We start from the raw sequence: 70,358 nt of genomic DNA, 5'->3' as shown, positions 1-70,358 counted from the left end.
ACTCACAGTTCTAGGGCCTTGAGGGCAGCAGGGAATCAAGGGAGGAACCCAAGGCTCTGGAGGGTCCCTGGGTGCCTATAGGACCTTGGGCCTCAGTGCCCAGTTCTGCCTCAAGTCTCTGCTCCCTGCATTCCAGTGCAGCGCTCCTCCACTGCCTCAGCTGTGGCTCCCATGGGCCCAGGTGTGGCTCAGGCTGCCCCTCCAGAGGCACAAGCAATACACCTGGGCAGCATCCCTGTAGGGTGACCTCGGCAGGCACACACAGAGCACGTGCTGTGGAAGCACAGCCTAGTAGAGCCGTGGGGTTAGGGCCACCTCCACCACAGACCAGTGGAAACACCGCTGTGCAGCTCCAGCTTGGGACAGCCAAAGGCATGGGACTGCAATGCTTGGGAGCTGCAGCCAGCAAAGCCATGGGCACAGGAGCACCTGGAGACCTGGGGTCCCAATGCCCACCCTAGGGAGTCTGAAAGGTGGGACCTGGAGTCAAAGCAGATTGTTCTCAAGTTTCAAGATTTAATTTTGCTTGCCTTGTTGGATTTTGGATTTACCTTGGATCTACTATCCCTTTTTTCTTTCCTAGCGCTCCCTTTCGGAATGGAAATATCTATTCTATGTCTGTCCTGCTGTATTTTGGAAGCGCGTACCTTGTTTGATTTCTTAGGTTCACAGCTGGAGAGCAGTTGTGAACTCAAGATGACTATTACCTCGAGTCTCACTCATGTCTCATGTAGGTGATGTTTAGATAAGACCTTGGACTGAGATTTTAAAGTTGATGCTGGAATGAGCTAAGACTTTTGGAGTTACCAGGAAGGAATGTATGGGTTTTTTTGAGCGGGGAGGAGACGGGGACAGAGTTTCACTCTTGTTGCCCAGGTCGGAGTGCAATGGCACAATCTTGGCTCACTGCAACCTCTGCCTGCTGGGTTCAAGCAATTCTTCTGCCTCAGCCTTCTGAGTAGCTGGGACTACAGATTGTAGGCACGTGCCACCACACCTGGCTAACTGTATTTTTAGTGGAGATGGGGTTTCTCCACGTTGGTCAGGCTGGTCTCGAACTCCCAACCTCAAGTGATTTGCCCGCCTCAGCCTTCCAAAGTGCCGGGATTACAGGCATGAGCCACCACACCCAGCTAAATGTATGTATTTTTAGTGTGATAAGATCATACACTTTTGGGGACTGGGAGTATAATGTTATGATTTGAACATATCCCCTAGAAATCCATGTCGAAACTTCATCCCATTGGGTTGGTACTAAGAAGCAGGGCTTTGGGGAAGCAATTAAGTTATGCAGGCTCTGTCCTCATGAATAAATTACTACCCTGTCCAGAAGGCTTCAGGGACAGCTCACCCCATATTGCTCTTCTACTCTCCTCCATGTGAGGATCCCAGCATTCATCCCCTCTGGAGGAGCCAGCCGCAACACATCATCTTAGACACAGAGATAGGGTCCCGCACCAGACAACATACTTGCTAGCACCTTGATTCTGAACTTCCAAGTTTCTAGAATTGTGAGAAGATAAGTTTCTCTTCTTTATAAATTACTGAGTCTCAGGTATTTTCTTATACCAGTACAAACAGACTAAGATACTCAGTCCACTGATTGGGCCGATACCTTCTGAGAACAACCTTCACAGACTGTATTAGGCTGTTATTGCAGTGCTTTAAGGACAAAGCTGGCAACTGGGTAATTTATAAGAAAAGAGGTTTAATTGGCTCAAGTTTCTGCAGGCTGTACAGGAAGCACAGCAGCATCTGCTTCTGGGGAGGCCTCAGGAAGCTTCCAATCATGGCGAAAGGCAGAGGGAGAACAGGAGCAGGTGTAAGAAAGAGGTGAGGGGAGATGCCACACACTTCTAAACAACCAGCTTTTGCGACTCACCACCTTGGGGACGCCACCAAGCCATGTGGGATCTGCCCTGTGATCTGATCACCTCCTGCCAGGCCTCACTTCCAACACTGGAGATTACAATTCAATATGGGGTTTGGAGAGGAATCCGGACTGTATCATTTAGCCCCTGGACACCCAAATCTCATCCTCCTCACATTGCCAAATGCAATCATAACTTCTTAATAGTCCTCCAAAGTCTTCACTCATTTCAGTGTTAACTCAAAAGTCCACAGTCTCAACTGATCAAAGCAAGTCCCTTCCACCTTAAAGCCTGTAAGATAAAAAGCAAGTTACTTACTTCCAAGATAGAACAGGGGTATGAGCATTGGGTAAACATTCATGTTCCAAAAGGGAGAAATGGGCCAAAAGGAAGGGACTGCAGGTTGCATGAAAGTCCGAAGCCCAGCAGGGCAATCATTATATGTTTCATTTTTTTTTTTTTTTTTTTTTTTTTGTTAGACTGAGTCTTGATCTGTCACCAGGCTGGAGTGCAATGGCATGATTTCAGCTCACTGCAACCTCTGCCTTCTGGGTTCAAGTGATTCTCCTGCCTCGGCCTCCTGAGTAGTTGGGACTACAGGTGTGCACCACCATGCCCAGCTAATTTTTCTATTTTTAGTAGAGATGGGGTTTCACCATGTTGGCCAGGATGGTCTTGATCTCTTGACCTTGTGATCCACCTGCCTTGATCTCCCAAAGTGCTGGGATTACAGGTGTGAGCCACCATACCTGGTTCAGTCATTACATCTTGAAGCTCACAGGTAGTCTCCTTTGACTCCATGTCCCATTTCCAGGGCTCACTGGTGCAAGAGGTGGTCCCCCCCACCCCAGGCCTTGGGCAGCTCTGCCCCTGTGTCCTTGCAGGGTGCAGCTCCTGGGGCTGCTCTCACAGGTTGTTGAGTGCCTGCTGCTCTTCTATGTGCAAAGTGCAAGCTCCCAGTGGATCCGCCATCCTGGTGTCTGGAAGATGGTGGCCCCTTCCCATGGCTCCACTAGGAAGTGCTCCGTTGGGGACTCTGTGTGGGGCCTCCACCCCCACATTTCCCCCTGCACTGCCTTAGTAGAGGCTCTCTGTGAGGTAACTGCCCCTGAGGCAGGCTTCTGCCTGGGCACCCAGGCTTTCTCATACATCCTGTGAAATCTAGGTGGAGGCTCCGAAGCCCCCTTCACTTTTACATTTACAGGTTTAACATGACATGGAAGCTGCCAAGGCTTATGATTTGCACCCTCTGGAATGGCAGCCCAAGTTACACCTGGACGCCTTTGAGCTGAGGCTGAAGCCAGAGTGGCTGAGATGTGGGGAACAGTGTCCCCAAGACTGTGCAGGGCCATTTGGCCCTTGGGCTTGGTCCATGAAACCATTCTTTCCTCCTAGGGCTCCGAGCTTGTGATGGGAGAGACCTCTGAAGGTCTCTCAAATGCCTTCCAGGCCTTTTCCCCATTGTCTTAGATATTAGCAAGGGGATCTATTTTAGTTATGCAAATTTCTCTAGTAAGCAGTGGCTCCACTGTCTGCTTGAATTTCTCCCCTGAAAAAGCTGTTTGTTTCTCTACCCCATGGCCAGGCTGCAAATTTTAAAAATGTTTCCACTCTGTTTTCCTTTTAAATGTAAATTCCAACTTTAAGCCATTTATTTGGTCCTGCATCTGTGCGTAGGTTGGTAGAAGCAGCCAGGCCGCATCTTGAATGCTTTGCTGCCTAGAAATATCTTCCACCAGATACCTTGAGTCATCATTCTGAAGCTCAAACCTCCACAGATCCCTAAGGCATGAACAGAGTGAAGCCAAGCTCTTTGCTAAGGCAAAACACATGTGGCTGTAACTCCCAATAAGTTTCCCATGTCCATGTGAGAACTCATCGGCCTGTCCTTCCCTGTTCATATCACTATCAGCAATTTGGTCACAACCGTTCGACCAGTCTCTGAGAGGTTCCAAACTTTCCCTCATCTTCCTCTCTTCTTTGGAGCCTTTCAAGATCTTCCAACCTCTACCTGTAACCCAGTTGCAAAATTGCTTCCACATTTTCAGATATCTTTATAGAATGCCTTTCTCCCTGGTACCAAGTTTCTGTATTAGGTCATTCTTGCACTGCTGTAAAGAAATCCCTGAGGCTGGGCGAAGTGGCTCTTGCCTGGTATCCCAGCACTTTGAGGGGCTGAGGCAGGCGGATCACCTGAGGTCAGGAATTTGAGACCAGTCTGGCCAACATGGAGAAACCCCATCTCTACTAAAAATACAAAAATTAGCTGGACGTGGTGGTGCATGCCTGTAATTCCAGCTACTAGGGAGGCTGAGGCACGAGAATGGCTTGAACCTGGGAAACGGAGGTTGCGGTGAGCCAAGATTGCACTGCTGTACCTCCAGCCTTGGTGACAGAGTGAAACTCTGTCTCAAAAAAAAAAAAAAAAAAAAAAAAGAAAAAAAAAGAAAGAAGGAAAGAAGAAGGAAGGAAGGAAGGAAGGGAGACCTGAGACTGAATAATGTATAAGAAAAGAAGTTTAATTGGCTCAAAGTTCTGTAGAATGCACAGGAAGCATAGTGGCATCTGCTTCTGGGGAGGCCTCAGGAAACTTCCGATCATGGTGGAAGGCAAAGTGGGAACAGAAATATCACATGGCAAAAGCAGGAGCAAGAGAGGGGTCGGGGAGGTGCCACACACTTTCAAGCAACCTGATCTGATGACTGCCGTGGGGACAGCATCAAGCGATGAGGAATCCACCTCTGTGATCCAATCACCTCCCCCTAGGCCCGAGCATGAGATTTGGGCAGGGGGTGGGGGATAAACATCCAAACTGTATTACAGACACACCCAGAAATAGTGGTTTTCCAGCTATCTGGGTATCACTTAGTCTAGTCAAGTTGACACCCAAAATTAACATCACATCTCCCAAAGCATCATTTTTGGATATATCTGTGAGGGTAGATTTGGAAGGATTGTCATTTGGATCCCTGGACTGAGTAAGGATGATCGACCCTCACCTGATATGGGTGGGCACCATCCGATAGGTCAAGGGCCCAGAGAGAGAAAAAGGCAGGGAATGATGAATTCACCCCCTCTCCAGAGCTAGGAAACCCACCTTCTGACCTTGGATGTCAGAACTCCGGGCTCTCCAGCCATTGCCCTCTGGGATTCCCACCAGGAGCCACCCCACTACCACCGGTTCTCAGGCCTTTGGCCTCGGACTGAGGGTTACACAGTCTGCTTCCCTAGTTCTGAGGCCTGTGGACTTGGACTGAGCCCCACCACCAACTTCTATAGGTCTCCAGCTTGCAGACAGCCTGTCGTGAGACGTCTCGGCCTGAATACTCATGTGAGCCGACTCCCCTTGTAAATCCTCTCGTATGCCTGCATGTGTATACCCTGTGGTTCTCGCTCTCTGGAAAACGCTGACTAATACCTGGGTTTATAAGTTTAGAGAAACAGCCAACCACGGCCCCCGCCCCGTAGCCGGTCTTGGCCATGGCTGACGCGGTCCCTGTTCCTTTCTGATTCACGCCAAGTTTCCTCGCTGTCAGTGGGCACCTCTGCTGGTCTCTGCGACCTACCCAGTGAGCCAACTGGGGCCCTCCTCCGTGAGGGGTCTGAGGACCTGGTCACCATCTCTGCTCAGGCCATGGCTACTGTTTGTGTCCACTCTCCAATAAAACAGGTGAGGGAATGCCAAGCCCCCCGTGCTCCACCACTTGGATTACCAGGCACCACATTTTTCCTTCCCTGCCCCTCTCGGAGTTGCCGTTCCACTGCCTCCCGGCGGCCATGGCCCATCTCCCTCCCAGTCTGGGGGCACCTTGTCATGACTGTTGGTCTCTATGGACAAATAACCCCAAGTGACAAGGCATCAGTTGTAGCCTAAAGTTCAGTGGGACTCCTATCTGTCCACTCATGGAGTGGTCTCCTGTGGAAGCCACGACCCCTCACTGGCAGCCCAAAGTAGAGGGAACAACAGGCACAAACCTCCCGCGGGTCGCTGGCAGTGGTGGCACAGGGGCCACTGCTGCTTCTGGCCCTTGAATCCCAGGCTTGTTGGGGACATAGCACCCCCATGGTGGCTGTGGAGTTAGAGTGATTACTGCATTCCACAATGTGACACCCCATCCTTGAACAATGTCACCCCCACACTGGGGCCTCCATGGAGCTCTGAAAAGGCTGCTCCCCTACTCCGTGGTACTGGCTGCTTCTAAGTGGTATGGGCTGTGATAGGACCAGCAGATGCCATGGCTACATGCACCTTCTCCCTGTGTTGTAAAGTGGGTCCCTTGGTCCAAGGCACCGTTATGCAGGCCCTGTGTGGGTGGATCAGCACTTACTAAGTCCTAGGGGTCAGCCTGGGGTATGTGTCAATTCTAGTGGAGTTGAATTGCTGCCCCCAGTGGGACGGATGCTTCTATTGTCTGGTCAGCTTTCTCTCTGGATAGTGCCCAGTGGGGGTGCCGCAGCAGCCCGCATTGCAGATAGGTTGGGCATTTGTGGCTGCAGTGGCTATACCGGGCTTGGTGGGGAGAGCTGTGCTGCTGGTTCCATGGTCAGCCCCCCTTTCTACCACTGCATGCACCCAGTGGGCAAGCACTCAGGTGGCCAGGGACAGAGGCTGGCCAAAGGCAAGGGCTGCAGCCGTTCTGTCTAACTGGTTGCTTAGTGGCTCCCTGGTGGACACTCTCTGTGGATGCTTTCTGTGGATGCTCCCTGGTGGATGCTCACTGTGGATGCTCTCTGTGGACACTCCCTGGTGGATGCTCTCTGTGGATGCTCCCTGGTGGATGCTCTCTGTGGATGCTCCCTGGTGGATGCTCACCGTTGGGAATGAACACATGATACCGAGCTCTTCACCTCTCACGGCCACTCCTGTGGGTTCATTCATGTGTTGCCTGTCCTGGGGGGATGGGCAGAATAATGATGTCTCCCAAAAGGTGTCCAGGGTTCCTTTTAAGTAAGGATGGAATAGAACTCATCCACCCACTGATGGCTGCTTAACACGTTCCCCATTCCATATCCTTCTGCTCCAGCAAATACAGCACAGCTGGCACAGCAACAATCACTGGGCTACTGCTGGGTGGAGTTTGGGATTAGCTGTACATATACACAGGGGCTTATTAGGAGGAAGTGGCTTCTGTGATTATGGAGGTAAGAAAGTACCCCCACCTGCCACGTGCAACCTGGAGACCCAGGAGAGCTGACGGTGTAAGTTCCAGTCTGAGCGTCAAAGCAAAAGACTGATATCCCCGCTCAAAGACAGGCAGCTCTTCAAGTGGGGATATCAGTCATGCCGAAATTTGATCCCCGTTGTTGGAGGTGATATCTAGTGGGGGTGCTTGGGTTGTGAGGGCAGATCCCTTGTGGATGGCCTGGTGCCACCCTCATGGTAGTGTGTGAGTTCTCGCTCTGAGTTCCCCTGAGAGCCAGTTGTTGAAAACAGCCTGGCAGCCCCCTGCTCACTTGTTTCCTCCCAACATTTGATCTCTGCGCACGCCGTCTCCCCTTCGTCTCCGGCCACGAGTGGAAGAAGCCTGAGGCCCTCACCAGCAGCAGATTCAGGCACCGTGTTTTCTATACAGCCTGCAGAACCGTGAGCCCAGTGAACCTCTTCGTCAATGACCTCATCTCCAGTATTCCTTTATAGCAACGTAACAGACTGAGACAGACAGGAAGAGCGAATTTTCTTACTTAATCTTGTTTTAGTCAGACTTTCAACCAATTGTTTGAGGCTCATCTTCACTGGAGAGAGCCACCTGCCTTTCTTAGTCCACAGATTCAAATGCTAAGCATATCCAGAAACACCCTTGCAGACACATCCAGAGTAATGTCTAACCAACTATCTGGGCACCCCATGGCCCAGTGAAGTGGACACGTAAAATTTTCCATCACAAGTTGACAGTCATCTATTAGCATCCTCTGGGAAACGGGGCATGCATCTGCCGTCCTAGCTACTTGGGAAGCTGAGGTGGGAGGATCCCTTGATCCCAGGAGTCGGAGGCTGCAGTGAGCCGTGAGTGCACCACTGCACTCAGCCTGGGTGACAGAGTGAGGCCCTGTCTCAAAATAAATAAATAAAGGGAATGAACAGTAAATGAGTTCATGACAGAGGGTCCTAATCTCACAGGACTGGAGTTTTATGAGAGCAGGTGAGGACATGGACACGGCCTGAGGGAAGACCCTGTGAGGACACAGAGAGCAGGCCGCAGCCATCTGCAAGCCAAGAAGAGAGGCCTGGGAGGAGCCAGCCTGGCAAAACCTCCATCTTGCACGCCAGCCTCCAGGACGGTGAGACAGTGAGTCTGCTGTGTGAGCCGCCCTGTCTGCGGTGCAGACAAATGCACTTAGGGTCAGCTCTTTGGTCCTGAAGCTTCTAAGCACCACTGGAATAATGATTTGCACTCTCTCCCAGGAAGCTTATGAGAGGGTCAAGTCCTGCAATACCAGACAGCGCTCTGATACTGACACGCTCTTCCTTCTCAACTTTCCATTTCCCCGTGATCCTGCATGCTCAGGGGCTGACTCCTGGGTGCTCCTAGTTCCTGACTGGTTCCTGCAGCTTCTATGCCCGGTCCTCTTTATATCTTCCCCAGCTCTGAGCTTCTGGCAGCTTGCAGACTGAGCGTCCCCATTGTGAAGGGAGAGAGTCTGTGGAATCCCACCGCATTCCAAGGACAGAAGCTGTTTGTGATGGTTCATTTGGTCTGTCCGCCTGACTGGGCCACGGGATGTCCAGATATTTGGTCAAGCAGTATTCTGGGTGTGTCTGTGGGGAGGAGACGAGCATTTGGTCAGTGGACGGAGTGAAGCAGCTTGAGGACAGTGTGCGTGGGCCTCATCCACCCACGGAAGGCCTGCATAGAACAGAAAGGATGAGTGGGAGAGAAGTCCTCCCACCTGGCTGAGCTGGGACATCGGTTTTTTCTGTCTTCAGATTCAAACTGAAACATTGGGTCTTGTTGGGTCATGAGCCTGCCGGCTTTCAGACTGGAGCTTGTTCCCTTGGCCCTCCTGGGTTTCCAGGTTCCCAGCTGCAGATCTTGGGACTTCTCAGCCTCTGTAATTGTGTGAGCCAAGTCCTTACAATAATCTCTGTCTGTGTAGACGTACACATCCTACTGGCCCGGTTTCTCTGGAGAATCCCGACTATCACTCAGCCTCCTTGGAATTGTTCCAGAGCCTGATGTTGGCCTGGAAGTCGGTTCCGGTGGAATTTAACTACGTGCTTGGAGCTGGATGTGCAGAGTTTGGACGAGACCACCTCATGTACATCTTCTCCTGCCCAATTCCTGTGTCCATCCCAGCTGGGACAAGCAACGCTGCACCCCAGCCCCCAGCCCCCTGACCTCCCCTGTCCAGCAACCTACTGTTTCCCCCACTGTTTCCATCACGACCCCTGGGGTCTCTTTCATCTTGGATTGCTTCTGCTCTGAGATTTAAAGTCCAAACCTTGCATCCCGTCCACACCTCCAGGCCCTCTGTGTTTGCCTTGCCCACCTGCTTCACTGGGAGCTCTCTACTCAGCCGGACTGCCTGCCCTCCTTGCTGCACTTCTTTGTCTACACAGCCGGGAACACCTGGTCCTTCACTTTAATCATACCCTTACCAGTGTCCTGAACTCCTCTGTTGGGGGTTGCAACAGCCTTATTTATTTGTTATTTATTTATTTTGTGATGGAGTCTCACTCTGTCGACCAGGCTGGAGGGCAGTCATATGATCTCGGCTCACTGCAACCTCCACCTCCCTGGTTTAAGCGATTCTCCTGCCTCAGCCTCTCGAGTAGCTGGGACTACAGGTGCACACCACCACACATGGCTCATTTTTATATTTTTAGTAGAGATAGGGTTTCCCCATGTCGGCCGGGATGGTCTCGATCTCTTGACCTTGTGATCTGCCCACCTTGGCCCTCAAAGTGCTGGGATTACAGGCGTGAGCCACCACACCCAGCCTGGAACAGCCTTCACGTTGCCCTGGAGGGCTTGTTAGACGTGGATTGCTAGGCCGCAGCATCTTTGATTTGGGAAGCCTGGGCAGGGCCTGAGAACCTGCATTTCTGCCGCATTCCCAGGTGATGCAGCTGGTCCAGGAGCCATGCTTTGAATGTAGGCTATGTTGCAGTAACAGATACACCCTGAGGTCTCAGGTTGATTTTTCACTTGCATACAGCAGTCGAACGACTCTTCATCTTTCAACTGATTTTGGGAACATGTGGCCTGGAAGGTCACCTGGGAAAGGTGTAAGGTCCCTCCATGCCATGGATGCCATGGCAATCCCCATGACCCGCACATGCACCTCTGGATGGCTTCCCAGAATTAGAAGATCTGAAAAGACGAAGAAATGATTAACCCTGAGGTGCCTACTGAGACCTTCTCTATTCTTCATTATTCCTGCCCCAATTGATAAGGCCGTTGGACTTTGTAACCAACCTTGTTCAACCTCATGACTCCACACTCTACAACCCCTCCCAGCTTGCAAAAAAAAAAAAAAAAAAAAAAAAAAACACACCCTAAACAGTCACTTCCGTAACTTTCCACTGCTTACCACCCCCAAATCTGCAAAACCAACTGCGATTCCTCTGCCCTCTGCTGACTCCCGTTTTGGACTCAGCCGGCCCGCACCTGGATGAATAAACAGCCGTGTTGCTCACACAAAGCCTGTTTGGAGGGTCTCTTCATTCAGAGTGTGTGTTTTAACATTTGGTGCCAGAAATCCGGGATAGGGGTTCTCCTTTGGGGAGACCAGCCCCACTCTCCCTCTGTGAAGAGACCCACCTGAGACCTCAACACATCGGGCCAGACTGACCTGGCAGCTCGCGCTTAGCGGCCTCTCCAGCCGCCTTCAGATCGGGGAAACTGCCTCTTCTCTTTCTCTCTCTTTCCTTTAGGGAAGGGGAGACGCATCTCTCCCCCCTCTCTCTCTTTTCCTTCAAACAAGAGGAGACAAGTCTCTCCCCCAACCCCCACATTTTCCTTTAAATCCCAAGGAGACAAGTCTCTCCCTCTTTCTCTCTCTTTTCCTTGAAATCTTTCTCCTTCTGGCAGACACAAAGAGACACTGTCCATGTGGAGCTGGAGGAGACAAGTCTCTCCCTGTCGCTGAAAACTCCGACGTCGGTCACAGACTCGGGAAGACAGTCTTCCCTTGGTGTCTGGTCAATCTCGGGGACACCTGCCTTGATCACTCAATCACGTTACAGCCCAGGAGTCAGTCAGGAACGCCCTGGTAGCTGCTGGCTCCTCGTCTCTGCTCCTTTCCTGACCCTACCTCCTTCATCTGGGCAATGCTCCGCCCTCTGGGCCTCTGTCTTCGGCTCTAGCCTGCATCCTAAAAAAACTAAAACCTCTTCAACTGTTGCCGAATCTGAAACCTAAACATCTCATTTTTTTAATGTAGCCCGGCCTGGCCTCAATACAAATTAGACGATGGTTCCAAATGGCCAGAAAACGGCACTTTCAATTTTTCCATCCTGGAGACCTAAACAATTTTTGTCAATAAATGGGCAAATGGCCTAAAGTGCCTGACGTCCAGGCGTTTTTTTTTTACACTCTGATCCCTCCCTAATCTCTGCTCCTTTCTTCCTTCTGCCCCTCCTGCCCCCGCCAGTAACCCAGAATCCTCCTTGTCCATCAACCCTTCCGACCTCTCTCTTCCCCACCTGTCCGAACCAGGCCCCAATCCAGCTCCAGCCCCTGTCCCCCCAGAGCCTCCCTGCTCTGCCTCTGCCCACTACCCACCTCCTTATGCCTCTCCTGTCACCTCCTCAACTCATACCTAGTCCGGCTCACAGTTTAACCTGCAGCTAACTCCTCTGCCCCTGCCTAACAATTCCCCCTTCGAGAGGTGGCTGGAGCCAAAGGCGTACTCAGGGTGCACGTTCCTTTCTCTCTACCCGCACCCGGGTGAATAAACAGCCATGTTGCTCACACAAAGCCTGTTTAGGGGGGGTCTCTTCGTTCAGAGTGTACGTTTTAACAAAAGGGAAGGGCTTACGTTGCATATTCTCATATCCCGTGGGTCAGAGCTCAGTTGCATGACCCCCATGCAACCACACTAACCGTGGGTGTGACTGGGAAGGGCGGTCTTTCCATTTGCCTAGGAAGGAGAAATGGTGAACGTAAGGTATCGTCTCTTCCGCCATCCACCCTTCTGCTGACCAGCCAAAGCCCACCCAGTCACTGTGCCGCCTCCAGGCCCAGAAGCTCTGATGGATGAGCGCAGCAGGTTTGGATGGGCCTTCTCTTGGCCCAACAACCTACGGATTTAAACATTGAGTTGGCTGCCCCCCCCGCGACAGACTGTCTCTGTGATCCTGCTCTCCCACCCCTTCCTGGGCCCAAGGCCAGCCACGACTTGCTGGCACGGGACTGCGCCCCCCCAAGATCAGTCCAGCAGCGCCCAGACACATGAGCAGGAAAAGGTGATAGCCGTGTGCCACGGAGACTGTGTGGCTGCGTGTCAGTTTGTGTGTCTCATGATGGCCGCACCCTCCTTCACAGAGCCGGCTTCTGTACTAGTCAGGCCAGGCCAGATTGTGTTGTGGTAGCAATCAGACCCCCCAAACCCAGCTGCTGGCAAGAGAGTGGGCATCGGGGGCTGGAGTGATGGTTGTTAGGTATAGTGAGCCCCAGGTTTCTCGTCAAAGAACCAGTATATCAGTATGTATTCTTTAATTCTCTATTTTAAAGTTTAACTTCCTCGCAGTTTTAGTGAACAACCTTTTCTACCCGTTCTCATCAGTAGTTCACATCTATTCCTTGGTCCCCTGCCCTGCCCAGACTCATCCTGTCACCTGCTGTGACCCCTGCTTACCTGCTCTGACCTGCCCGTAACCGTCCTTCCCACCAAACTACCCACTCCGGCTCACACCCCTGCTCCCTTTAAAATAGCCATTCGGAACTGGACTAGACTGCGTGGTCTAACCCTAGCCAATCAGGGTGACACAGCAGTAGGGGCGGCCTCCGTCAGGAATAAGTACCCCTTCCCCTCCTTGTCCAGGTGTGTGCTCGCCATTGGTCCATCTGTGAGCCGCACCCTTCTATAGAAGTAAGTTGCCTTGCGAAGGAAATCTATATTCGAGTGCTAACTTTCGAAAATTCTGCTTATTACCTGGGGACTTGGTGGTGCCAGAGCGGCAAGCTTCCTAAAATCACTCCTGGTGACCTGGCAGGCTGGATACAAGGAGGTTCAGCCAGAAGCCCAAGGGGAAAGTGGAAGACACCACACTGTGAGTGCTGTGTTAGGTCCGGTAACAGGAGGCAGAGACCAGCTTGAGAACGAAGGCCCAGCTTACCAGCAGAGTTGAAAGTGAACAGAGAGATGGACCCAGGAATTCAGAGCACTGCCAAGGCAGAAAAGCCAATTGCTCCAAGTGTTAGGATTTTAACAAGCTTTGTGAGACAAAGGCCCAATAAAACGCCTGAGTTGGACTGATCCACGCAAGACAAAGATGGGATTAAGGTCCGTTCAAGCCTGGGTGCCTTCTGACAGCTGCCATTGAGTTGACTAAGAGGAATGAGAGCAAATACATCCTGAAACTTGAGTTTCCTGTGTGCTTCGGCCGTGGCTTACTGAGGTCTGAATATTTGTGTCCCTCCAAAATTCCTGTGGAAACCTAGTCCCCAACGCCACGGTAGTAAGAGGTGGGGCCTTTGGAAGGCGATGAGACCCTGGGGGCTCCACCCTCATGGGCGGGATCAGGGCCCTGTAAAAGAGTGAGGGATGAGCTTGGTGCCTGTGTGCGCTTTCACCTTCTGCCACGTGAGGATGTGGCAGGAAGGTCCTCTGAGACGCCACCTCCAGGGCCAGATTCCCAGCCTCCGAGACTGTGAGCAGTCAATTTCTACGATTTATAAATTACCCATTCTGTGGCGTTTTGTTAGAGCAGCTCAGACTGACAGACATTGGTACCAGGCAGCGGGGCTGCTGTGGTAACAAACACCTGGAAGTGTGGCGGCAGAGCCGGGACCCGGGCACGGAAAGGCTGGACCCATTCTGCAGTGCACGCCAGAAACAGCACATTTCTATGAATGGAGGTGGTGCCGAGGTGACTCCGGGGCAGGCCGAGAGGGGCGGGGCTGCGGAGAGAGCTCCGGGTTCTCGGTGACGATCTCAGTGGTCGTGAACAGAATGCTGGTGGAGAGCCACACGGTCAAGGCTATTCTCGTGAGGTCTTCGACAGACGTGAGAACTCTCTTATTGGAAACTGGGGGAGGGCTGTTCTTTGTACAAAGTGGCAAAGAACTTGGCTGAATTGTGTCTGAGCCCTGGGGCTCTGTGGGAGGCAGGATTTAAAAGCGATGAACTAGAATAGTTGGTGGAAGAAATCTCTAAGCAAAGCACTCGGGGTGCTGCGTGGCTTCTGTTGACTGCTTATAGCTGAAGGCGAGAAGAGAGAAATGAGTGAAAGACATTGATAGCAGAAAGGAACAGAATGTAGAGACTTGGAAAACTCTTAGCCGGCCCACGTCAAGAATAAGAAAGTGTGTTCAGGAGAGAACAGCAAGGGTGTGGCCAAACACATTTGGATCAGGAGATTAGTGTGGGTAGAAGGAAGCCGGAAGCTGCTCATCAAGACAATAGGAGAATGACCCCCGAGGCATTTCTGAGATCTTTCCGGCTGTCATGCCCATTCCAGGCTCAGAGTGCCAGGGCCTTGAGGGCCGAATGTCTTCAGAGGAAGAGCCCGGGGCCTCCATGAGACCCTGGGGTGTGCTGCCCAGCCCTGCCACAATCTCTTTTCCTCTTGCAAGCTGGTGCATCACTCCTGGCCCACCCAGCGGAGGCTCAGGTGGGTCCAGGTGTTCCTTGGGCTGCCAGCCCAGAAGGTGCAGGCAGTAAACCTCGATGGTGTTAGCATGGTGCCAGTTCTGCAGGTGTGCAGAGTGCACAAGCTGTGGAGGAAAGGTTCCTCCTCCTGGATTCCACTGGGTGTCATGGAAAGCCTGCGGCCCAGGCAGAGAACTGCCACAGGGTTGGGCCGTGGCGAGTTCCCAAAGGACAACATCCAGTTGTGCCAAGGGAGCAGAGGACACCCCAAGACTCCAGACCTGCAGAACCACCAGCGTCCACCAGCAGCCTGGGAAAGCCACGGGCACACGAAGCCATAGGTATGAGGCCACCAGGAGCCTTGGGTGTCCAATCCTTGCCCCAGTGTGTCCAGAAGGTAGGACAAACAGTCAAAGACAATTATTCTTAAGCTTTTAAGATTTCATTTTGCCCTGTTGGGTTTTGGATTTGGTCATGTTCAGTTAGTGCTCTCCTTCCGATTTCTTGTGTTTGGGATGGAATTGTCCGTCCTTTGCCTGTGCTGCGGGGGCTGCAGGGCTGCCGCTGTCCATTGTCCGGTAGCACCTGCCTATCGGGCAGAACCTTCTCTTCCTGTGTCAGCTGATGAGACGCAACTCCCCACGCGGCAGGAGATGCAGGTGGGAGGAGAGAAGGAACCTGGGGCAGGAGTGGGGGCCACAGGCATTTAGGCCACTTATTCGTGTAACTTACTTGTGCCTTCAGGACCTTCTTGAACCTAGTCACATACTCATCACTTTCATTCCAATGGAGCGCTGCTGTGCACGCCCAACTTTACAGCAACGTGGGTCAGACAATCTCCAGATCATCAGGGGCTGCTCAGGTCATGTGGCAACTTGTGGCCCTTGGTCAAGTGTTTAGTTTCTATGAAGGCCGAGAAGCGGGGTGACACCGTTAGGCTTCGTGTCCCCACCCAAATCTCATCTTGAAGTGTAATTCCCAGGTGTTGAGGGAGAGACCTGGTGGGAGGTGATTGGCTCATGGGGGCTGTTCCCCCCATGCTGTTCTCGTGATGGTGAGTGAGTTCTCACGCACGAAATCTGATGGTTTTACAAGTGTTCGGTAGCTCCTCTCTTGCTGGTTCTTCTCCCACTGGCTGCCATGTAAAACATGCCTACTTTCCCTTCCACCTGGCTGTAAGTTTCCTGAGGCCTCCCCAGCCATGCAGAACTATGAGTCAATTAAGCCTCTCCTTTATAAATGACCCAGTCTCGGGTAGTATCTTCATAGCAGTGTGAAAAAACAGACTAAAACACAGTCCAAGGCCTATTTCCCAAAAGGAGAGTGGTTATTTGTGGATGAGGACAGGGCCTTTCTCCAAAATCCTAAGGGCCTGAGCAGTGAGTCACCTACCCAGGCTTGGCAAAGACTGCACACAGTGTCCCTGCCTGCCACTGACACCTCAGGCTGGAACTGCTGCGTCGTGTGGCCTACGTGACAGAGCAGCTTGCACAGAGCCTGGGCCTGCTGCTGGACCACACTCAAAAGTAGCAGCTTTTCAAATCACTCAGTAAGTGGGCCAGAGTCTGACACCTAAATGCGGAAGAGCCTGTCTTCCTCACATCGAACAGGCCCATGTGGTGGTGGTCTCTTTTGGTTGTAAGAGGGTTCAGAGGTAACAACCTATGCATCACCTTGGAGCAGGCCCCACACCACCAGACTCCTAGAAATCTCACTGCGGTAGAAGGCTCTGAATCTTAGTTGGATTTATTTCCCACTCTCTGACACCAGTGAGTCTAGAATAATTGCTACTTCTTGTGCCTTATGTCCAATTAGCATACTGTTTTCAGTGTAATGAGCCAGTGTGACATGCTGGGGAAGGGAAGGGTGATCCAGACCCTGAGAGTTACCTTTGACAGAGGCTGGAGAGGTGAGAGACCCCTGAAATGGAACGGAGAGGGTGCACTGTTGGCCTGGCTTCTGCTGGGCCTGGTAGTCAGGGGTGGAGAAGAAAGCATTTGCTGGACCATCGGCTGTGTCCGAGGCAGCAATAGGTGTGCTAATTTGCTCAAACAAACCGTGTCTGGCTCAGCTGCAACTGGAATCAAGCTTAGGTCAATCCCCTGTCATTCTGCAAGGCCCGCCTATCTTCCCTATGGGCCAAATAGGTGAGTGAAGTGGGGCTGTGGTGGGGATCACTGCCCCTGCATCTTTCAGCCATTTGATGGTGGCACTAACCTCTGAAATTCCTCCGGAAATACAGCTTTTGACTCTCTATTTTCCTAGGTAGAGGTAGTTCTAATGGCTTCCACTTGGCTCACCACAGTAACCCTCACTCTGCATGTCACGACACCCGTGTGGGGACGCGGCCGGCGGCTGAGGACAGGTGTGCACAGCATGAGGATGCTTTGGTCAAGAATGGGTCCGTGTATGATGGTGGTGCCATAGATTTTAATGGAGCTGACAATGTCCTATCGCCTAATGATGTTGTAGCACAATGCATTTTGTGTTGGTCCTTTCTCACACTGCTAACAAAGGACAGACCCAAGCCTGAGTAATTTATAAAGGAAAGAGTTTAATTGATTCACAGTTCAGCATGGCTGGGGAGGCCTCCTGAAACTTACAATCATGGTGGAAGTGGGAGCAAACAGGTCCTTCTTCACATGGTGGCAGGAAGGCCAAGTGCCAGACAAAAGGGGGAAAACCCCTTATAAAACCATCAGATCTCATGAGAACTCACCACTATCAGGAGAGCAGCATGGGGGTAACCACCTCCATGGTTCTGTCCTCCCACCAGGTCCCTTTCACAACACATGGGGATCCAGGATGAGATGTGGGCTGGGAAGCAGCCAAACCACATCAATTCCTCCTGTGTTTCGTGGTGAGGCTGGTGTAAGCTACCAGTCATGTAAAAGTCTAGCACATACATTTGTGTGCAGCACATGGTGTTTGACAGCGATAGCAAACAACTATGCTACTGGCTTGTAGATCTACTAGACTTTGTATTGTTGTCTGAGAGTGTACTCCTTCTACTTATGTATAAACAAGTTAAATGTAAAACCACCTCAGCCAGTTTCCTGAGGAGGCATCTGGAAGAAGGCATTGTTATCACAGGAGATGACAGCTCTATGTATGTCACTGCCCATGAAGACCTTCCAGTCACAAGACTGGACGAGGTGTGACAGTGGAAGACAGTGAAACTGATGATCTTGACCCTGTGTCGGCCAAGGCTCATGTGTGTATTTTTGTCTTTTTTTTTTTTTTTTAACTTTTTACTTTTTAAAAAAATTGGACTTTAAGTTCTGGGGTACATGTGCGGATCATGCAGGTTTGTACATAGGTATACACGTGCCATGGTGGTTTGCTGCATCCATCCCCCCGTCATCCACATTAGGTATTTCTCCTAATGTTATCCTCTGACCCCTCAACCCCTGCTATCCTTCCCCTAGCCCCCCACCCCTTGACAGGTGCCAGTGTGTGATATTTCCCTCCCTGTCTCCATGTGTTCTCATTGTTCAGCGTCACTTATGAGTGAAAACATGCAGTGTTTCGTTTTCTGTTCTTGTGTCAGTTTGCTGAGAAAAATGATTTCCAGCTTCATCCATGTCCCTGTGAAGGACATGAACTCATCCTTTTTTATGGCTGCATAGTATTCCATGGTGTATATGTGCCACATTTTCTTTATCTGGTCTATCATTGTGTCTTAGTTTTTAACAAAAAAGTTTAAAAGTAAAAAAAAAAAAAAAATAGAAAAACGCTTACAGAACATGAATATAAAGAAAACATTTCTGTACACCTGTAAAATGTGTTTGTGCTTTAAGCTATACGTTATTACAAAAGAGTAAAAATTTTTTAAAAGTTAAAAGTTTATGATGTGAAAAAGTTACAGCAAGCTAAGGTTAATTTAGTCTTGAAAAAAGAAATGAATAAATTTAGTGTGGCCTAAGTATACAGTTTTTATGAAGTCCACGGCAGGGCACAGTGGCGTCCTGGGCCTACACAGCCACTCACCACTCACCCTCTGACTCCTCCAGAGCAGCTTCCAGCCCTGCAACCTCCACCCACGGTAAGTGCCCTGTGCTGGTGCACCGTATTTTATCCTTTCTACTGCGTTTATACTGTACCTTTTCTGTGTTTAGATACATAATTACTTAGCAATGTATTCGAGTGGCCTGCACATTTTTAGCCTACAATCAGTGGGCTCTACCCCACAGCCTAGGTGGGCAGTAGTCTCTGTCATCTAGGTGTGTATAAGTACATCCTATGATGTTCGCACAACGATGAAATCACCTGATGAGGAAATCTCCTAAAGATGCATAAAGATCGGAATGTACCCATCATTGACACACAACAGTATGTCTGTTCCAATTATGCATTCTGTAACCTGCAAAATAGCCAATAGCGGGTTTGGGACTCCACTGAGCCAACAGTGAGATCAACCTGACTAAAACTCCAGCCATCACCTCATCCCCCACGAGCCCCTGCTCTGACTGCAGGGCCACAGGGACACTTCCAGTCTTCTAGAATCAGTGTTGGTTCAGAGCCAGCGTCCAGTAGTCCTCAGTAAATCGGATTATTTCATTCTCACCCTGCCTCCCGCCATAGTTACCCTGGGAAACCATGAGAAGGCTGGGAGAAAGAGTAACAGTGTCAAGTTTGGGCGGAGGACCAAGGTCCTTCCTGGAGAAGATCCAGCCTTATCTTGATCTAAGGAGTCTGGGTCTGTAAGCTGGCTCACTCTGTGACTTGACTGAAGGACTGTTGACTCTCTGCTTTTATGATTCAGGCTAGAGTTCTGTTCATTGAACCTGGAAGTTTTCTGCTTGCTCACATAAAATAAGAATTTAGTAGGCTTCCTATCTATTTTACTTTGTTGACAAAAAAAAGCACCCAACTCTGTAAAATATTTTAAGAGGTTTATTCTGAGCCAGAGGCTCAGAGACTGTTCTCAAGAGGTCCTGAGAACACGTGCCCAAGGTGACGATTGCGTTGCACCTGGGTTTTAAACGTTTTAGGGAGACATCAATCAATACATGTGAGGTTTCTATGGGTTCAGTCTGGAAAGACTGGACAACTCAAAGTGGGGAGTGTGGACCTCCAGGCTATAGGTAGATTCAAAGATTTTCTTATTGACAATTGGCTGAAAGAAGTTATTATCCAAAGACCTGGAATCCATAGAAAGGAGTGTCTGGGTTAAGACAAGGGGTTGTGCAGAACAAGATTCTTATTATGTAGATTAAGTCTCATAGGTGGCTGCTCTTAGAGACGTTAGATGACAAATGTTTCCTATTCAGACCTTTGAAAGGTGATAGAGTCTCAGTTAAACTCTTCAGAACTAGGAGAGCCCGAAAGGGGAAATATCTAATTGTATTAATAGAGACTCCTTAAAACTGCAAATTTCCTTCCACAAAAGACAGTGTTGCAGGGCCAGCTCAAAGTATGGCAAAGAACGTATTTTGGAGTCAAACATTTTGATTTCCTTCTTTATCTGTCATGTGACGCTATAGTAGAGTCAGTCTGGAATTCACTGTCTCACTGCTGCAAAGTCTGGTTGTCAGTCTTAAGGTCTCTGCTTTAATCTTAACGCTGCTCTGTTGTGCCTGAATTGCACAGAGAGCAGGTATAGCTCGGCGTGCCTGACCACCCTTCCCATCATGGCCTGAACTAGATTTTTCAGGTTTACTTTGGAATCTCCCTGGCCGAGAGTGGGCTCCATTCAGTTGGTTTGGGGCTTAGCATTTTATTTTTATGACTTTTAGGAGCGCAGTGACTGATCAGCCAGTGCCGTAGGTCTGCACAGAGCAGACCTTTCTGATTGTTGCTTTGCCTCTGCTGTTCATTACAGGAACCATGGCCACCTTGTTTTGAATGGCTTCCCACTCCAGGATCAATTCTTCCTAATGCATTTAAGTTTTCTAATTAAGTGGCTGTTATTTCCACTGTAAGGTCTGACCTTCAGAGAAGAGCAGGAATGCCAGGGCTCCCCTTACACATGTGTTTCTCATAGTGCTGATGAAAGCTCTAGAGTCTTCCGGACCCTCCCAGAGTGGGTGTGTACATCTCATATGGCAAATCCACTGTAGCTTTCCAATCTCCCTAAGCTTTTGAATCCCCTCCTCTAGGTTAAACCATGGTAGGTCTGTTATTTCCAGTTCACTCACTGTTGATCACCTTTTGGTTCATGTTTCAGCCAACCAACCAACCAAACACACCGTTAGAAAGAGCTCTAATCTTTCTAACCCCCTGAGCCGCAGCCCTAAATTCAGACTCTCTGCTTGGTGGCCCCATGTCAATATATTCAGCCTGCTCCGTCTTTATGTTCTTACTCCATTGTCCCACACTCTCAGTACCCATTCCCACTCACGTCCCCAGATGTCTGTCTGTATAAGTTAGAGAACTCAAGTAGTTCCTCTGGAGTGTGGCCCGTCTCTTCCTAGGTGACACGGTGTGTCTCACCTTCAGAGGTCTGCTGGGCCATGAGTCTAGCTACAGATCTCGAAGCAAAGGGATAGGGCAGGGAATCAGGTAATCTCACTTGGTGATTACCTTATGGGAGGCCATGACTGTTTTCTCTGGCAAAGCAGGTTAACACCCTCAGACGGAGTGGAAAGGCCAGTATCACTGGAGGTGGGGAAGCCACTTTCATTGACAAAGAAGACTCATCAGAATTTAGGGGCTCAGTGTCCCCAGCTCCATTAGAGACTCTCCACACGTCCCCACCCCAACATACAGGATCCTCTTGTTTCCCAGCCAGTGTCTTCACTTTAATTAGAGGCACCCTGGGAGGCTGAGAATTCAGCTTGTGTTATAATTCAGTCGGTCATAGTATGAGGTTCTGTGTTTGATTTTCAGCTGCAGGAGATAAGGCTGTCTCTCAGAACATACTCAGAAGCTCTTAGGTCATCTGTGTGGTATATGTGGTGCTTGGGCTGGGAATTTTAACCCATGAGCTCATTCTTTTCTTGAATCACTTCTGTCCAGTGACATTAAGAGCAATGAACTAATATTACATTCTTTAATTTTCAAAAAACATTTCAAAACGTTATGTACAGGGTTACTTAGCTCTTTGCTTCTTAAAAGTGGCTGATTAAAAGTATCCAAAGCAAATGTTTTGTGTATTTCTGTACTCAGCTTACATCATGGTCCATCAGCACTCTTTACCACTTGAAATAGAGTCATTCATGCCTTTTCCAAATCTTTTTCTTTCTTTTTTTTTTTTTTTTGGCGGAGGTGGAGTCTTGCTCTGTTGCCAGGCTGGAGTGCAGTGGTGCAATCTTGGCTCACTGCAAACTCTGCCTCCCAGGTTCCAGAGATTCTCCTGCCTCAGCCTCCTGAGTAGCTGAGACTACAGGCACACGCCACCACACCCAGCTAATTTTTGTATTTTTAGTAGAGATGGGGTTTCACCATGTTGGCCAGGATGGTCTCAATCTCTAGACCTCGTGATCTGCCCACCTCAGCCTCCCAAATATTACCCAGCCTGGCTCACAGCTGTAATCTAATAGACTAATAGACTAGGGATCACTAATAGTTTAATAGACTAGGGGAGCACTAATTTGAGAGCCCCTGAAACCAATTCAGAAAACTCATCCTTAATTTTCTGTTTTGCCAGAACCACCCTTGATACCAAAGTCTGTACTAGTCTGAGTTCTCCAGATTAGGGGTGCTGACCCCCTAAGCAGTTGAAAGTGTATGCACAACTTTTGACTCCCCCCAAACTTTACCAATAGCCTGCTGTTGACTGGAAGTGTTACTGATAACATCAACAGTCAATTAACACAGATTGTTGTATATGTATTACACACTGTATTCTTACAAAGCAAGAGAGAGAAAAGAAAATGTAATTAAGAAAATCATAAGGAAGAGAAAATACATTTACTCTTTGATATGGTTCGGCTGTGTTTCTACCCAAATCGCATCGTGAATTCCCGTGTGTTGTAGGAGGGACTCTGTGGAAGATAATTGACTCATGGGGGTGAATCCTTCCGGTGCTGTTCTCCTGAGAGTCAATAAGTCTCACAGATCGAATGGTTTTAAAAAGAGGAATGTCCCTGCACAAGCGGTCTGTCTTTGCCTGCTGCCATCCACGAAAGACATGCCTTGCTCCTCCGTGCCTTCCACCGTGATTGTGAGGCTTCCCCAGCCACGTGGAACTGTACGTCCAATTAAACCTCTTTCTTCTGCAAATTGCCCAGCATTGGGTATCTCTTTAACAGCAGCATGAAAATGGACTAATACACTCTTCATTAAGTAAAAGTGGGTCATCATAAAGGTCTTCATCCTCGCTACCTTCACGTCGATCAGGCTGAGGAGGAGGAGGAAGAGGAGGTGTTGGTCTTGTGTCAGGGGTGGCAGAAGTGAAGAAAATCCCCATCTAAGTGGACACGTAAAGTTCCCACCTGTGCTGTCGGAGGGTCCCTCCATATTCAAGGGTTCCGCGTCTGCAAACTCAACCGACGATTGAAAATAGTTGAAAAAATAAAAATAATAAAATACAAATAAAAGGCAGTATAGAGTAACAGCTATTTACACAGCATTTACACTGTATTAGGTATTATTCATAATCTGGAGATGATTCAAACTATATGGGAGGATATGCATAGGTTATATGCAAATACTATGCCAGTCACATCCAGGGTGCAAGCCTCCATGGATTTTAGGATCCTTGGAGTTGGGTCCTGGGGAATTAATCCCCTGTAGGCACCAGGGGATGACATTATACATATGTGTATATATATATATATATATATATATATATATATATATATATATACATATATATATATTTATATACACACATACACACACACACACACACAGATGTGTGTGTGTGTGTGTGTGTGTGTGTATGTGTGTATATATAAAATGAAGAATTGGCTCCTGTGATCATGGAGGCAGAAACATCCCACAGTCTTCCCTCTGCAAGCTGAGATCCAGGGGAGCCAGTGGTTGATAGTTCAGCCTGAGTTTGAAGGCCTGAAAACCAGGAGCACTGATTGTGTGAATTCCAGGCAGAGAGCAGATGTCCCAGCTCAACACTGAGGCCAGAAAGGGGAGTAAATTCCTCCTTTCCCCGCCTTTTGTTGTCTTCAGGTCCTGAGTGCCCTGGATGAGGCCCCCACACTGGGAGCGGTGTCTTCTGCATGGAGCCCACGGCCTCAGGGGCCAGTCTCATTGGGAAACACCTTACTTTCCCACCCAGAAACAACATTTAGTCAGGGCGCCCCGTCGCCCGGTCATGTTGACATATAGATGAAGCATCACACCACACTAGGCCCCTTGTGTCACAGGCTGGTGTGGGCTGGGCACCCTCCTCCACCTTGAGCTGTGCTGGAGGGGATGAGTGGCGTCTGGGGTTACCGTGGTGAGGGAAAGAGGGGCCGGGGGCAGGCTGGGCCGAGATATGCTGTGTCACCTGCCTGCCTGCCTGGGTCAGCCATGCAGGAGCACACCTGGGAAGAGGAGGTGGGCCCATGCCCTGCCTTGCACCATCCGGCCCTGTCCCCTCACAGCAGGCCTGTTCCCTGGCCCCTGGCCCTGGGGCCTGCATCTCTGAGCTGGGTGACAGCAGCAGCCTGAACCTGCAGGCTTCAGGGCTCCCCACACTGTGGCCCTCACCTGCAGAACACGGGGTGTTCAGTCTCCTCTGCTTAGAAGGTTCCCTCTTGCCCAACACACACATGTGTGTGCACACACATATATGCACACACATGCACACACACTCCCAGGCACATGTGCATGTACACACACTCTTGGGCACACACACGTACACACACCCTCCCAGAGTGTTTGTGCACATACACTCCCAGGCACACACATGTATGCAAACACACTCCCCAGCACACACATATGCACACAACCTCCCGGGCACACATGCATGCGCACACACTCCCAGGTGCACACACACACATGCACACACACTCCCAGGCACACATGCGTATGTGCACACACACACTCCCAGGCACACATATATGCACACACACTCCCAGGTGCACACATGCATGCACACCTGCTCCCACACACACTCCTGGGCACACACACATGTGTACACACCCTCCTGGGCATACACGCATGCACATGCGAACACATGTATGCACACACACTCCTAGGCACACATGCATGCACATCTTCCTCCTGTGCTGTTTACCTCCTGCAGCCTGGAGGTGAATCAGCCCCAGGGCAGCCTGGAAGTGAATCAGCCCCAGTGCAGGGTAGGTGAAAACCCAAAGTGGCACAGGGTTCCCTTACTGCAGCCAGGTGAGAAGGGGTTTGCACAGCTCCCTCGAGCTCCCGGAGCCTCTGCACCTGCCGAGGAACCCACCAGTCTTCTGGTTGTGAGTTTCCTCCTGGGAGAAAGGGGCCGGACAACAGTGGCATTTCCTGCCATTGTCACAGCTGCCTGGAGGTGTGCAGGAGGGAGGCCCCCCAGGAGCCTTGTGTGAGGGTGAGGCAGGCATCGCCAGCTGTGCTGCGCAGATGGGCCCCAGATTCCCCACTGTGCTGGGCCCTTATTTCCAGACACTCAGGCCTGGTGCGCAGGAGCTGCTGTCTGGCGTCTGCCTCCCGAGGCCCAGCAGGGACCCAGGGCCTGGGAGGCCCACTGCTATGATTGTCCCCTGTTCCCTGTGGCTGAGAGGCTGAAATGGCTCATGCCCATCTCAGTGCATATGTGCCTGAGTAGCTGAACACCCCTGGCTGGGTCTGAGACCTAACGGGTGGCTTGTCCTTATGGGTCACCCTGGCATGGTCTGGAGAGACTGCCAGACACGCTCTCGGGGAGGTCAGGAGGACAGCAGGGTCCATGGGCACAGGATGTTGCCAAGAGCCTCCAGTGGGAGAGTCTGCCATCAGCCAGGTGCCCACTGCTGCCCGCATCACAGTGAGACGCCCACACGGTCAGCCCTCTTTCCTCCTGATGGCTGTGCCTCAGTTTCCTTAAATGAGAGGTGGGACCAGACTTTACTGGGCCACTGAGTAGAGGGAGTCAGCCCTGGGAGAAGCCTGGGCTTGCACCCAGCTCAGTGGCTGCACCACACCTGCAGGGACCAGGATCTCCCATACACTCCCAGGCACACACATGTATGCACACACACTCCCCAGCACACACATATGCACACAGCCTCCCAGGCACACATGCATGCACACACACTCCCAGGTGCACACACACGCACACACACTCCCAGGCACACACGCATATGTGCACACACACACTCCCAGGCACACATATATGCACACACACTCTGAGATGCACACACGCATGCACACCCACTCCCAGGCACACACATGCACACACCCTCCTGGGCACACATGCATGCACACACATCCTGGCCAGGATGCAGAAGCTCAGAGCAGAGGAGGCTGGTGGCGGGGACGGCTGAGCCTGCACAGGTGTTTCTTATATTTGAAAGGCTGTGAAATGTGCAATATACACAGGAAAGCACGTGCAACATCTACGGGCAACTCAGGGAACAATGACGAGGTGGCCCCAGCAGAAGAAGGAGGGTGTCAGGCTTCCTCAGAGCCTGCATGCCCATCTACGTGGGGCTCCCTCAGAGTGGACACCCCGAGCCACCAGCACACTCAGCCCCATGGCCACAGGAGGACGGGCACAGGGCTCCTAAGATGGGGCTGGCTATGGCCTCGCAACTTTGCTGGACCCTCCTGTGGGGAGCGTGGGGGAAGAGCCAGGAGAATGCCCTGGGAAACCTGTGGCCGCCACAGTCAGGACTGGAAGGGCAGAGTCAGGGCCGGGTAAGGACAGCAGGCAGGAGTGTGCCTCTTTACATAGCACCAGGGCTGGGTCTAGGCCTGCTGGGGTGACTGCCCCCAGACGACCCCAACGGCAGGTTGTGTGGAGGGGAGGGGTTGTCATTGTCATGCGGTCAGTTCAGGCCAAGGACAGAGAGCTGGGCCAGGCTCCTGGTGAGAGTGTAAGCTGGGCACAGGCACCCTCCAGCCCGTGCCCCTCAGGCCCCTCCTCAACACCAGGCCTCGAGGGTTTCAACAAACATCGTGGCTCAGAATCCTTCAGGCCAGTGTCTCACCCTGCTGGAGTAAGTCAGAGGTCCATGATGACAAGGTGGTTTGGAACATTTATTCTAAACAACGAAGGAGCAGGGTGTGGTAGCTTATGCCTGTAATCTCAGCACTTTGGGAGGCTGAGGCAGGAGGATTGAGCCCAGAAGTTTGGGACCAGCCTGGGCAACACAAGAAAACCCTGTCTCTACAAAACAAACAAACAAACAAAAAATTATCCAGATGTTGTGATGTGCACCTGTGGTCCCAGCTACTTGGGAGGCTGAGGGGTGAGGATCACTTGAGCCCAGAAAGTCAAGGATGCAGAGAGCCTTGATCCCACCACTGCACTTCAGTCTGGTGTAAAAAATAAAAAATTCCTCTTCAAAGTTTCCCTTCTTTTAAAGAAGAATAATAATACATGTTAGAAATAATAGTTTGTTTTAAAGACTTTCCTCAAAGCCTTCTTGCTTTTCACAAATAACTCTTTGTTAAACCCTATCCTCTGTTGCCGTTAGACACGCTCACAGCACGTAGTACATTCTATGTCCTTGTGCTTTAATTAAGACACCTGTGCTGGACGTGCTCACAGGCATACCCCAGCTGGCAGCCTGTGCCCCTTCCTTATTTGGACTTCCTCTTATTCCTTTGTTCTCCATTGCCTTTACCTATTTCAAAAAGTTTTAAGTTTTTAGCCAATCAGGTTCAGTTTTAGACTGTGATGTCCAGCTCCAACCAATGGAGATCAGACACAGCAGTGAGAACCCAATGCATAAGGAATAAGTATGCCTGCCTTTCCTTGGTTCATTGTACTCTCGGGGCAAGGTGGCTAACAGGAGCACCCTTCCTGCAGAATGTAAAGTTGCCTCGCTGAGATAACTTTTTGTCTGAATACAAATTTTTCCTTGCAGTACCTAAGAACAACCATTTATCTGTTGCTGTGTCTTCATCACTTCACCACTTGTGAGGATCAAGTTGTAAATACACACACATTTCTCTTTTTTAACATCTTTTAGTCTTGGCATGTGATTATATTTGGATATTTTATAGCATTCTCATCATAGTTAAGGTTTAGTATCAAAAATTTTTTTTTGAGACGAAGTTTCACTCTTGTTGCCCAGGCTGGAGTGCAGTGGCAAGCTCTTGGCTCACTGCAACCTCTGCCTCCTGGGTTCAAGCGATTCTCCTGCCTCAGCCTCCCAAGTAGCTGGGTTTACAGGCATGTGCCATGATGCCCAGCTAATTTTTTGTATTTTTGTTAGAGACGGGGTTTCTCCATGTTGGTCAGGCTGGCCTCAAAACTCCCAACCTCAGGTGATCTGCCCGCCTCAGCCTCCCAAAACGTTGGGATTACAGGTGTGAGCCACCACACCTGGCCCCCAAAATTGTTTTTTTGTTTAAGTTGATATGTCATGTTGGTAAAAACTGTAGCTTTTAAAAGTATGTTTATCTTGGGGAATTTTCTTAAAATGTGATGTGTATAATGCCTGAAAGTAACAGCACTTCACTGAAACACACAAACAACAATAATATCAAACCAAGCAGCATTTATTGTTTCACAGTTTCTGTAGGGCAGAAATCTGAGCATGACTCAGCACTGAGTCCTCTGACTCAGGGTCTCTCTCAAGGCTGCCCTTAGTGATTGGGGCTTTGGTCTCATCTGAAGGCTCAACTAGGAGAGGATCCACTTCCAAGCTCACTTTGTGGCTATGGGCAGGATACAGTTGATGAAGGGCTTTGGTTCCTCGTTAGCTCTTGGCCACATGGGCCTCTCCATAGGACCACTCTCAATATGGCAGCTGGCTTCCAGTAGAGAGAGTGAGAGAAGACGAGAAGATGGAAATTGGAGTCTGTCTTTGTTCATGTGTGTTGCTGTAAAGGAATACCTGAGGCTGGGCAATTCATAAAGAAAAAAGGTTTCTTGACTCACATTTCTGCAGGCTGTACAAGAAGTGTGGCCCCAGCATCTGCTGCTGGTGAGGGCCTCAGGTTGCTTCCACTCATGGTGGAAGGTGAACCGGGGGTGCACAGAACACATGGCAAGTTGGTGGGGAGGTACCAGGGTCTTTTAAAACATTTATTTATTTATTTGGGATAGAGTTTCACTCCATCACCCAGGCTGGAGTGCAGTGGCACAATCAAAGCTCACGGTAGCCCCAAACTCCAGGGCTCAAGTGATCCTCCCACCTCAGCCTCCCAAATAGCTGGACTACAGGCATGACCCACCATGCCTGGCTTTTTTTTTTTTTTTTTTTTTTTTGTAGAGATGAGGTCTTGCTATGTTGCCCAGACTAGTCTTGAATTCCCATCTCAAGCCATTCTCTCAGTCTCCCTAAGTGTTGGGATTACAGGTGTGAGTCACTGTGCCCACCCACCAGGCTCTTTTAAACAACCAGCTCTCATGGGAACTAAGAGAGCAAGAACTCACTCATCACCATGAGGACAGCACCACATCATTTATGAGGGATCCACCCCTATGACCCAAACACCTCCCATGAGGCCCTGCCATCCACACTGGGAATCACATTTCAACATGAGGTTTGGAGGGTCAAATGTTCCAACGATAGCAGAGTCTTTTTGTAACCTAAATTAAGAAGGGAGGAAGTGACTTCCCATCACTTTGACCTTAATCTATTTGTTAGAAGCAAATGACTAGATCTGGCCCATGCTCTAGAATAGGGGTGGCACATGGGTATTACCATCAGGACAGGGATCCTGGGACTATTTTAGATGCTGCATAATCAGAAACTTGTCACTTTGCAACATCTAGTGGGATGGGTGATTTGGGCAAGGACCATCAATAGATACTCCAGCTGGAAAAGAAGGTGTTCATGGGGGACCTGAATGACATGACACTGACAGATTGGTTGCTAGTTGCAAAGACAAGATACCACTTCACAACCACGTCTCAGTCTGTTTGTGCTGCTATAACAAAAGGCCACAGACTGGGTAATCTCCAAACAACAGCAGTCTCTTTTCTCACAGTTCTGGAGACTGGGAAGTCCAAGGTCAAGGCACCAGCACTCAGTGTTGGCGAGGGCTACTCGCTCTGTACCCAAGACAACACCTTGTTGCTACATCTTCTGGAGGGGACAAAGACTGTGTCCTTACATGGCATAAGAGATTAGAGGGGAGAAGGGGAGAAGTGCTTGGGGAAGCCTCTCTCGTGAGGTGTTAATCCAGTTCCCAAAGGCACCACCTTCTAATACTGTTGCACTGGGGATTCAGTTCCAACATGAATTTTGAGGGATCACAAACATTCAAGCACATGGAAATATCTGGCTGTCCCCTGGTGGCCTTTGCCTCACTGATGAGGGACAAGCAGACATCATTTACCTCTGATGTGGGCTGTAAGGAGCACACAGCTTAACAGTGTCTCCTGAGGATCCTCCTACATGCTCAAAGCCCTCAGCTCTGCGCTTTTGTTATAGGAATTTGCAGGGGAGAGTGGAGAAGGTAGAATGGCACTTCTGGGAAATGGGACCTAGTGACTGGGAGCTTCTGGCCGCTGATCCAGGCTCCTGAAGCAAGTTAGCAGCTTGGGGAAAGGATTAGGTGCAAGGGGTGAGGAAGAAACTGGATGACAGAGACGTTCCCAAAGCGTGGGGCTTGACTCCACCCTGGCTTGAACAAACCAGTAACAAATGTGTTTGGGGGAACTTGATAAAGGTTGGATATGCATTATGTTTTCAATGTTATTAGGGAATGACTGTTTAACTTGGCTATATGTGATAATAGGATTGTAGTTTCATTGGAAAATATCTTCCATTTTTGGAGATGAATGCTGAATTTTCTGACCTATTTATTTACGCTTGGCCATGTGTTTGTAATTTACTTTAATTACATATATGTATATATATTTATGTATCTATCTATCTCATCTATCTATCTATCTATCTATCTATATCTATCTATCTATCTGCATATCTATGGAGAGAGAGAAAAAAAGCAAACAAGGCAAAATACTTACATTGCTTTAATCTGGCTGCTGGCTGTATTAGGGTTTTCCAGAGAAACAGAACTAATATAATATATACACATACTATATATAATATATGTATACATTACATACATACTCATATATACACATACACAGAAGGCACTGGACCCTGTGATTGTGGGGCTGGCAGGTCTGAATTTTGCAGGGTGGGCCAGAAGGCTGGAAACTCATGTAGTTTCTGTGTTTCAGTCTCAAGACTAAATCTTTCCTTCTCCAGGAAACCTTGGTCTTCTTTCTTTTTTTTTGAGACAGAGTTTCGCTCTTGTTACCCAGGCTGGAGTGCAATGGCGCGATCTCGGCTCACCGCAACCTCCGCCTCCTGGGTTCAGGCAATTCTCCTGCCTCAGCCTCCTGAGTAGCTGGGATTACAGGCATGCGCCACCATGACCAGCTAATTTTTGTATTTTTAGTAGAGATGGGGTTTCACTATGTTGATCAGGATGGTCTCGATTTCTTGACCTCGTGATCCACCCGCCTCGGCCTCCCAAAGTGCTGGGATTACAGGCTTGAGCCACCGTGCCCGGCCGGTCTTCTTTCTTAAGGCCTGACTGGATGAGGTCCACCCACATCATGGAGGGTAACCTGCTTTACTCAAAGTTTACTACTTTAAATGTTATTCATATATTAAAAATACCTTCACAGCAGCAACATCCAGATTGGTGTTGGACCAAACAGATGGGCATTGTGGCCCAGCCAAGTTGACTCATAAAATTAGTCATCACAAGGGGAATTTGCATTCATTGTATTATTCTTTCTGCATTTTTTCTGTATTAAGATTTTCATTAAAAGATAAAAAATAAATTAAGAACATTTGTTCACCAGAGGTCACCATAAAGAAAGTGAAAGTCAAACCACGAATTGGGAGACAATATTCATCATCCATATAAGCAACAAATGAATTCTGCCCAGTAATACATAGAAACATCCCCATAAACCAGTAAGAAAAAGGAGTAGGTGCAATCAGACAATGGGCAAAAGACATGAACAGGCATTTCACATCAGAATGGAAAACAGAAATGGCCAATAAATATGAAAGCTTGGCTAGTAAATAGGGAAATAGAAATTAAAATCATAATGTGATAACATTTGACATCTATCAGATTGGCAGAATGATTAGATTTATGAGCAAGGATACATGCCAGCATGCACAGGCACAACTGGTAAGCGCCACAGGTCCCCTCACCCATGGGAGCTGTGTTCCAAGACCCCGGTGGATGCCTGGAACTCAGAGAGTATCAAACTCCATGCATACTATGTTTTTCCTATTCATACATGCCTATGATAAGCTGTAATTTATAAATTAGGCACAACAAGAGATTAACAGCAACTAATGATAAAATAGAACAATTATAACAACATACTGTAATGAAAGGTATGAGAATATGGTCTCTTTTTCTCAAAGTATCTTGTTGTACTCACTTGTTTTTCACACTGTGGTTGACCATGGATAATGAAAACTGCAGCAAGTGAAATCACAGTTAAGGGGGACGACTGTGCATAAACTGGGACACGTGCTTTGTGACGTTCAGTGGATATGAACAGGCACATACACAGGGATTCAGCAATTCCTCCTCTAGTTGTGCACGTCATCACAGCAGAGTTCTTCAACCCGGGAGACACTGCCCACTCAGGAGGGTCCTGACATCAGGTAGTAACATAATCGCAGCCCTAGTTTCAGATACCCTTCTTTTTAAAATTTCCAACTTTTAAGTTCAGAGGTACGTGGGCAGGATGTACAGGTTTGTTGCATAGGGAAACATGTGCCATGGTGGTTTGCTGCACAGATCATCCCATAGCCCAGGTATTAAGCCCAGCACCCATTAGCTATTCTTCCTGATGCTCTTCCTTCTCCCTCCTCCCTCCTCCCTCCTCCCTTCTCCCTTCTCCCAACCCCCAACCAACAACAGGTCCCACTGTGTTGTACCCACTCTGTGTCCTTGTGTTCTCATCATCTAGCTCCCACTTATAAGTGAGAACATGCGGTATTTGGTTTTCTGTTCCTGCATTAGTTTGCTGAGGATAATGGCCTCCAGCTCCATCCACGTCCCTGCAAAGGACCTGAGCTTATTCCTTTGTATTGCTGCATAGTACTCCATGGTGTATATGTACCACATTTTCTTTATCCAGTCTACCTTTGGTGAACATTTAGATTGATTCCATGTCTTGGCTATTGTGAATTGTGCTGCAGTGAGCATACATATGCATGTGTCTTTATGAGAGCACAATTTATATTCCTTTGAGTATATACCTAGTAATGGGATTGCTGAGTAGAATGACATTCCTGCCTCTAGGTCTTTGAGGAATTATCACGCTGTCTTCCACAATGGCTGAACTAATTTACACTCCCACCAGCAGTGCGAAAGCATTCCTGTTTCTCCACAACCTCGCCAGTGTCTGTTATTTTTTTGTCTTTTTATTAATGGCCATTCTGACTGGTATGGGATAGTATCTCATTGTGGTTTTGATTTCCATTTCTCTAACGATCAGTGTTGAGCTTTTTTTCATATGTTGGCCTCAAGTATGCCATCTTTTGAGAAGGGTCTGCTCATGTCCTTTGCTTACTTTTTTAATGAAGTTGTTTGTTTTTTTTCTGGTACATTTGTTTATGTTCCTTATAGACACTGGACATTAGACCTTTGTCAGATGCATAGATTGCAAAAATTTTCTCCCATTCTGTAGGTTGTCTGTTTACTCTGTTGATAGTTTCTTTTGCTGTGCAGAAGCTCTTTAGTTTAATTAGATTGCATTTGTTAATTTTTGCTTTTGCTACAATTGCTTTTCGCATCTTTGTCATGAAATCTTTGCCTGTGCCTATGTCTTGAATGGTATTGCCTAGGTTTTTCTCTAGGGTTTTTAAAGTTTTGGGTTTTACGCTTGCATCTTTAATTCATCTTGGGTTGATTTGTGTATATGGTGTAAGGAAGGGATCCCGTTTCAACTTTCTGCATGTGACCGGTCAGTTCTCCCAGCATCACTTATTAAACAGGGAATCCTGTCTGGCAGAGAACCCTTGAATCCCCTCTTGCTCCCACCCAGGCCCCGGCCACGTGGAAAATACCTAACCTCACCATGTGGAAATCCTTTATCTTACCCTAGCCCCAAGCACAAACAACCCCGGGTGACTCAGCGACCTTCTGCCCAGCAACCGATCAAACCAATCACCGACCGCCTCATCAGCCCTTCGCTGACTTCCCGCCTGATGGTCAAACTGACCAATCACCATCTACCGCATCAGCTCCTCCACTTCCCGGTTCCCCAACCTCTATAAAAATCACGGAACAAAGAAAACCGGCGCGAGACTGCTGACTCTCCCCTGCTGTACGGGTCCAGTCAGTCCGCCCGGGGATTTTTCCAATAAAGCCTGAACATCCTGTCCATTCGGCTCTATCTGGCTCAATTGGCTTTATTCCTGGGGTCTCAGCAAACAAGTGGTCCAGGCAGGCCACACAAATCCTTTCCCCGTTGCTCATTTTTGTCAGGTTTGTCAAAGATTAAATGGTTGTTAGGTGTGTGGTTTTATTTCTGTGTTCCTTATTCTGTTCAATTGGTCTATGTGTCTGTTTTTGTACCAGCACCACGGTGTTTTGGTTACTGTATCCTGTAGTATAGTTTGAAGTCGGGTAGCGGGATGCCTCCAGCTTTGCTCTTTTTGCTTAGGATTGTCTAGGAGGTTCAGGCTTTTTTGATTCCATATGAATTTTAAAATAGTTTTTTTTTTTTTTCTAATCATGTGAAGAATGTCAATGGTAGTTTAATGGGAAAAGCACTGAATCCATAAATTGCTTTGGGCAGTAAGGCCATTTTCATGATGTTGATTCTTCCTATCCATGAGCACGGAATGTTTTTCCATTTGTTTGTGTCATCTCTGATTTCTTTGAGCAGTGGTTTGTAGTTCTCCTTGAAGAGCTCCTTCACTTCCCTCGTTACCTGTATTCTTAAGTATTTTATTCTTTTTGTGGCAATTGTGAATGGGAGTTCCTGCGGCTTGCCTATTGTTGGTGTTAGGAATGCTAGGAATGCTAGCGATTTTTACACATTGATTTTGTATTCTGAAACTTCGGTGACATTGCTTATCAGCTTAAGAAGCTTTTGGGCTGAGATGTTGGGGTTTTCTAGATACAGGATCATGTCATCTGTAAACAAGGATGGTTTGACCTCCTCCCTTCCTATCTGAATAGTCTTTATTTCTTTCTTTTGTCTGATTGCCCTGGCCACAACTTCTAAAACTATGTTAAGAGGAGTGGTGAGAGGGCATCCTTGTCTTGTGCTGGTTTTCAAGGGGAATGCTTCCAGCTCTTGACCATTCAGTATGATATTGGTTGTGGGTTTGTCCTATATGGCTCTTAGAATTTTGAGGTATGCTCGAAAAATATGGAACACATCAAGAATTTGTGTGTCATCCTTGTGCAGGGGCAGTGCTAATCGTCTCCGTATGGTTCCAATTTTAGTTATGTGCTGCTGAAGCGAGCACCAGGTATTCTTCTTAAATGGATCAAATCAGTACAGGTTTTTGTACTGGCAAACAGTATTTGGCCAGCGAACACCTGTTTTTGTTGTTTTTCAGTCTATCCCAACATGTAGACAACCATAAGGGTGGTTTGGTTTGCTCTCACCTGGGAGGGATGAAAGCATGATCCTGCCTCGGGATTACACGAATGCCCCAGATCTCAGCCACAGTTTAGCCCATGTGGGCCTTGATTATCTCCGCAGCCCACAGGACACTGGGCTGATGTGACCTGGAGGGGAGGAAGTTGCAGGTTGCTTTAACCAAAACCATGCTTGGCAGGGTGAGAAGGAAACCCTGTGAAAACAGAGACTCCTGCTTTCTCCTGAAGTTCTCCCCGGGGTCCAACAAAGCTGGGCACGCCTACTGTGTGGCGGTGAAGGACCGGTCCTGCACCCTGAGTCATCGGTGCACAGCACTCTTTGGAGGAAACACAGCCCACATTTGGGTGTGTGCTTTCCCTGTGTCCAGGAGCCCCAGTGGGTGGCCTGCTTTCTGCAGGAGGCACAGCCAGTGACAATGCCCATGTGGTCCTGTTCTTGTGTGGGCTGAGGCACTCGGTTGTTGTGGCCCAGGGACCCAAAGATCCTCTTGGGGTGTTGGCTGACCAAGGCGCCCTTGGAACCTGAGCCAATCCATGGCGGAGGCCCCTGTGACCATTGAGGGGAGCAGGGTTTGCCGTTTGTGGCCGGGACCTCTTCTCACTTGGAGATACAGCGCTTGGCTTCCCCTGGGCCTGGTGGAGACTGAGTCCGTCCATGGGCATCAGATGTAGCCTGATCTGGGTGTTGTTTGTCTGCTGAGTCCTGTAACCGGACAGGCTGGGCATTCTCTACCGTCAAGCCCATTGGGTACTGGACTCTAGTAAGGTTCTTGGAACCTGTGGCAGACAGGCAGCCTCTGCCCTGAGGGAGCTGGTGCTGCCTTGAGGCAGACATCGGGGGAAGGGGAGCCACTGTGGCCCAGCCACCAGGACTCAGCTTACCAAGCTCTTCCAGACATCCCTGCAGCCGATGCCGATCAAGGTCAGCAGCATGATGTCCTGCCCTGCAGAAGGGCACTACATCTCATGGGAGACCACTGAGCCACCTGGCCGCGGGCTGACCGGCTTCGGGTGCCTTCGTTTGTGGAGGGGGCTGGCTTTTCTCAGGGACGAAGGCAGGACATTTAGTGCAGAGGGGGAACAGAATCATTTAGGAGCACAGCTGGGAGATGCCAGCACAAGACTGCAGTGAAGTCCCACAGGATATGGGGCTGATGCTTGATACCCCCTCACTGGTGCTACTTCCACTTCAGCGTTGGGGCACAGGCCCACTATGGAGGCTAGAATGGCCTTGACATTCCTTCTCGCTTGTCAGCTGCATAGGGCCTCAGCCCAACTTGGTGTTCCACCGGGACTTCGAACCTTGCACAAATCGTGCAAACATTCAGGGATGTCTTCCAGCTGCGGTCTTAAACCAGCCTGTTCCCCTCTCCTCGCTCACTGCCCTGTCTTCATCCCTGGACCGTATGGCTGTGAGATGAGGGGGAGACGGCTGCACTTGACCCTTCTTGATCTGGACCCTCCTCCCCTCCCCTGACACTGCTTCTGCCAGCATCAGGGCTCTCCTTCCCAGCCTACTGCCTGCCCCTTCACCCGCCGACTGCTCCCGCACCTGCTGCTGTTTCTAGCCACCGCATTGTCTTTACAGCTGAAGGACAGTGGGGAGATGCCAGGGGATTCACTAGGGTGTCCACATACCCTGTCCCTCCAGCGAAGCCGCCCCTGCGGGATGGTGATCTGGCTTCTCAGGACCATTTGGGATTATTTAGGAGCTCAGCTGGGACATGCCACCGTAAGACTGCAGTGAGGTCCTACAGCATCTGGTCCTGGTTCCCAGTGAGTGGTGCCGCTCCCCCAAACCAGGATCCACAGGCCGGGGACTTAGGGATGAGAGTGAGGGCAGCACTTACGGTTAGACATTCGCAAAGGGGTCACCTCTTGGCCCTGTTAGTCCTTACTCTTCTAGTTCAGAGATTTATTTTAGTTTATTTAGTTGTGTGTGTGTGTGTGTGTGTGTGTGTGTGTGTGTGTGTATAGGCATATATATACACATTGCATATATATGTATATATGCCTATATATATATATACATATAAATACACACGTGTACATATGTATATATATTTTTTGAGACCGTGTCTTGCTCTGTCACCCGGACTGGAGGGCAGTGGTGCAATCTCAGCTCACTGCACCCTCTGTCTCCGGGGTTCCAGCAATTCTCCTGCCTCAGCCTTCCGAGTAGCTGTGATTACAGATGCCCACCACTATACCCAACTAATTTTTTTGTATTTTATTTATTTATTCATTTTTTAAATTTATTTTTTTGACAGGGAGTTTTGCTCTTGTCACTCAGGCTGAGGTGCAATGGCATGATCTCGGCTCACTGCAATCTCTGCCTCCTGGGTTCAAGCGAGTCTTCTGCCTCAGCCTGCTGAGTAGCTGGGATTATAGGCACCTGCCACCACACCTGGTTAATTTTTTTTTTTTTTAAGTAGAGATGGGGTTTCACTATGTTGGCCAGGCTGGTTTCTAACTCCTAACCTCAAGTGATCTGCCCGCCTTGACCTATGTTGGAAATAGATGCTCGGTGCTGCAAAGAAAAATCAGCACTGAGACAAAGGATCTTTCAGCAATGCAATTTTTACTTCCTGGGCTGAGGGACGGGTACTCCCAGTAGGCACTGTGCCACAAGAGTACAAAGAACAAAGGGAAACACACAAATTTATTCCTTACGCATTTGGGGTCGTCCTTACTGCTGTGTCTGATCTCAGTCGGCTGCAGCCAGACCTCACGATTTAAACTAAAACCTGATTGGCAAATAACCTAAAACTTTTCAAACAGGTAAAAGCAATGGAGGGCTGGGACATGCCTGTGAGCATGTCCAGCACAGATATTGGTGAAAGTACAAGGACATAGAATGTACTATGTGTCTGTAAGCATGGCATGTCTAACAGCTCCATAGGATAGGGCTTCACAAAGTTATTAGTACACTGATTCTTTAACAAGAAAAGAAACTTTAAAAAGGAACTTTTCTATTCCCCACAGCCTCCCAAAGTGCTAAGATTATAGGCATGAGCCACCACACCCAGCCTATTTGTTTATATTTTGAGACAGGGTCTCTCTCTGCCATCCAGGCTGGAGTTCAGGGCTGTGATCACAGCTTACTGTAGCCTCTACCTCCTGGGCTCAAGAGATCCTCCCACTTCAGCCTCTGAATATCTGGGACCACAGGTGTTCACCACTATGCCTGGCTAATATTTCCTTTCTGTCGTTATTGTAGAAACAAGATCCTGCTGTGTTGCCCAGACTGGTCTCGAACTCCCAGCTTCAAGCAGTCCTCCTGCCTCAGCCTCCCAAAGTGTTGGGATGTGAGGCATGCACAAGCCATGAACACACACACTGCTTGCAGTGCCCACATCTATGCTGCTCTTACGCAGCCGAGAAAACCAGCGCAGCTTGCGTCTGGGTGGAGCCCTCCAAGGCATGGACCACGGGTGTCTCGCTGTCTTCGCTGGGCTGCCGCCTCCAGTTGTCCTGCCTTGGCCTCCCAAAGTGTTGGGATTCCAGGTGTGAACCCACTATGCCTGGCCTGGTTTGGAGATTTCAGTAACTAGCAGAGGAGTGCTTTGGTTAGAAAATAAATCATGGTATGATGGAGCTGAAAGTTGTGGGTGCCACGTGGATTAAGAAGCCTTAAAGGGGCCCTTGGGAATAGAGAGGTGGTCCTAACAAGAGGAGGCAGAGATGTGACCACTGACAGGCGGTCCCAGGTCTTTCCCCATTCTCCCGTAGTTGGAGATGAAATTTGTAGACAACCACAGCAACAAAGTTCAGGACTCAGACCCTGCGGGAGTGAACAACTGGGCTGCCGGGCTAAGCAAACAGGGTGTGAAGAACGTGAGCTGTGAACACACATCACCATCTCATGACCAGCTGCAGAGACGAGCCACTCAGAGCTTTGGCAAAGTTTCTGTTTTTGTCGTGCTGTCTAAACTTCACCAGAACTGAAGTCAGCTTCCCACCTCCCTTCTCTTTCCACCGAGACTGTGTGTTGGGTGTGTTGGTGCTTCCTTTCACATTAAACCCATAGGCTGTGGAACAGCCATGTGACCAGGACGGGGCCATCAGGAGTGCCCACCGCCAGAGACACTGGGCTGTCCCCGGGTGTGGAACCTGTGAAACCTTTGGCGTCCACCTTTGGCGACCAGGCCTGTGCGCTTTCAGTGGAAGGAGCACTGTGTATCACGTGGGAGTGTTCTCATTTCCGGAGGCGTGTGTGGGTGTCACTGGAAAGATAGGAGGGACCGTAGCTGGCATTTGTCACTCTGGCAGCTCATCATAGGATCGTTCTTGTTTAGGGGGAATCTGCCTTGGCTGGTCTTGGTGGGGGATGGGGCCACACACCCGCTGTGGAAGTTAGAAGGGCTCTGACAGTCCTTCTCTTCTGTCAGCGTCACTAGGGCCTTGGCCTAGGCTGGGCCAACTTGGTGTTCCACCCAGGACTTAGCATGTTGAGCAAATTGTGCAAACATTCAGGGACCATTAGAGACAATTCATCATAGACACGCTCTGAAAGTCCAGTGAGAGTGGGTGTGGCAGGCAGAATATGGAACCTGTTACCCACTAAGTGCCCCGCCTTAATCCCTGGACCACGTGGGAAGGCTGATAGGATTTCTCTTTCAAGAACTCTGACACAGGCTGCAACACGGATGAACCTATAACAGTAAATGAAATAAACCAGACACAAAAGGAACATCCCGTGTGACCCCACGATACCAGGCCCCTGGAGCAGCTGAATCCATAGAGACAGAAAGTGGATCTTGGGTGCCAGGGACCGGGGCAGAGGATGGGAATTGGTTTTTACTGGGGACAGACGTTCAGCTTGAGAAGATGGAAAGTTGTGGAGACGGATTGTGGCGATGGTCACACAGCAACGTGAATGTGTTTAATGACACATTCTGTACACTTAAAAAATGGTTCAGATGGCGAATTCTATGTGAGGTATATCTGACAGCAGCCTACTCAGTGTGCCATCGCTGGTTTGAAGGTGGAGGGGCCACGGGAGCAGGGACAGGATGTGGGAACCTCAGTCCTACAGCCATGAGGAGTTGACTTGTCAACAGCCTGAATGGTCCTGGAGGCAGACGCTTCCCTGGAGCCTCCAGATGACAGTGCAGCCCACCAAGGCCTGACGTCAGCCTGAAAGACCCCGCACAAGGTGCCCGCTGAGCCCACCGGGACCTCTGCCCTGGAGAACTGCGAGATCATAGACGGGTGCTGCTTGCAGTCCCTACATCTGTGCCGCTTCTTACGCAGCATGGAAAACCAGCGTCGCTTGTGTCTGGGTGGAGCCCTCCAGGGCATGGACCACTGGGGTCTTGCAGTCCGCCCTGGGCTGCTCCCTCCAGTGTGGCCTCCTCTGTGCTTGCACCCAGCCCATTCCCACGGAGGGATTTGGTGAAATACCCAAATCTGTTCCCAATGGAGCCTGGCTCTCTGGCTGGGCTTTCACTCCCTCCCCTGCTCACAGCTTGAACCCTCCCATGAGGGCTCACAGTAGGGGCGTCTTCACTTCTGTGGGCAGGCAGGTGTCGGGACAGGGGCCGAGGTGCAACATTCTTGTCCTGGAGCCACTGAAGACGGCCCGAGCATCTTCTTGGACCAATAGTATCTGCTTCGGAGAGGGGATAATGTGCAGGTCCACCCTGGGAGCGTCTGAGGAGGCTGGGCTCCTGGGGCTGGTGGCCACATGCTCTGAGGAACAAGAGGATCGTGAGGCTGTGGCGTAGTGTTCTAGAGGGGACTGAGAGGCTATTGTGGAATGTTCTAGAGGGGATCACGGGGCTGTGGTGGAATGTTCTAGAGAGGATTATGGAGCTGCTGTGCAATGTTCTAGGGAGACCATGGGGCTGTTGCAGAATGTTCTAGAGGGGACTGCGAGGCTGTTGTAGAATGCAGAGGAGCCAGGGACAGGGTCTTGGATGGTTAGGAGGGACAAGTGGGTGGGTTAACAGGCATGGCAGGCAGAGACAGGCCAGACTCTGTCTGGACAGGAAGAACTTGCTGGCCGAGGATTGGGCCCCCCCTGCCCCCTAAGCCTGAGGAGCTCTGGGGTATTCAAGCACAGAGACCCTGGCCTGGGGCTGTAATCTGGGGGCCTGCAAGCATCCATCTCCAGGTCTTCGTGCGGCCTGGGGCAAGCAAAGGGGGGGTCTCCATGCAGCCCGTGGGATGGAGTGCATTGAGTCTGGCAACTCTCCAGGCCTCCCACCCGCCCCGGCACTCAGCCACCCCCAAGCGTTTCCTCTACAGCATCAGCCTGTGGCCTGGTCTGGGGCTTCCTCCCAGCAACTGGCAGAGCAGAAGCCTCTAGGGCAGAGCTGGAGGACCCTTCCGGAGAGGGTGGATGCAGGCAGGGGGCCCTACCGTGGGGCCAGGGTGTATTTGCCCTTGCGATCCAAGCTGCAGCCAGAGCGGATGGCGAACCACAGGAAAGAGTTGAGGAGCAAGGCGTACACCTGGGAGAGAGATGTCCATGGCTGCCCTACTGCTCCAGGGTGGGGGCGCCCCTCCCCAGGAAGTGTCAGGATTCTGCTGTGTGGGGAGTGGCCCAGCTGCAGGAGGCAGGCACCGTCACACCGGACCACCTCCTGAGGTCAGGCAACGTCACACCGGACCACCTCCTGAGGTCAGGCACCGTCACACTGGACCGCCTCCTGAGGTCAGGCACCGTCACACCGGACTACCTCCTGAGGTCGGGCGCCGTCACACTGGACCACCTCCCTGAGGTCAGGCGCCGTCACACTGGACCACCTCCCTGAGGTCAGGCACTGTCACACTGGACCGCCTCCTGAGGTCAGACACCGTCACACCCGACCACCTCCCTGAGGGCATCAGCCAGCGAGGCCCCAGAGATGCTGTCCTGGATCCCCCTTCTACCTGAGTCAGGGGCTAGGCAGGCAGAGCGGTAGAAGGTGGGAAGGGGTGGTGAGGGGGGTGAGGGCGTACCGTGAGGGCCAGGCCGATGGTGGTCAGGCTAAAGGTGACCTGCTGGTGTGTCCTCAGGAAGCTCCAGATGCCCTGCAGGCAGTCCTGTGAGAGGGTAGCAGGCATGGTACCCACCCTGACCTGCCTAGGCGAGTGGACCTTTTGAGGCACGGAACTGCAGCACCCACCCAGGCCAATGCCAGGGCAGCAGGGAGGTGGGGTGCAGCCCATTCCCAGCGAGTTCTAGGGAAAGGCAGCACAAACAGGTGAAGCCCAGTGGGACGGGCTGGCCTCTATGGGCACTCGGGCACTGCCCTGGGCCCAGCAGGTGCCATCCCCCAGCTGTCCTGAGCATCCATGTTGGGCCACATGTTGGCTCCCCTGAGCTGGGCTGCTTCTGACTCACTCTGGGTTCCCAGCGTCCAGTGCCTTGGTGACCAGAGAGGGTGCTGACTAACAGGGAGGGCAGGAAGCCAGCGGGTAGAGGGTTATGGGGGCTCCCCGCATGGTCCCAGGGTCCTGGTTCCATCCTGGGCTTCTAGTGCCACCCCAGAGCATGGCACCCAGAGGCATCTTTCCAGAAAAGGGAGGTGGCAGGCGTGTCTCTGAATCCTGGAGACAGTGACAACTGGGGCGGGCTTTGGAGGCTTCCGAAGGGTCTCAGGGCTCAGCCTCCTGCCCCTGCAGGCAGCCCTGCCTCCCTCCTGCCCATGGCTGCCCATCTGGGTGGCTCTGTGCCCACCGCCTGTGCTGGCTCTTCTGGCTCCCCAAGAGGCTTCAAAGTCGGGCCCATGGTTCCTGCCATTCCGCGGTGCTCAAGGCAGTCCCTGTTTTTCAGTCAGGGGCTCTGGGGCCTCTCCTTGGGTGGCACAGGGTTCTCAACTGTCGATCCTGCCCTTGCTGCTGCTGGTGACTCCCCAGCGCCATCCCCAGCACAGGCCTGGGCTGTGGCTCCACCCCTCGCCAAGCCTCCAGCCATTTGCTCTCCTCCCCTCTGTTTCTTGGAGGGTCGCCAGGCGCCTCCCACCGTGAGATAGGGTGGGTCTGTTTCCAGAACAGTAGGGGAGGGAAGCAGGGAGCGGGCAGGGCAGGCTGGGGGAGGGCTGCTGGGCACCAGGAGAGGGAGGGGAGGGCCCCGTCTCTCCCAGTGCCCTGGGGAGGAAGGGCTTCCTGGCCTCGGCCCACTCTGGCTCTGTTGCTGCTGAAGCCTTGGCCACACCCTGGCCTACACTGACCCTCCAGCCTCGCTTCTCCTCCTCCGAATGCCCTTCCACTCCTCCTGATGCCCCCCAGGATCCCTGCACCCTTCCCCCTAGACAGAGCAGACCAGGCCTGCCCTGCGGGCCCTTGGCACAGAGCACTCATGGGTGCACTCCAAGAGGCTTCTGTGGGCGCAGCTGGCCTTGGGAAGCCCCCCAGCTGGAACCAGCTTGAAGGAGTGAACGGCTCACGGGGCCTGCACCTAGCTGGGCGGAGGGTCCTGTCTATGCCTTGAGTCCGGCCTGGCCACACGACGGGCTTCATGCCCCATGAACTCTCACCAACCTCCACTCACACCAGAACCTTCCCTGAGCCCCTCGGCGGGCAGGTCCCAAGGGCTGGGCTGAGAGGATGTCCCTGGGTCTCGAGGCTGAGCCTCAGGATGTCCAGCCCCCGAGGGTCTTGCCTGGCCGGCATCCAGGTCCCCCCTCACCTCTCTTGCCGCCTCTTCTCCCCGACACAGCTCAGCCTCTGTGTTCCCTAGACGGCTGAAAGGAGATCTCTTCCCACAGCACAGAAACTACAAGAACAGATGGGAAGGAGTGGTGATGTGCTCCTGAGGCCCCAGGAGGCGGACAGCACATATGGGGAAACTGAGGCATCACAAGGCCAAATGACCCCGGTGGGGTCCACTGCAGCCCAGGGCTGGGGTGTTACAGCTGCTTCTGCTGGGGTCTCCAGCCACTGCACAGCCAGGCCTGGTGAGGGAGCACTCTCGAGCCACAGTGCCTGCCCGCTGGGGGCGGAAGGCCTGCTGGAGCCAGGCCAGCTTCCCAGCCCTGCTCACAAGGGACTGTGTGTGCTTTTTGTTGTTGTTTCGTTTTGATATGGAGTCTCGCTCTGTAGCCCAGACTGGAGTGCAGTGGGGTGACCTTGGCTCACTGTAATCTCCTCCTCCGGGGTTCAAGTGATTCTCTTTCCTCAGCCACCTGAGTAGCTGGGATTACGGGCATGCATCACCATGATAATTTTTTTGTAGTTTTAGTAGAGAGGGGGTTTCACCATGTTGGTCAGGCTGGTCTCGAACTCCTGACCTTGTGATCCACCTGCCTTGGCCTCCCAAAGTGCTGGGATTACAGGTGTGAGCCATTGCGCCTGCCTTTCTTGTTTCGTTTTGTTTTGTTTTTTAACTAGAGACAAGGTCTCCCTAAGTGGCTCACAGTGGTCTTGAACTCCTGGGCTCAAGCAATTTGCCTGCCTCCACCTCCTCCCAAAGTGCTGTCATTACAGGCGTGAGTCACTATGTTCAGCCCCGTCTTTGCTTTAACACTTTTGAAATCCTTCAGTGTTTCTGAATCAGGGGCCCTGCCCTCTCATTTTACACTGGGTCTCCAGAATCTGGTAGGTGGCCCTGTCCTGAGCAGCCAGAGGATGGGAGTTTTTGTCCCCAGCTCCCAGCTGTGGCCTGTGTCCTGGAACCCCCTGGTGCCTGTCCAGGCTGCTCACTGGCCACCCTGTGCTTGTCCTCTGCACTGCAGTCCACAAAGAAGCGGACCGCCCTGCCACCCAGCCGTCCCCATGCTCACCGTGTCCTGGATGGCCACCAGCTCCTGCCACCGGATGTGGGATGTGCCTTTCACTGCCTGCTCATACACTAGGTCGTAGGTGTCCAGCATGGCGTCCTCCACCTGCACCAAGAGATCACAGGGAGGTCCTGGCCCTGGTGGGAGGCCCGGAGACAAAGCCCCCTCCCCATGACATCCAGAAGGCTGCTGGGCCCTCGGTGCTGAGTGACATCCCAGCACCACCCCTCCTCGCCACAGGTGCATCTCCCCAAGGAGGAGCCCGCGTCCCTGGGCAGCCGGTCACTGTGCTTCCCAACTTCAGCAGTGGGGCTTCCACTCAATGGCCATCAGTGTGGCCCTCCTGCCCCCAGAGGTCCTGCAGGATAAAGCAGAGGCCTAGCTCTGTGTCCGCCCTGCTGTGATCTTGCAAAATCGGCCCAGGGAAGTGTCCACCATGCTGCTGTGGACCTGGAGACAGGTGACAGGGCTGGGCCTGGTGGAGAGCCTTGGAGAGGCCTTGTGCCGGGACCTCAGCTCCCGAAAAGCTGGGGAGTCTCGGTCTTTCCCCAGAATTACTCAGCTGTCTTCCGGAAGGCCGGGCAGGTGGGCGCTGGGTAAGGCTTTGGACCAGAGATGCCTTGGGGACCTGGCATCAGATCTGGGTGGACGAGGCCACCGTGGGGCAGGGAGTGGAGAAGGTGGAGGTGGCAGGGCCTGGGTGGGTGCTGGCTGGACACCGCCTGTGCTCCACACCCCGACGCCACCTAGACCTTCTGTCTCCACCCTCCTAAGCAAGATGCCCTCCCCTGCCAAGTTACTCCGTCAAAGACAAACTGGAATCTCGCCTCCTGCAGGAAAGCTTCTGTGACTGCTCCAGGAGTCACTGGTCTCATGGGACAGGGCGAGGCCCTCTTTGAGGTCCCTGCCCCCCGATGTCTCCTTCCTGCCTCAGAGGCCCTCAGTTGTCCCCCACATGCCATGCTGACAGCAGGGACACACTGAGGGGGTGTGTCTCTCAGCAGCTGCCCCAAAGGGCGGGGGTGGAACGGAAGCCCCGGGCCTGCTCTGAGTACTCATACCTGCCCTCCAGAAAGGAAGGATGGCTGTCAGCCGCGCCTATCACACTGGGGTCCCGCCTCCGTGGCAGGCCCTACCAGCAGCCTAGGCGGGCAGCGGGCAGTGGAGGGAGGCTCCCGGTCAGCCCTGCCCAAGCCTGGAGGCCCCGACAGGAGCCAGATGGACTTTCCAGGCCAAACTTGGCTCCTGACCCTAAGTAATCCCGCCATCGACAGCTAATACAAGTAGATCGCTGCCCGTGAGTCACCCCGACTCAGCCAGTCCCATCCTCCCGCCAGTGCCCCAGCTGGTCACACCACTGTCGGCCTGGGCGGGGGCCTCGTTCAGCCTCAGCGTCTGTGAGTGTGAAACGGGCGGAGTCTGGCCAGGCCATTGTGTCCTTGTGGGTGGAGGTCCTGGGAATGGAGGACTGGAGGCCTGGCTGAGCCGGCTTGGGGTCCGCTGGGACCTCCCCTCTTGCTTCCTTCCCAACTCCAATGACTGTCCCCATTGTCAGGCCTGCTATGGCCCAGGGAGAACGCAGGTGCCTCCGAGGCTCTGAGCAAGGTGTGGTGATTACCGCAGCATGAGTGGGAGTGGCAACCCCTGTTAGCGGCTGAGGGGCTGCTCCGCCTGGGTCTGCCATGTGGCCCTCCCCACCACCGAGGAGGCAGAGCTCAGCGAGGTAGGCCTTCTGCCTCGAAGCCCACAGCCTGCCCTGGAGGGCCCTGGAGGCTAAGCCGGCAGCTTCCCACAGGGCTGGGGCTCCCAGGAAGTGCTTCACTGTCTGCCTCCATTTCAGGGTCTGGGGGCTCTGTAGGGGTCTGGAGCCTGGGTTTCTCAGAACCCCTGGGGCAGCTGCTCCCTGTCAGGTACCAATGCACCCAGCTCTGTCTTCTGGTGCCCGGGGCAGGGAGAGTGTTTCGGGACAAGGACCGGGAGCGGCAGGACCAGTGCCACCCGTCCTGCCATGCTTTCCTCTAGCCCCTGCCCAGGCTGAGGCCTGAAGTCGGGGGTTTCCCACTGCAGTGTATCCCCATGACCAGATGGTCCCTGGTGTCTGCCTGGGCTCGACGACCCCACCCTGTGTCTGCTGAAAGTGCTCAGGAAGGCACAGCAGGCCCTGGGCGGTGGGTGGGAGGGATTTGCGGGAGGCCTGTGGACCCGCCACACAGGTCCAGCACCGGCTGTGGCCTGAGCCCACTGGGCCGCTGGAGGATCCAGGAAGTAGGGTGGCTCCGGGGTGGGGCCAGACCTGGGCGATGAGGCTGCACCCACCACTGCCGTACTTAATTGGAGCCTGAATGATTAAAAGGTGCTGGGCCATCCATTTTCCCAATGCAGACTCATCTGTGGGCAGCGGGAGGGTTGCAGCAAAGCTGGAGAAGGTAATTAATAGCCCTCAAGCTCAGATTCATCCCTGCAGCCCAGCCCAGCCTCCTGCCCACACGAACATCGCAGGAAGTGGCTGCCGGGACTCCCTGGGGCAGGGCTGGGATGGGGAGGGGCACCCCACTCTCAGCCCTGGGCCACGGTCTGTGGCCACAGGGCACCGTCGAGGGCACGTGGCCGACCCCTTTCCTCCTCTGTCCTCTGCCTTTGCATCTGCAGGGCTGCCCCACGAGTTGTCCGGACCTTCAGTTAAGGACACCTCAGGGGCCCTATGGGTGGGGGGCGTGCAGGGGGAAGTGGGTAGAGGGGCTGGGCTGGTGCCAACAGCCTGGGCCCTTTCGCCTTTGCCACTGTCTGGGCTGCCAGCAGGACCTTGCTGGACAGGAAGCCCAAGGCTGAAGCCCGTTTGGCTCCGGTGGGACCTGAGGGTGGAGGACAGAAGATGGAATGTGCAGCCACTTGTCCTGCTCAGGGCCCAGGCCTTGGCACCGAGGACACACCCAGGACAGTTCCGAGTGAGTCCCATGTCCTGGAAGACCAGGCTGGGCAATGGGCATGGCAGGGGGCACTCAGGGGAGATGGAAGAGTCTTTGCACACACCCGGCTGCGGCCCCTGGATCTCGGCACTCCCTTCACAGAAAAGGAAACTGAGGCCCAGGAAGATTAAGTGGCTTGCCCAAGGGGGCCCCAAGGAGACTGACTTCAAATTCGGAACTCCTTCACCAAGGCTACCCCCATGCCTACCAGGCCCGACACAGACCATGCCAAAAGTCAAAACCCACTGGGAGAGGCAGATAGGGCCCAGAGGCCAGAGGCCCGGGAGGAATCCCCAGTCCCCTGTCTGGGGTCAAGCAAGGCCCTGAGAACTGACCCCTGAAGGCCAGCTGGGCCCACAGGCCAGACGAAGGCAATGTGTGTGGTGGGGATGCTGCCTGGGGCTGGGACAGGCCAGAGGCCAGCCCGGAAGGGGCGTCTATCTTTTTGCACCCCCTTTGCTTCCTTCCCTTCCCGGGGAGCAGGCCCCAGCTGTGTTCCGTACTGTGTCCCCTGCACAGCCCCCTTTCCTCCAGCACTGTGGCCCCTGGGTCAGAGCCATAAACACAGAAGCACGGGGCACAGGCTGCAGCTGCCCCCAACGAGCCTGGGCACCCTGGCAGCTGTCTTGACCTCGGCCACGCACACTGTGACCCAGACCTCAAATGAACCAGACCCCCTCTCAGTGGACAGGAAACGTGAGGCCAAAACATGGGCCTGGCCCAGCTCTCTCAACAAGACTAATGGGCCAGTCCTCAAGGCACAACCCTCTTCTGGGTGCTCAGCCCCTCCGGGAGCCTTCTGGGCCTGAGAAAAGAGTTCATCCAAAATGATGCTGGGGGTAGGTGAACACTTTGGGGCCAGCCATGGGCAGGGAAGGGGGAAGAGGCCGTGGTTCCGGGCCCAGAGCCTTTGTGATAAGCCTGTAGCCCCCTCCAGTCCTGGCACTGCCAGGGTAACCTTGAGCTCCCCCCATTCCTGGAGGGCCCGAGTCCCCCCATCTGCAAACCACGTGGAGACCACCATACTCAGGCTGCCAGTGCAGCTCCAGCACCTGCTCAACAGACGCCCGCAGAGCCCACCTGCACGGCAGGCGCCCGCAGAGCTGGGCCAGAGGACCTGCCTGCCACCAGCCTCGCAGCTCCCATGGCCAAGCCCGTGTTTGGGGGCCTTGGGCAACCTGGCACTTGAGTACACGCGGCCACTGGGACTCCAGCAGGGGCTCCAAGACATCACCTCTTGTGACCTGCCAGGCTCTCCTGTCCCCGTCAATGACCCTGCCTGTGGCTGTCCTGGCGCTACCCGGGCTGCCCTAGGAGCTCTCACCGGTCTGGGCTCTCAAGGGGAAGGTAGGGCTGCCTTTGCCACCGAGCTCTTTCTCTGCTGGGCCGGGGACGCCTCCTTCCTCTCCTAGCTACTGACCTTTCCACAGGGATGCCCTTGGCCCCTGCCCAGGGTCGGCCAGGTCAGCCCCTCCTCCGGGCAGGCCAGCATCCAGGACAGAAGGGTGGTGAGGGGGTGGAGGCTGCGACACCCCAGCCTGTGGGTCTCCAGGCCCCTTCCCCATGGCACGTCTGCCCCACCAGGTCTCCATCAGGAGCTTGGGACCTGGATCACTCTGCTCCTTCCGGTCAGGCCCTAAGGCCAAGCCAGGGCCCCTCCTTCTTCCTCCTACTCATTCCCTCCCCCAAACCCCAGGGGCATCAGCCCAGGAGGGGGTGGGCTGGGGGGCTTCAAGGAAATGAGACCAGGAAAAGGCATGGGCACAGCATAGGCCCCTTCCCACCAGGGAGTCCTGAATCTCACCCACCTCCAGCCCGTGGCCTCCCTGCAGCCTCAGGCACAGAGAATGCAGGCTGTGGTCCCCCCACCCACCCCGTCAGCACGAACATGGAAGCTGCAGCAGTCCCCCCACAATTGCTCCCCAGTCCCCAGGGGCCCACTGGCTTGCTGGGGGGCCCTCCATTGCAGGGTGAGGGCAGCTGTCGCTCACCTGGGTGGGGCTGTGGAGTCTCCAGAAGGCCACCTGCACCTGTGCGCAGAATGCCAGGGCGAAGCACAGGAAACCCTGCGGGCAGAGCGGGGCTGATCACTGTGGGGGCTGGTCACTGTGGGGGCTGGTCACTGTGGGGGCTGGTCACTGTGGGGGGGGCTGGACACTATGGGGGGCCTGGCCACTGTTGAGGGTGGTCACTGTGGGGGGCTGGCCACTGTGGGGGCTGGTCACTGTGGGGTCTGGTCACTATGGGGGGGCTGGCCACTGTTGAGGGTGGTCACTGTCGGGGGATGGTCACTGTGGGGGGCTTATCACTGTGGGGGATGGTCACTGTGGAGGATGGTCACTGTGGGGGGCTGGTCACTGTGGGGCTGGTCACTGTGGGGGGCTTATCACTGTGGGGGATGGTCACTGTGGGGGGCTTATCACTGTGGGAGATGGTCACTATGGGGGATGGTCACTGTGGAGGATGGTCACTGTGGGGGCTGGTCACTGTGGGGGGCTTATCACTGTGGGGGATGGTCACTGTGGGGGCTGGTCACTGTGGGGGGCTTATCACTGTGGGGGATGGTCACTGTGGGGGCTGGTCACTGTGGGGGCTTATCACTGTGGGGGATGGTCACTGTGGGGGGCTTATCACTGTGGGAGATGGTCACTATGGGGGATGGTCACTGTGGGGGATGGTCACTGTGGGGGATGGTCACTGCAGGGGGCTGGTCACTGTGGGCGTCTGGCCATTCACTGTGGGGCCTGGTGGGGCCTGGCAGGCCTGGGCAGAGCAGTGCCCTCAGGCTGTGCCCCCTGCGGGGTGCTTAGCTGAGGTGTGGGTCTGAGCCCTGCTCCCCACTGCCTGAAAGGGACACCTGGCCTGGCGAGGGCGTGGGTGCCGGGCGCGTGGGCTCCCCAGCACCTTTCCATTCCTCTTCCAGGCGCTTTTTGGGAAAATTCATCCCTTGTTCTCCCATTTTGGCCCCCAAAGGTCTGTTGATGGCAGCACTGTGCCCCTGGCCAGGAGGAGCAAGGGGCCCCTGGGAGGATGGAGACCCCTGCCCACCGGGGGCTGCTTCCTGGGGCTGTGGATCTGGGCAGGGCCAGGCAGAGCCTCCCCTGTGCCTGAAGCTCGTCTGTTTTGTCTTCTGTTCTGAAGCAAGCCCCCCCCCCAAAGCCCAGCCCCGGCGAGGCTTGGGACAGAGGCGGAGGCTGCCCAGGATGCTGTGGTCTCCGTCCTGGCAGGTGAGCCCGCCTTCCTCACCTCCCTTTCTCTCCACACTCTGCCTGGGTCCCCATGGCCCAGCCAACCACTGTCCCCTCTCTCTAACGGATGCCTCTGCCCCCAGTCATGGAGTCGGGCGTCCTCTGGCGGAAACGCCTGCTCCGCAGCCCCCGGCACTCGCCCAGTTATTCTGTCGGTCAGGGCTTCCAGGCTGTTGAGAGCCCCCTTGCAGCAGCTGAGGAGCATGAGAGACCCCTCTCCCGGCAGCATCCACATGCCCCCATACAGTTTTGTGGACGGCCGCAGAGGTCACCCTGGGGTAAGAACCCTGGGGATGTCCTCTCACCCAGGGCCTGCTGGGCCGCCTTCACCTTCATGCCGGTGCCCTCAGGACCTGGAGGACCCGATGGTGAGTCCAGCTGCTGTCCAGGAAGCTTCCCCAGGAATCCTGAAGTCCTGGTGACACACCAGTCTCTCCACCCCAGCATGCATGTCCCGCAGGCAGCACTGTGCCCGCCTGGGTGGTCCACGGGCTAGGGCAGGTTGGGGCTGGGCCCTTTCAACCCGGGAGCTCCATTCAGGGTGATGGCAGGAGCACGGGCACCCTTGGAATAGAGAGAGACCCACACATGCTGGCAGGCAGGCAGCCACGAGGGGCATGCCAGGGGAAGCTGGGCAAGAGGGGTGTGCGATGAGCTGGGGTGTCCTGCTGGCCCCAAACACGAACTGGCGCTGGCAGCTCCCTGTGGCCCTCCTGCCTGCCCTGGAGGCTGCAAGGCCTGATGGGGGATGGCCTGGGAGCGGCCTCCTCCTCCTCACTCCACCCTCCTCCTCTCTGCCCCTCTCCTCCTCACCTTTTCCCTCCTTTCTCTTTTCTCCTCCTTCCCCCCCCTCCTCCCCCCCCTTGTCCCCCTCCCTCTGCCTCCTCTCCCTTCTCCCTCCTTTTCCTCCTCTTCTCCCTCTTTCTCCCTCAGTCTCTTCCCTCCTCCTTCTTCATCGTCCTCCTCCTCCTCCTTACTGGCTGGGGGCCACCATTCCCATCTGGAAGCTATCACTCAATGCTGCCTCCCAGGCTTGGGGCCCTGAGCCAGCTCAGGAGACCGGCATTTTCCAGAAACCATTTCATTCCTCAGGAGAAAGAGCATCCACGGCGTCTCTCTCTCTCTCTCTCTCTCTCTCTCTCTCTCTCTCTCTCTGTCTCTCTCTCTCCCCCCCACTCCCACCCCTGCAGAGGGGATCTTGGGCAGTGGAAGGGCCCACTCAGACCTCCCCAAGACCTTCGCCCTCAGAGGCTGCTGCGTGGTCAGGGTCTGCCCTGGCCGTTTTCTTTCCCCTCATTCTAAGTGGAAATAGACACACAAGCGAATTGAACGTGCTTCCCTGGGCCGCGCTGCCAGCTCTGCTCTCTCAGCCCAGCAAGCTCTTTCATTTCCTGTGCGAGAGGCCAGCTAGAGGAGAGGCCGTGGGGTGGGGGCCGGCAGGAAGGAGCTTTGGGGGAGAAGCCAGGCGCCCAGAACGTTGGAAAAAAATCTTTCGGCTCCCTGCTCCCCATGCCTAGCCCCTTCACTGGTGCTCATGCATGCAGACACACATGATGTGCCAGATACAACTTGCAGCCACCACACCCATATGGCAACAGGGGCGGGCAAAGACTGGCAACAGGTACTTGCACACAAGTGCACACACACAAGCACCTGCACATGCACACACTCATGCACACATGCACACACCACACACACAGACACCTGCACACACACTCATGCACACACGCACACACACACTCATGCATACAACACACACACAGAGGTACCTGCACACACACTCATGCAACACACGACCACATGCACACACGCACGTGCACACACACACATACACCTGCACATGCACACACTCATGCGCACACACGTGCACGCACACACAGGCACATGCACCTACACACACGCACACTCATGCACACACACAGACGCACCTGCACATGCACACGCACATGCACACACATGCATACACGCACACACACTCATGCACACATTCACAGTCACCTGCACAGACACAGGCACACACACACCATGCACACACTCACACACACATGTGCACACTCATGCACACTCATGCACATATGCATACACAGATGCACCTGCACATGCACACACACATGCACACATATGCACATACATGCACACATGCACACTCATGCACACACACAGAGGCACCTGCACCCACACATTCATGCACACACTCATGCACACCCATGCACACATGCACAGTCACCTGCACAGGCACACACGTGCACACATACCACGCACACACATTCATGCACACACATGCATACACACATGCACACATACACAGGCAGACATACGCACCTGCACACACTCATGCACACTCATACACACATATACATACACAGGCACCTGCACATGCACACACACGCACACACACACACACAGGCACCTGCACACATGCTCATGCATACACACACACACGTGCGGACACTCATACACACTCATACACACAGGCACCAGTGCATGCACAGACTCATGTACATACACACACACACACACACAGGCACCTGCACACACTCATCACACTCATGCACACTCACACTCATGCACCCACTCATGCACACACACATGCACACATAGGCACCTGTGCAGACACATATATATGCACACGCATACACATGGGCTCACGTTCATGCACACACATGCAGCTCAACGGGGCAAGTCTCTTGGCTGGGGTCTCCCAGTCCCCTGCTGTGGCCATGCTGAGCTCACCATGCAGACCAGGGCTGAGTGCACTAGGGTTTGGGGTGAGCTGGAGCCCACCCAGCTTGTACTGGAGTGTCCTCAGGACCCCGGCCCAGTGCAGACGTCCAGCCGGGGCCTCCCAGGCTGCTCTGCAAGCCCGACCCACATATCAAGTCACCCTGCCTTGGGGCTGGCTGGCTGGGGACACAGAACTCGAGCCGGGTGCTCCCTGACCGTCTCGGTTACAGATCAGGGTGCTAGGCTGGTTTGTGCACGGCGGGGGGCAAGGTGGGGTTGGAAAGGTGGTGACAGAGACAGGAGCCCCGCAGCCCAGCGCTGGCTTCTGCAGGTATGGCCTCAAGCCCAGCACCATGGCGCCCCCTGGTGGACGGTGCTGCGTCCCCAGCACCGGTTCTTTCTGGGCCTCCAGCTCTGACCTGCATCCTTTGGTCTGGCCCTGTTGCCAGCCTTGCTTTCCATCCAGCTGTCCCTTTGCAGGCCACACACCCTCTTGGGGACAGTCTACCTGCCCTGTCATCTCCCCACTGGGGTCTCCCACGTGGCCCTGGGGCCAGACAGCACAGGCTGGGGTTTTGGTGCCGGACCAGGGCCAGTGCTGTCCCTGCCCACGCTCCTGTGCCCGGGAGCAGGAATCCTGGCTAGTGCTGGAGCTGCTGGCTCCTCCTCTGCTCCCCATGGGCCTGCCCAGGGCTGGTTGGCCCAGGCAGCAGCTCCAGGAGGTGACTCGATTCCTATCCTTGGAGGCGTTTGTGAACCAGGGGTCATTCAACAAGCATTGCTGAACTTGGTGGCTGAGCTGAAAACCCCACTAAGCCCTGAGGAGCCAGGGGGCTCTGCCCTCAGAGACCCCCAGAGTGGTCCAGCTTCACAGGCTAAACAGGGAAGCAAAGCCCCCAGTGCATATTCTTCATGGCTGGGATGGGGAGATGGGAGGCTAGAGGGAGACGGGGGAGCTCAGGATGCGAGGGAGGAGCTGCCCCAGATGTCGTGAGAGGAGGGTGGTGGGCCTAGCAGGGGCGGGATGGGTGTGGGGAGGCTGCTGCCAGGTGGGGTCTGGGATGAACATCGAGTGCTGGCAGGGACCAGGACAGAGCCTCTGGGGAGGAGTAGGAAAGGGGTGACAGGGGCCACGGCTGTGGGCGTGGGGTAGAGGGGCCTATGGAGCCTCAGGGCTGTGGAGACCCCTCCAGCAGCTGGAAAGGAGGGCGTGCAGCTCAGGAGAACTCAGCTGGAGAGCGTAGTGAGGGGCATTGCTCCTGCCTTGCCTGGCCTCCTCCAAACAGGAAATGGATTGCACCGGGCACCTCCCAGAGCTGGCTGGGCAACCGAACCAGACCCTCCCGGGGACTTTGGAAACAGCTCCCAGAGTGAGAGGAGGGCTCTCTCTCTCTCTTTCTCTCTTTCTCTCTCTCTCTCTCTCTCTCTCTCTCTCTCTCTCTCTCTCTTTGAGATGGAGTTTCATTCTTGTTGCCCAGACTAGAGTGCAGTGGCACGATCTCGACTCACTACAACCTCCATTTCCTGGGTTCAAGCGATTCTCCTGTCTCAGCCTCCTGAGTAGCTGAGATTACAGGCACCTGCCACTACACCCAGCTAATGTTTGTATTTTTAGTAGAGACAGGGTTTCACCATATAAGCCAGGCTGGTCTTGAACTCCTGACCTCATGGGATCCCACCCGCCTTGGCCTCGCAAAGTGCTGGGATTACGGGCATGAGCCACCGCACCCGGCCAGGCCATCTCTCTCTTTCAGGGCTCCTGTGGGAACCCTTGTTGGGCATGTGGATGACAGGGTGAGGTAGGGCCTAGGGGAGGGGCCTTGGTGATCCAGGTTGGGGGTCTTTGCTGGCCAGTGTCCCTGGGGCCTCTGTTTCTGCCTGGACACTCAGGTGAGGGGGTGAGGCATAGCCCTGCCAGCTCTTGAAGGGGTCCTGGGGCATCTGGGAGCACAGTGAACTCACCCCGGCCATGAGACCCTGGGCCTCCCTCATGGTGGCTGCAGCGCTCAGCACGGCTCCCAGAGTCAGGAGGCCCACCAGGCTCGACCCCACAGACAAAGCTGGTTGGGAGGAGAGAGGAGGAGGGTTAGGGGTGCCCAGGACAGGTCCTGAGTGCACACAGCCCTGGTCTGAAATCTAACTTGCTTCCAGGGCACCCAGCAGCTGGGCCCTAGGGCCACATTAACAGACAGAGGGGCGGATGCAGCGTATCTCCTGGGCAGGGAGCTGCGGTCTGAGGCCCCTGCCCAGCTGGAAACCACAAAGAGCGGAGGGGAGGGGAGAGGAGGGGAAGGGAGGGCAGAGGAGAGGAGAGCAGGGGATGGAAGGGGAGGGGAGGGGAGGGGCCGCCATGGGACCCTGGAGTCCAGTCAGGGCCCCATCTGACTTGGGAGTCAGGGGCCGTGCCGGACTTCTGGGGGTTCCGAGTGGGCCCCAGTCTCTCCATCAGACAGGGCATTGAGGGAAGGAGGAGGGAGGTGGGACTTATTCAGCCCAGGGGACTGCCCCTCCTTCCCTATTTCCCTCCTTGTCCTCCCTGCCTGTGGGGCTATCTTTGAAGCCACATGCTCCCCGCCATACCCTAGTGACAAGTGGCCGGAGTGGAGCAGTAATCTTATCAGCCCGGACCTGGACCCGGGCCCCAGGTGTCCTCCTCCAAGGAGGCCCTGGTCCTAGGACTTGGGGAAAGCAGTGGGTTCTGAAGCAGCAGCCCTGACCTCCTGGGCCTCAGTTTCCCCACATCTGCCCACTGGGCTGCAGCCCTCCTGGGCCTCCTGAGCTCCTGTCTGAGAGTCCTCCACAGGTCCGGCTCCCGCATCCCCTCATGAAAGGCGCCTTCCTCAGCCTCACCCCTGAGTGGCCCAGCGGGCCCTGGCCCTCGCTCCTGCTCTCTGGTTGTTGGATAAGTCACTGCTGAGTCTCTGCAGGGAGGCGTCTAGCTAGAGCAGCCCCCACCCCTTCCCCACCCTGTCCCAGGAGCTGAGTGGAGCTCTTTCCGTGGACCTACTGAGCCCGGCCCTAGGTGAGTCCCAGGTGGCGCCTGCCTGGAATTGAGCCCTGACTACACAGAGCCAAGCCCTGACCCTGCCCGACATATACCCACACTGTGCCATGCTCCCATGGGGCACAAGAGCCAGTCAGGAACACCAGCTGTCACCCAGACCCCAGGCTCTGTCCTGGGGAGCGAGAACTCCAGGGCAGCCCCTCCCAGCTCCTGACCACCCCTGGCACCTGCCCAGGGCCTGGCACCATTCCGACTGTGAGACCTCACGCCCAGCTGGGCTCCCGCCAGCCACCCTTGCACCCCAAACCCCTCCTGACACAGCCAGGCCTGGATCTCGCTCACCCCATCGGTGCACAGCCTGGTACGGGTTCTTCTCCAGGGACGCTTGGCGGATGACAGCAAAGTGGGCCCCAAAGTAGGTGAGAGTCACCATGGTGGCCACAGAGAGGCCCAGCAGCTGCAGACAGGGCAGAGTGAGTGTGGCCCCAGAAGGGAGGCCCTTGGCCCGGGAGGCAGCTCCCTGGTCCCATGAGAGGCAGGCTCAGCTGTAGGGTTTCTTGGGGTCTCTGTGGAATGGTCTCAGGGGCCTTCACTGCAGATGCCCCAGCACGCTCTCAGGCACCCACATGTGGCCAGGCAAGCACACACTCACAGCCCGGCTTCCCCAGGCACCGGGACCTCCAGTCATTCTGTCTGGAGTGGGAGTGAGCCCCACCTCGTGCCAACACCCTCCTGGGCAGAAAGGGAAGAAGATCCCTGGTGCCCAGCAGCCAGTGCCCCTCCAGCCCAGCTCACCCAGGCCTTGGCCCCCCCAGGCCTCCTCCAAGCCCTGCATTGCCCCTCAGGAGGAGAGATGGGCTGCCCACGGCTATCACTGCCAGCCAGCTGTCTGCCACCAGAAGCCCAAGGCACATGTCTGCAAGGGGACCGTAGAGCTGGTGTGTGTGTGAGGGGAGGGGTAGCCCCAGTGCTGGAGGCCTGGGGAGCAGGCTTCACCCCTGCTCACCCCCACCCACCACCCACTCCTGCCCTATTACCAAGACAAAGAAGCAGGTGACCAGCATCTGGCATTTGGCAACCCTGACTCGACTCCAAGGCCCCATGGCGGCTCCCCTCCTCTTCTCTCCTCCCCTCCCCTCCCCTCCCCTCCCTGTGGTTTCCAGCTGGGCAGGGACCTCAGACCACAGCTGCTGGCCCGGGAGGTAGGCTGCATCCGCCCTCTGTCTGTCTGTCAACAGGGCCCTAGGACGGAGCTGCTGGGTGCCCCGGAAGAAGGGCAGGCAGGAAAGGGAGTGGCAGCGAGGTTGGCCTCCTCACCCCACCTCACCCTGCTGCCCCCAGCTCGGCCCAAGATGCCAGGGCATTTGCTGACACCTGAGGCCCTTCGAAGCCAGGAGGACATGGCCTCATTCCTGGTGTGGCCACTGAGGACAGCGCTGAGAGCAGAAGTGGCGAGCAGGGCTGAGTGTGGGATGCGAGGAGCCGCGCCCGGAGGGGAGGGGTGAGCTCCCTGAACTGAGGGTGTGCCAGTGTGGACGGGGCCTTGGGGGCGTGATCGTTGGAGGAATTTGGAGACGGGTCTCCTTGGAACACCGTTATTGAGGTACTCTCAGGAAGCACCATTTGAGATGTCCAGTGACAGTTTAAGTTTTGAGAAGGTCCTGGTTTTTGATGCCTTCAAAACCCAAATACCCTAAGGGGTGTTTTGTTGCAGAACCTTCCTGGGACCACAGGGTAGGCTGCGTCCTCTCTCCCAGCCACGCGTGGCCTCCAGGGGGAGGCTTTGACAACCTCGAATTTGTAATCACACAAAACCATGTAATTACACGGGGGTGGGGGCCTCATTGCACGCCCCAGTACAGGCAGGGTTTTCGTGGCCTCTGGGCGAGGGTGGGCCTGGAGAGGGTGAAAGTGCTCCAGGTGAATCCCCGTGCAGGGACCACTCTGGGTGCTCCAAGGTGGTGATGACAGGTGGCTCTGCTAGCCCTCCCCACCTCTGCCGTCCCCTCCCGCCGGTGCTGAAATTGCTTCTCCTACCTTTGGTCAGGACCTCATGCGGAGGTGGGGGAGCCAGACCTGCAGATGTGGCCACCCAAGGGGCTGTGGGAGGATGGGTGGGCTGCCACCTGTCAGGAGCTGCTGGAGTAACTGCTCAGGCCTCCTCCTCCCTCCCGCTCCACCCAGCACCCCCAGACAGCACCCTTGGTCGCTCTGGTCCCCAGGAATTCCTGTCCTGAGTCTGAGGGGCTTGTGTGGACCCCAGATGCCTGGCACCCAGAGCATCACTGTAGCTGGAGGTCTCGGTGTGGCTCAGGCTGGGGTGCAGGTATGAATCCAGGGGTGGCAGCAAGAGTGAAAGTACCAGGTCCAGAGTCAGGAGGCCCCTGGGCTGTGCAAGTGGCCGGCTCTTGGCTATGTCCAGCGCATCCCTGGAATTGTCCTTCTTCGTCCTTGGCTGCCCTGGAGCCTGTGAGGCGGGCCCGGAGCACCACGCCCTCCTGGGGTGCCTCTTCGCCAGGTCCGAAGAATTTGGGAGCAGGGTGGGCCTGGGTTCTTGACCCGCCCTGGTGGCCACCTTCTCACACCAGCACTGTGCCCAGCTGGCCTCACTTGTCATCTCAAAGTGGCATCAAACCTCCCATCTGGTGGACAGAATCCCCAGGTTGGCCCTCCAGAGACCAGGTCTGACCACAGGCCCCTTCCCTATGCCCCACCAGTGGGGGCAGGGAGCTGGTGAAACCCTCATGCCCTTTGCTGACCACACCCACCCACCCTGACACCCCCTCTGCAAGAATACGTGGCTTGTTGAGGGGAAGCCACTGTGCAGGCTGCTGCCGGCCCTCACACACCCCTAGCCACCTGCTCTAGAGGTGGTGCTGCCGCTCAGAGACTGAAGGCCCCTAGAGCAGCTGGTTCAGCCCCAAGGGGCTGACCCAGGAGGACAGCTGCCCCCACCCCTACCCCACCAAGGAGCCTGTCCTAAGGGCCGGGCCGCACTGCAAGCCCTCCTAGGGGTCCCTCTCTTTATTTCCATGGAAGAGATCGGGGGTGGATGCATGTGCAGGAGTGGATGTGTGTGTAGGAGTGGATGCGTGTGATGTGTGTGCAGGAGTGGATGTGTGTGTAGGAGTGGATGCGTGTGATGTGTGTGCAGGAGTGGATGTGTGTGTAGGAGTGGATGCATGTGATGTGTGTGCAGGAGTGGATGTGTGTGTAGGAGTGGATGCGTGTGATGTGTGTGCAGGAGTGGATGTGTGTGCAGGAATGGATGTGTGTGCAGGAGTGGATGTGTGTGTAGGAGTGGATGCGTGTGATGTGTGTGCAGGAGTGGATGTGTGTGTAGGAGTGGATGCGTGTGATGTGTGTGCAGGAGTGGATGTGTGTGTAGGAGTGGATGCGTGTGATGTGTGTGCAGGAGTGGATGTGTGTGTAGGAGTGGATGCATGTGATGTGTGTGCAGGAGTGGATGTGTGTGTAGGAGTGGATGCGTGTGATGTGTGTGCAGGAGTGGATGTGTGTGTAGGAGTGGATGCGTGTGATGTGTGTGCAGGAGTGGATGTGTGTGTAGGAGTGGATGCGTGTGATGTGTGCAGGAGTGGATGCGTGTGATGTGTGTGCAGGTGTGCATGACAGCGTTTACCTTCCAGACTTCCTTTTTCCTCTCTCCTTCCTGTGAACTCCTGGTTCCCAGGTGTCCCCGCTTGCTCCACAACATCCTTACCCACCAGAAGGCCCCTGGCTCCGCAATGCCACGCGCAGCCGCCCAGTCCTCCACCCATGGGGCCCTCGTTCCACCTGCCACCACTCATGAAACTGGATCGCCCAGCTCTTCACTGGCTCGCCTGCGGCTACTGCCTCAGTTTACCTGCACAGTTGCCCCTGGCTATCTGGCTGGGTAGGACTTGTACTTAGAAGCAGTTCCCTCCCTGGGAAACTGTGTCCTAAGGCCAGGAGGTGGCAGCCTCTGCTGTCCCGAGACAGGGACCTGTGAGCAGCCAGGCTCTGTGGCTTGGAGCCTGGGGGCCCCCTGAGCTGTCTGTGAACACTGCGCCTCCCATCAGGGAGGCGCTCAAGAGCTTCCCACCTGTGTCACAGGGAGTGGGTCCTGGAGCCTGAAGAGACCTGTGGGGGCCACACGAGCACCTGAATTCGGCTCCTCTGTCCTTTCCCCTGATTCTGAAATTGTCCCCACAGCACAGGTGCATCGAGGGAGCTGCCTTTGAGGCCTCTCCTGAGCCCAGGGAGAAGGGCAGCTCCCCTTCCTGACCGCCCTAGGCCTGGGTCAGCTGGGTGGGCCCAAAGGGACTTCTGAACCCCCACTGCCCAGGCAGCCCCCTTTCCCTGGACGCCCCCTGGCCTGTCCCCTGAGAGCCAAGCCCATACTCAAACAGGGGGGTCTGGGTGCTGCTCTGCTCCCAGCCAGGGAGGTTCTGGGGCACGGTTGCCTGGGCCCGCCCTGTCAGTGCCGTGGACTGTTGCCCCCGCTGCCCAACCCCAGGGGACAGTGATGGGCACCCTGCTTTTCCCTGCCCCCATCCTGGGAGCCTAGGCCCTGCCCTCAGTAGAGACAGAGGCGACCCAGGGATGGCTGCCCCTGCATAGACATGGCTGCCTCCCAGGGGAGTCTAAGGGACCCAACACCTGCGTCACAGATGCCAGGGACAGACTGTAGGCGAGGCATCTCCATCCACATCCACGCTGAGCCACCCACTAGCATGTGGGGCCGGGCACCACCAAGCCTGCTGTCCCACCTGGGCCACCCCAGCCCGGGCTGAGACTCAGCACTCCATGGGGGTGGAGTGGGGCAGGGGCAGGAGATGCCCGGAGTAAAAGCCGGATGTCTTCAGAGTGACCCCCTGGGGCTGGGCAGGGCTGGGGACCGGGGAAAGTCCTGCTGGCAGAAAAGCCCACACTGGCTCCTCCGCCGAACGGTCCCCACACTCCCTGTGCAGACGAGACAGCCTGCAGGGCAGAAGCTTCCAGCCCCATTCCTGGTGGCCAGCGTGCTTCACTTAGCCCTTGATGAAGAGAATAGTTTCTGACAAGCGGCTGTGGTGAGCTCCTGGCACTTTTAAAGCTTCGATGTTGCCTCTCTCAGGAACCTAGAAGTGGACACCCGTCCCCATTCAGGCCAGACCCCAAGGCTCAAGGGTCAAGGCCCAGGCCCGTTGCCAGGCTGCCCTCTCGCTGGGACAGGTGCAAGGCCCCTTGGGAGGGGTGTGAAGCTGCAGAGGATCTTTAAGCAGAGTGAGGACTAGGGAAGAGAAGGCTTTAGGAGGCGGGCTCAGTGTCAGCGTTCGCATGGACAGAATCATGTTCCTGCAGAATTCATAGGCTGAAGCCCTGCTCCCCAATTATATGGCATTAGGAAGTGGGTATCTGGGAGGTATTAGGGACAGATGAGGACATGAAGGTCCCTGGTCCCATACGATTAGCGCCCTTATACAAAGAGACATTTGGGAGCTCCCTCTTCTCCTCTCTCTCTCTCTCTACCCCCCCTTTCTCTCTCTCTCTCTCTCTCTCTCTCTCTCTCTCTCTCTCTCTCTCTCTCTCTCTCTCTCTCTCTCTCTCTGTCCTTACGTGCACTAAGGGAAGGCTCTATGAAGACACACAGAGAAGGCGGCCATCTGCAAGCCAGGAAAAGTGCCCTCACCAAGACTGGAACCAGTGGCACCTTGATATTGGACTCCCAGTTTCCAGAACTGCAGGAAATCAGCCCCTGCTGTTGACATGCCCAGCCCGGGGTGCTTCCTAACGGCAGCCAGAGCTAACTGAGACAGCTCCCCGCACTCACCCATCCATTTGTTCATTCATTCATTCATTCACCTCACGTCTACTGCACAGCTCTGGGCTGGCTCTGGGAAGCAGTGAGTCACACACCGCCCCAGTGTGGAGTATGTTTAGAGACGGTGGATTACAGCGGAGAGGGCAGAGGCCCTGGGAACCCCAGCAGGGCTGGCCCAGTTGAGCTGAGGCTGGCATGGGGAAAACTGGGGAGCCTCGGGGGTAGAGGTGATAGATGTGGGGGGTTTCAAGGCAGTGAGACAAAGAAGAGAGGTGGGTGGTGCCCCCCTCCCCCTGTGCCAGACGTCACCAGCCTCCCAATCCCTGAGTGTTCACCTGTCTGGATGAGACACCGCTGTGAACTTGGGAGTGAAGGTGGTGAGTTTGGGCAATGCTGGGGCCCATGCAGGTGAGAAGTGGGATGGGGCTCGAGGCCGGGGCCCAGGCAGGAGCCCACAGCCCGCCGGTGGTACTCACATGAGAAGCCTCAGGGGGCGGCTTGGGGTGTGCTGGGCTGTCCCCACACTGACACCCTGGCTGCAGGACCCCCTGTGTCCTGGCGATGGCTCTCAGGGTGGCTGTGTGGCCTACTCAGGGTCATCCCTACAGTCCATGCTCTTTGGGTCACCAGTTGCCAGCAGTGTCCGCCCCGTTTTGGGGAGTGGCCAAGGACCCCAGGATGGGAGGAAATGTGCAGTGGGGGCGTCCCTCCCATGTGGGCTGCACCCCTGCATCCGCTGGGGTGGCCTCTGCTTAGGGTGGTTTCAGGAGAGTTCTGATACTGTCAAACACCACCATCAGGAGCAGGGCAGACAAAAGAAAAGTGAGCTGATCGGGGTGTCCCAGTTGGGGGCTCGTAACCTTGAAGGAGGGCAGGGCACAGCCCAGCGGGGTTGGCCAGGAGGCCCTGGGCCTGTGGCTGAGGTCACATCTGACACTGGCAACGATCAGAATGGGCTGGCCCATGGAGCCCTGTGGCCTTGGTTGGTGGCTCATGGTGCCACAGGAACTGGAGCAATGGGTGGCCTCCCTCGTCCATTGCCTGAGTCAAGGAGGACTGGGTCCTTTGGGGAAGGACCCTGCCATACTCCTGCAAATTTACATTGTTCCTGTTTCCCCCAATCTCCCCCCAGGGACCTACAGCCATTTGCTGGGGTGGCTAGTTTGGAAAGGGGGATCATCAGACGCAGAGGGATAACTGGACACTGGCTTGAACCTGCCACCCACTCCTGGGGACACAAACATCCCTTAGATCTAATAGTCAGAGGAGGGGCATGGAGGCCAGGTTGCCCACAGAATTCTAGCTCAGGTCCAACTCTTGGGGGGTACAGAGGTCACTTCCCCAGCCTGTGACAGGTCAGTAAACCACGTGGTGGCCAACAGAGTCCCCACATTTGTCCCCTGACCTGGGGGGGTGGGGGCTACTATGGTGGGAAAGGCCAAGTGGAAGCCATTGGGGTGGAAAAATCATGAGTCAAAAGCAATCGGCAGCCCTGGAGGGACCACAGAGGTCAGTGCTGCCACTGAGGACTTGGAAGATGCCAGGTGGTGACCCCCACCACAGCCCCATTCCACTTGTCTAAGTGGTTTGTGCAGAAGACAGGGGGTACCTGGAGAAAGAAGGACAATGAATTCTGGTAAACTTAACCAGAACTCCAACTGCAGCTGCTGTTTCAGATGTGACTGCTGATCACCGGGGGAAATCAAAGCATCTCCAGACACCTGGTGTACAGTCACTGATCTGGTGGAAGCTTTGATTTTTAAAAGATATTTTATTTTTTAGAGCGGTTTGAGGTTTACAGAGAAATTGAGCAGATTTGAGAGTTCTCATAAAGCACCTCTCCCTACACACAGTTTCCCCTATCATCAATATCTTGAATTAGTGTTTACATCTTTACAACCGAGGACCCAATATTGATCCAGTCATTGATCAGGTTACATGAGGGTTCCCTCTTGGTGTTGTACATTCTATGGGTTTGGGCAAATGCATAATGGCATGTGTCCACTATTATAGTGTCATGCAGAATTATTTCACTGCCCTAAAATCTGTCTGTGCTCCATTTATTCTTCCCTCCCTCCCCACTAACTCTGGGAATACCACTGATCTTTTCACTGTCTGCAAAGTTCTGCCTTTCCAAAATGTCACATAGTGGGAAGTTATACAATCCGAAAAGGCAGGGAGACTTCTTCAGATTGGCTGCTTTCACTCAGCGACATACACTTAGGGTTCCTCCACAGCTTTTCATTCTCTTTATCACTGAATAATATTCCATTGCTTGCATACACTAGAATTTGTTTATCCATTCACCTATTAAAGCACTTCCTGGTTGCTTCCAAGTTTTGACAATTATAAATAAAGTTGTACAAACATGAATGTGAAGGTTCTTGGGTGGATGCATGCTTTTAGCTTATTTGGGTAAACACCTAAGGCTGGGTTGTATGGTAAGACCATGTTTGCCTTTGTAAGAAACCACCATTAATTAGGTCATCCCTACATGGATCAGCATATCACATCTGAGCTGCCTTCAAGATCCAAAGACACCCATGAGGCACTGTGCTTCCTGGATTGCTGGATTGTATGGTAAGACCATGTTTGGCTTTGTAAGAAACCACCAAACTGTCTTCCGAAATGGCGATCTCCTGTTGCATTCCCACCAGCTGTGACAGAGTTCCTGTTGCTCCATGCTCTTGCCACCATTTGGTGATGTCAGTGTTTTGGATTTTGGCCATTTTTATAGGCATCTCATTGTTGTTTTAATTTGCAATACTCTAATAACATGTGCTATGAATCCTCTTGTTATGAGCTTATTTGCCATCTGTATACCTTGTTTAGTGAGGTATCTGTTCATAACTTTTCCTGTTTTTACATTCAGTTGTTTGTTTTTTGTTGTTGAGTTTCAGAGTTCTTGGACTACTTTGGAGGCAAGTCCTTTATTAGATATGTGTTTTGCAAAGATTTTCTCTCAGTCTGTGGCTTGTCCTTTCATTCTTTTAACAGTGTCTTTTGCAAAGTAGAGCCCTTTATGTTAATGAAGTCCAGCTTATCAGCCATGATCCAGTGAATGCTTTTGATTCCTTGATACCTCTGAGTAAAGGCCACCAAAAGCTGGTTGCTTTCAGCTGGCAAGGGCAGCAATACATGTGCACTGCCCTGTTCTGGGATAGAGTATATTAACTCTATGTCATAATCCAGCCCACAGCGACCTTGACCAGCTTTCCCTTCCATAGCCATTGGCTGGCCCATCACACTGATGATGGCAACTGATCTTGGTGCAGAACTTGTGAGCAAATGTGGTGAGCAGAACTGTCATTGACTCAAGGACAACTTGATAACATGGTGTGTGCTGGGAGGTGGGGAATGAATCCCACAAAAATCAGGGCGGGGGCCTGACCCTTAGATGAAACTGCTGGGGGTCCAGTGGTCTGGGGCATGCTATGATCTACTTCTGATCCTTCCTTCTACCTAAGAGGAAGTGCAGTGCCTCATGGGTGTCTTTGGATCTTGGAGGCAACTCAGTTGTGATATGTTGACCCATGTAGGAATGGCCTAAAATGCTGTCTGCTTTCTGTGAGTCCCAGAGCAAAAGAAGACTCTGCAGCAAGTGGAAATGAAAGCTGCTAAGCCACTGGAGCCACGTGACCAGCAGATGCCACAGCATTGGAGGTGTCTGTGGGAGATAAGGATGCTGTGTGGGGGCCGTGGCAGGCTCCTGTAGGTGAAGCCCAGCCCAGGGCCCTTAGAATTTTGGAGTCAAGCTCTGCTATCCTCTGTGGACAGCTCTGTGGATTGCGTCCAGGCCTCCATAGAGACTGGACACATAACTGCAGGCCACCAAGTCACCATGTGGCCAGAACTGTACCTCACGAGTGGGATGTTGCTGGACCCAGCAAACATGGAGTTGGGCGTGCACAGCTGTGTTCTGTGTGCTGTCAAGTGGAAGCGTCATATACAACCCCGGGCTCAGGCAGGCCCTGAAGTTGCGAGCAAGTTACATGAAAAAGTGGCTCCGGCAACCATGGTCCCGACTCCTGCCATTCTGTGGTCATTCTCCCAACCAGCACCTGTGGCTTTGTGAGAAGCTCCCTGCAGCTTGATCACTGTGAAAGAACAAGTCCGGTCCCAGCTTACAGACGCTCCTGCGGGACACACACGGATGGCCGCAGAGCTCAGCCCTGCTGAGCACCGATGGTGAAGGGAAGTGCTCCCAGCAGGCAGAACTCCCAGCAGGGCCCCTGGCTGCTTTCCTTTTGCCTGGAAGGAAAGGTCAGAGCTACCGGTTCCACCGACTCGTGATCAGTTTTGCTCCTAGCTTGGCCAGATAGATGGTCAGGGACTTGGAAGGAACACATTTGGGAAAATGGTAGCAGGAGGTGTGGGGAGTGGTGTGTGGTGAGAGCTCTCTGAAGGGCAGAGTGTGAAGATCCCTGGAGCCCACTTGACATCTGACAAAAAGCAAACACCTCAGCCGAGGAGAAGCTCCACGACCAGGTAGACAAGAGGGCCCTTTCTTGGGCCATAGTCAGGCTCCCTCCCCAGCCACGCCATCATTGCAAGCAGGCTGATGAAGACAGAGACTGTGGCAGCAGGGACGGAGGTCGCACGTGGGCTTGGCCCACGGACTCGACTCACCAAGACCCATCCACTAAGTGCCCGCCTGCAAAAGCAGAGACAGAGACAGGCATTGGCCTCAATACCGTGGGGCACCTGCCAGCTTCCAGGTGGAGTGGATGATGAGACAGCTGCCGGCATGGAACAGGCGCCACCGCGCTTTCATTGGGACAGAGGCTTGTCCTGCAGGGACACCGCACTTTCCTCCAGATAGAGGCTTGCTCTGTAGGGGACTGGACCAGCTCTCCTTGCCCACAGCACTTTTGCCAAAACCACCCGTGGACTCTGGAGTGCCTCATTCCGCATTCTCACCCTTCTGCTTAAGGAACTCACCACAGTTAGTGGAGTGGGGCAAAGGCCACATGCTCGTGACCCTGGAGGTCTTCTGTGATCCCCCTCCCCCCAAAGTAGCTGGTGAACAGGAATGGCCTTCGGGAGACTCATGTGACACCCGCCAAGTGGGGTGCTTTGCGGACCCGGCCGTGTCTTCCAGGAGGTGGTCCAGGCTCTGGAGTGGCTTCTCCTGAAGCCCAGACCTCACAGTTCTGGGAGTCAAGAAGGAGAAGTGGCAACGGTTTCTCTTTCACCCTCTTAAAACTCTACTGGTGACATGTTCGCTCCCTGTCCCCACAACTCTAGGTACTCCTGGTGTCGAAGTCTGAGTGCTCGAGGGAGGAGGGTTTCCTGCAGAGGCACCACCGTGGCTCCGCTAGCCTGGAAGGTGAGATTGCACAGGCCATTCTGGATCCTCCCTCTGGAGAATCAACAGGTAAAGAAGGCAGTTACGGCCCGGGCCAGGGAGCTGATCTTATCAGGCGGAGCTGGCTGGCCGTGCTTGCACAGGAAGGTGAGGAGGAGCACGTCTGGAATGCGGAGGGTCCCCTGCAGCGCATGGCCTGTGATTAGAATCATGGAAAACCATCGCCCCCGATCCAAGCAGAGCCACTCATAGCCCAGGCTCTCCAGGAATGAAGGCTCAGGCCATCCCACCAGGCGAAGAGCCACGACAGCTGAGTGCTTGTAGAGGCAAAGGCTATGCGGGGGACGGTGGCAGAAACGCTAGTTCCCGCTGCACAGCCTACGACAATAGTTGTAGGGATTTCTTTCTTATTTTGATCCGAGTGAGTTGCGTAGGACCACGTTAAGCACTGTTTCTTCTCTTCCATTCCCTACCACTTCATATGGTACTCCTGTGGGAAGCGTACATTTGACAGTAGTTGACATTTAATTATCTTAAATATCTCAGTGTAAATTTTAGGATATCAGGCCAGGAGAGGTGGCTCATGCCTGTAATCCTAGCACTTTCAGAGGTCGAGGAAGGTGGATCACCTGAGGTCAGGAGTTCGACACCAGCCTGGCCAACATGGTGACACCCAGTCTCTACTAAAAATACAAACATTAGCCAGGCATGGTGGGACGTGCCTGTAGTCCCAGCTACATGGGAGGCTGAGGCAGGAGAATCGCTTGAACCCAGGAGGTGGAGGTTGCAATGAGCCGAGATCACGCCACTGCACTCTAGCCCGGGCAACAGAGACAGATTCTGTCTCAAAAAATAAATAAATAAATAAATAAAATTAGGATATCCAAGGGGAAATGGGATTCAGCTGGAAGGAGAAGGATCACCACCCAGAGCTGGATCAGGGTCAGGGCCCTCTTCTCTGGGGGAGAGGGGAGCACGTTTTTCTCTTGTTCAGGCTTGGCCGCATCTTGTTAGGTGGAAGAGGAATTGACTTTGTCTTTATTTGGAAGTTAAGTAGGATTAAAAATTGTGGGTGGGGAATCGAAGGACTCCACGTGTATGAAATGTGCAGAATGTGCAGCTCCTGGAGATGGGCAGTGGGTCAGTGTTTGCCAGAGGCTGGGGCGAGGGGGGGGCGACTGTGAGTGAGTAGGGAGTTGTTTGGGGGTGCTGTGGGTATTCTAAGGTCAGACAGTGGTGAGGGAGGCAAGTCTCTGTGAATACCCCAAAAGCCCCTGAATGTATAGTTAAAAGAGTGCATTTTATAGCATGTGAATTATACTTCAATAAAGCTGTGTCAGAAACAGGAGGTGCAGGTGGAAGCCCGTGGGCGGGATTGGCATGGTGTCACCCTAGCTGAGTGGGATGTGTGTCTTCCAGGACGCGCGGAGCTGCCTGGCTAGGGTAGGGTGAGACATACGTGGCCTTTGCCAGCTCTGGGTGGTGAGGGATGTGGTGGACACCCTCTTTATAAGCCTGGAAGTTTGCTCAAGGCACCAGGGCCCTTGCTGCTCGGCTGTGCCCAGGCGGCAGCAGCATCTGCATCCTCCTGGGAGTCTGGGCCCCAGCCGGCTGCCTGCCCTGTTGCCAGGGTGGACGAAGTGGCATCCTGGATTCCATGTCATTCCTGAGAGTCCTCTGACTCTCAGGAGTCACCAGTGAGTTCCATGCTTCTGGGTCTAGCAGGCCCGCTCTGTCCGCCTTCCAGCCCTCCAGGCGGGAACGCGAGGGGGTCCTCACGTCTTCCTCGAGTTTCCGGTTGCTGACTATGCTGCTCCCTCTCAGCCTCTCCCCAACTCTGCCCACTCCCCCAGTGGAGGAAACGGGCTCCTCCGGCCTTTTCTTTTTTCTCTCCCGCTTCCTGTATGGTCTGTCAGTGCCCAGGGGCTGAGCTGCCACAGACTGCAGGGGACCCTCCAGCCCAGCCCTGCCCGTGAGCGCCTCAGCAAAATTCTATGGGTCCTGCCGCTCTGTGCTCTAGGGCTCACTCCACCTCACTTTCATTTGTTAACTTTTTATTTCAAGCCCTGCACTGGAATTTCAATGGTGGCCTTCCATTTCTATGGGGATAATTCCCAGGTACCCCAGACTCCACAGATCCACCCAGGAACCCTGGGTTCCTGCACCCCAACCACCACCCCCAGGGCCAGCCTCCCTTCTCATCTCAGACAAGAGCCCAGCAGCCACTGGGGCTGACCCCCCACCCCACTCCCACGAGCAGTACTGACGCTTTCTCCAGGATGCTTCTCTTTAGAAACAGTGCAGTACAACTGACATAACACAAAACTGACCATCTTAACCATGTTCAACACGGTTCAGTGGCATCAAGCACATTCATGCTGTCCT

The 70,358-nt window shown here is 53.8% G+C and overlaps 2 protein-coding genes and 1 non-coding gene across 3 annotated transcripts; 1 reads left to right on the top strand and 2 right to left on the bottom strand.

The window, feature by feature from the left end:
• Positions 1 to 34,986: 34,986 nt before the first annotated feature.
• On the bottom strand, positions 34,987 to 35,092 carry LOC120364755 (U6 spliceosomal RNA). The gene has a single exon (XR_005579902.1). It is a non-coding gene; the product is annotated as a U6 spliceosomal RNA (small nuclear RNA).
• Positions 35,093 to 37,775: 2,683 nt separating this feature from the next.
• TSPAN32 (tetraspanin 32) lies at positions 37,776 to 58,124 on the bottom strand. Its single transcript, XM_074401852.1, has 9 exons — positions 57,918 to 58,124; positions 57,223 to 57,337; positions 55,839 to 55,936; positions 49,896 to 49,970; positions 44,942 to 45,043; positions 43,849 to 43,935; positions 42,177 to 42,260; positions 41,595 to 41,686; positions 37,776 to 40,922 (listed from the first exon to the last, which is right to left on the bottom strand). Exons 1-9 carry the CDS (start codon positions 57,981 to 57,983, stop codon positions 40,433 to 40,435), a joined length of 1,209 nt encoding a protein of 402 aa, XP_074257953.1. The 5' UTR covers positions 57,984 to 58,124; the 3' UTR covers positions 37,776 to 40,432.
• A 1,170-nt stretch (positions 58,125 to 59,294) lies between these two features.
• Positions 59,295 to 60,871, top strand: C6H11orf21 (chromosome 6 C11orf21 homolog). The gene is given in 5 exon segments (XM_039470359.2): positions 59,295 to 59,398; positions 59,469 to 59,562; positions 60,609 to 60,691; positions 60,693 to 60,776; positions 60,778 to 60,871. Coding segments are annotated over 5 exon segments (459 nt in total).
• The last annotated feature ends 9,487 nt before the right edge of the window (positions 60,872 to 70,358 follow it).

The sequence above is a fragment of the Saimiri boliviensis genome, chromosome 6 (genome assembly GCF_048565385.1).
Source record: "Saimiri boliviensis isolate mSaiBol1 chromosome 6, mSaiBol1.pri, whole genome shotgun sequence".
Lineage (NCBI taxonomy): Eukaryota > Metazoa > Chordata > Mammalia > Primates > Cebidae > Saimiri > Saimiri boliviensis.
Note: the sequence above shows the minus strand (reverse complement) of the source record. Positions and strands in the feature narration are given on the sequence as shown.

Bases quoted from the DNA above. Each gene is read 5' to 3' on its own strand.
- TSPAN32 (XM_074401852.1), bottom strand. From the start codon at position 57,983: ATGGGGCCTTGGAGTCGAGTCAGGGTTGCCAAATGCCAGATGCTGGTC. The intron at 55,937-57,222 runs GTGAGCGAGATC...CCTCCCAACCAG, and splicing joins CCAGGCTGTGCACCGATGGG to CTTTGTCTGTGGGGTCGAGC. The intron at 43,936-44,941 runs GTGAGCATGGGG...CTGTTCTTGTAG, and splicing joins TGGTGGCCATCCAGGACACG to TTTCTGTGCTGTGGGAAGAG.